Here is a 72089-nt window from a genome sequence, read left to right on the forward strand (position 1 = left end):
GCCTAATTCTGAGGATATTTGATGAGAGAACCTTATTCACACAACTTAGGAAATTCTAGTCAGAGAGTAATCTCAAAGCAGAGGAATTGTGTATGCTGAAGTTACAGTTCCCATATAGATCAAAGATTATAGGAATGGATGCACCGGGTCCTTAAATTAGCATACGGGTATCCATGGAACATCAGAAGTGTGCTCCGACCATGGGAATTAAGGCTGCAAGTAATCCAAGCTGCTCACAAGCAGGTAACCATCAGTTCAATAGCAGCACATTAGGGTTTGGCGCAGTTCAAAAATGAGGCAAGCTCAGACAGAATTCAGACCACGGCTCATTAGTGAGACAAGCCCCAACATGAGCAGAATACAGAAACAAAATAAACCTTGGATCAGCTCGATAAAATCTCAGTTCAGAATGAATATGAGCTTGAACATATTCAAGTACGCCAAAAGCTCCAGCTCAGCTTGAGCAGCATTTTTACTATGCTGAGCCAAGCCCAAACAGTAAATACTCAGCTTGGTTCAGCTTATTTGCATCCACATGGGATTATTGGAAATTGCTGCCGCAGACAATCTGAACCTCAAGAGGTCTTATAAAAGCCTTCAAGGATTAGCAATACACAACCCAGTAAGCCATATCCAAGTTGGGAGTGAAAGAAGGCCGAAAGAGTTGAACAAATAAATGACGTGTGGGTCCACGAAAAGCTCAGCTAACAAAGAAATAAATAGGTCACATATATAACAACCGGAGACTTTTCATGCAGTGGTGGCAATCAGGGCGGATCAAACAAGATACAATTTAGGTCAGAAAAATGATAGATTAATAATTAGTCCAACCAACCTATTTATTAAACGAGTCAAAAATCTATATCCAAAGTTAACTATTTTATTAAATAGATAATCTAGCATAATCTACAATGGGTTAAATTAGTTAAACGGATTAAATGGTTTAGCATTGCTATCCTTAATGAGGAGGGAAGCTGCCCAATTATACTATATTGCACTATTGTTTGTGACGCAACCTTAAAATAAAAAACAAACACCAACTATTTATTACAGACATTCAGGTATTCTGATGATCGAGGTGGAAAACAGGAACTCCAGGAGCTCATTAACACGGCTGAAAAGCATAGCGTATCCTCATATATCCAAACTCGTTTACATGCACAGACCAAAAGCCACCATCCAGTAAGTATAGACAAAATAAAGAATAAGCAATGAAATTTATGGGCCTCAAGTCAGATCATCTTCTTCCTCCTCCTTTGCTTTCAGTGCATTCTTCGCTCTCAACAGAAGTGTGGTTTTCCAAGAATCCTGCAATTAATCAAAACACTGTCAAACAGCAATCCAAGACACATGCAATGAAGACAAGTGGTATAGGCATGACCATAATGTATCAATAACAGAAAAAAGGGTATTAGACAAATAAGCTCCATAAGTAAAATATCTAAATGAAAGTGTTAAACTGTTGATATGATTGAACATGCTACTGAAGGCATGATACAACATACATCAGAAAGTTTCCAACACTGATCAGAAAATGTACAAAGACAAAGAGAAACAGAAATGAAACAGAAACAAACGAAAAAAAAACTCTGATCAGGAAGTCAACTCAAGATATTAGCGCATTACAAAGGATGTTTATTAATATTACAAAGTAAAGTCTACAAGCTATGATAATCATAAAGTTTTTAGGCACTTGGAAAAGAAAATACGAAGTGGAGAAGGGAAATCTTAATTTATTGCCCACAGGGCTGAAAATGGATTGGCTATGAGATTATATTTTTATATATTTATATACGCACACACATACAACTGGATGACTATATCCATATTTGTTTTAAACACAAATAGATATAGATCATACCATGGTATGCCGTACCATACATGATGGTACCGAACGTACCGTACCGTACCGGTTTGGTACCAGTACCGATACTGGTGGTGTACCGACACTCGGTATGTCAAAAAAAACGCACACTATACCGTACCGACACTATACTAGTGTGGCACAGATATGGGGTCCGGTACTAAAACAGCGAACCTTGGATCATACACACAAATATAAACAATTATTCAGATGAATATAAATATTCCCAGAACATCCAAAACATCTATTCTTTTTCCAGGTTATACAAGTCAATTATGCCGATCCAAACCCATAATTTTGTGCTCTTTTTTGGGTCCTTTGTGTAATAGGTAAGACCTCACATTGGAAAGTATATACCCAATTAATCCACTTGCATCTTACTGAAACTGCAATTGGATTTCTTCATGAAATGTTGATTTGCAAGAACAATGTCAATATAACAATGATAATCCCAGGATCAACTATAGAGTAATATTGTCAAAAAAGACCACCACAAATCACCAAAGAGGCCGGAGTATGTTGCTCATTGGAGAGTGAATTATGGACAGTGCGTTGGTCAAGCAACATGGCATGTCAAGAATTGATAATGACCATTGGTCTAAATTAGAAAAAGCAATTTTCGATAGCGATGTCATCTCTCTCTCTCTCTCTCTGTGCGCACGTGTGCGCATGTGCAGTGGGAAGATGGTGATATTATCCAATGCCCTATTATTATCAAAACACATGCCATGTGCTTTTGCACTCACAGGCTAGTGAACTGTTAATGAATAAAGACATGAAATTTGGTCCAGAAATACCATGGATAATTTTGGAAAAATATTTATACAGACAAACAATAGCGGGCATGCTTCCTAAAATGTAGGAAGCAAAGCTGTACACTTCTCAAAGATATCCACATAAGCATTCAAGATGTTAGACAGTTATTTTTAAGATGCTGTGGAGCCTAGCCATAAAGGTGGTCATCATTAGTATCATCAACCCATTCTGAAGTAGATGCTTATGATCCTCATGGAAGTGCCTCATCAAGCCCTAATATTAAACTGCTTCTACAAGTGGTTAGAACTTGACCGGGCTCAGACCTGGGGTCCAAAGTCATCATGTATCCAAGATTGTCACACTCATAAAGAGAGCATATGTTACATAAGTGTCACATTCAAGGGTGTGATTATGAGTCAGATCCATCACTAAAGGGTATGAGAACTTGGCCCAAAAAAGATTATATAATTGGGTGCATGTTTGTGGACATGTCATAAATCCACCTGATTTCGTGTATGTGCGGATGCCATCCATCATCCGAAACATCTAGGTCTGCAGCATGGGTGGCCAAACCAAAACTAACCTGAACTTCGAGCAAGCTCGGCCATGTTATACTATAATCAGCTGGGCTGGGGTTAGCAAATGTATCCACAGTTCATCCCCCAAGTCTCCATCTATGAGGCTATGAATCCCATCTCATGTAAACAGTTCATGAATACCATTATAAATATCCATTTCTTTGAGAAAATACATTATTCGTTCTCTAAAAGATGAATAAATTAGAATATAAACTAACACTCAGAGTAATTTTATCGAATCAACTGCAAATAATCATGACTGATGGGATTACAACCTTCCATGTAGTGTTCGTCCTCTTAAGTAAATTACATATATCGTACATGCCAAGACCAATAAAAGCTATAAATTCCAACCCCTCATTCCTCATCCTCACAGTGCCCCACCCCTTTTGTTGCCACCCTTCTCCCCTTTAGTCTCCATCCACCACCATCTTCCATCAGTCATGGCCGGCATCATCAACCTAAAACAGTCCACCACTGGGCTTAGTGCCTGACCCCTTCTTTACTCATCTCTCTCTGAGTGTGTACAAAATCATTCTCCACGGATGAGTTTGACAAAGCCATCTCCAACGGATAGGCTTGTATCTCAAGCAGGAATCCCATGCCTATTATTTTATTCTATCACAGGAAGAGGTATTCTGGGTTGCATAACTGGACCAAGTATGTAGGTGAGAGCAGATAAAGATCTGCAATGAATTTTTTTTCACCCTTGTATATGAAAGAAGAGTTATGTCTACATACAAGCACATAAGTCTCTCCATTAAGAACAGAAACTGTTACTGCTCGCTGATCACGTATGAAAGCCTACAAGCCAAGTAACATCGATAAGTAGTCTATACATCTTGAGTCCACTGGAATGGTGAATGTTAACACTGAATCATGACAGTCAAGTTTTTTGGAGTTGTTTGACCTGTAAGTGCATGTGACAGAACGGCAGGAGACGGAGACTTGTTAGCAAAAGGCTTCTCATCTTAATTATCTAAACTAGAGTCTGGAATCCTTTGGCATTATTGCTTTTCAATAAAATTGTTGAGTATTACAATGGTGCCAAAGACCAAACCCTGACATTACAATTATAACTGTTCCCTCTTGCCTTCACCTCTACTTTCAAGACTAATAGTATTGGTAGTTTTGTCTTCATTGGCATTTTTCAGAGGAATGCCTACATAGGCATTGATTTACTAGTTTGTGAAGCTTGGTTTCTTTTGAGAAGGATGGTGCTATAGGTTTCATGATGGTCTTCAATCTTTTTCTCTTGAGATGCTAACTTCTTCACTAGGATTGAATAGATAGCAGCTAACTAGGACTGAATTTAGAAGATCACTGGTTCAAAACTCATGCAAGGATGTGCTATAGTGTAGCTTGGATAAACTGCAATACTGATCCTAAAAATTTGAGAGCTAAATCTAGTTATTGCCCTTATACGCCCATCCCATCAATATTTTTTCACAACATTTGATCACCTATATGTATCCCATTTCTGACTGAAAGAATGTCAACTAGGTGGTATAGTTTGATAGCACAGATACATAGCTCAATCTGACCTCTGAGGAGGTAAGAAAACTTGAACATCTTCATCAATCTTTGGATTTCCGGTCATTAGATTGGTTATGATCTGCACAATTGGATATATCCTTTCCACAGTTTGTTTCAGATACATTGGCACTTCTAATCTCATACATGATCATTTTTGTTATTTACTTCCCTAAAATCCAATCAAGGAAAATGACATATAATTCAAAACTGGAATACGCAACAGACCAATATAATATCAGAAAAATGAAATTTCAGGATATGCAATTAACATAAAGAAAATATACCAGCCGGGTCATGCTATCATATTCCTTGATGACATCAGTAAACTTCCCAACATCTTCCTCTTCCATTGAAGCTGCTAAATCCTGCAATATAAAATATGGATGCCATTTAATCCAGGATCTGCAATCATGATAACTTACCGACTGCAATACCACATCCTAAGACATTATATTATCCACAGAAGCCAGCTAATAGGCAAGTTGCCACAAATAAAGTATGTAAGAAAAAAATGTTAGCAGATGAATTTGAAACCATATAATGTCTACAGCATATTTAGCATCACTCTTGCTTAAAGAGAAAGTTCTTTCTGGAAGCAAACAGTTAAAAGCACTATAAGGAAAGGGCTTGCACAAAATGATAGCTTTGGATAATTTCAAGTTACAATGAAGAATTTGCTTGTGTATTTACTGCACGACCAGCAAACTCATGAGAACTGGTATATGAATGATGGCAACTGATTTCTTTCAGAATAAGGCTACAGTTATATGTCATGCTCCATCTGTGAAATTATGATTTTAGTGCAACAATAACATGTTCTAGATTGTCAAGGACAGCAAGCCCATCTTTCAGTCCCAGCGATACTGTAAAAATATCAGTGTTGCATGTTTTAACGGGGTGATCAAAAGAAAAAATATTTAAAATCCGTTCTTGCTGAATATTTTATTCAGAATATACTTAAAGCACCAAAATAATTGATAAAAGGCCAAGGACAATAATAAAAATTAATAATAAAAGAAGGCAAAATGTGTGTGTGTTAATCAAAATCCTTTGACATGAAAATTTTGACACCTTCCATCTTAACAAAAAAGTAGGCAAGAGGGGAGAAGGTTGAGGGAGGGAGAGGTCATGCACGCGCACACAGTGTGAGGAGGTGGGGACATGCGGGTGGGGGAGGGACAAGAGGCTTTGAGGCATGGGTACAGAGACAAGGATTTGAGATAAGGACTCGGATAAGAATAAAGGTGTCAAAAGTTATGGGGCAGAGGCGAGTAGTCCATAAGCAAGAAATCCTAGCTTCTCTAAACAGCTGCTTAATAACTTTTACTTTTAAAGGGACAAGACAGTTTCAAGCATGGGTACAAAGAAAAGGACTTGAGATAATGCTCTGGATAAGAATAAAGGTGTCAGAAGTTAAGGGGCAGAGGCAAGTAATCCATCATAGTCTAAAAGCAAGAAATCCTAGCTTCTCTAAACAGCTGCTTAATAACTTCTATTTTTTAAACAAGTACTTTCGAACTAAATTATCAAACACTGTTTTACACAAAAGGACTTGTTTTTCTTTGAAAGCTGTACAAGTATTTCTTTTTTTTTATAAAGGAAATGCCAAACACGCCCTCGATGAATTTCACCATGCAATTCTACAGTCAAAACCTCAAGTAGTTTAAAAATGCCATTAGCACTGACAGAGACATCACAACCACCAACAGGTTCAAGTCGTAACTTACAGCTAACAGCTTGTATTCACGTGTGCCTGAAAAAGTTGGGTCAAGTTCCTGTACAGCCACAAGCAAGTTCAGAATGTTCTCAAAGTCTCAAAAAAATGAATTTCATTACTGCATGAAGCACCACTTACCTGATATCGCTCTATTGAATTAGTGATGGCAACAACATCACCTCGACAGAGCTGGCAAATGCCAGCATTAAGAAGAATACCCTTAACACTATACTTCAGAAGATTGTTGTTCACTGACTTCTGTGCTATTGCTTCAAATATTTCAGTTGCCTTTGGGTATCTGAAAAAATTCCAATATGCGTTAATATTCTTACTACAAGTATTAATATAGTGGGTAATGAAATTTCAAGCAACACACAAACTAAATGAGATTCAGAGAATATAAAAGCTGTTGGTCTCAAATCTCAAATAATAGAACTAGATAAAACCACCTTGTCACGCCCCAAATCCATGACATAATATGGCCATGCTACCAAGGGAAATAACCCACGATAACACGAAGCCAACTATTTCATTTAGCTTCCATATCCATATCAAACAAAATATAATAAATAAAGATCCAAATTCATCATCTCATTCAAAGTCAACATCGGTTCAGAGCATTCTACATTTAAACATAAATACCCAACTCATAATTGTAATATTTAGAAAATTATTAAGCTACAAATCTATGACCAACTAAAGAATTAAAGTTCTGCTATAAATTGTCGATCTTGCTAGCGCGAACTCTAAGCCCGGACCATCCTTTATCCATACTGATCCTATTCGTCTGGAGAGAGAGATAAAAATAGAAATACATGAGCGACACAGCTCAGTAAGTAAATCTTACACTACCTTATTGGATCAAAAATAAATTTTTCCATGTCAATGCATCATTTAAGAGAATAACAGTTATTACAAAAATAAAGCACTTCATAGTATAATAAATTAAAATAAGTCAGAAAGCCAATCATGCATGCATAAATCTTCAATATTCAATAAACATGGTTATAAGATCAAATAAATCTATACACTATTCTTCTACCATTTAGCACATCATAGTTCAAAACATTGCTCACAGATATTCATACTACGGTCACTTTATACCCGTGACAAGGCCTGTGTTTGTAATCGACATATATTTATATTTCGTATGCCAACTTGATACCCGCTGGCAAGACCGATATTCGTATGGATGCTAGCTCCAGATACCGATCTTTTCAATTCTTAAGATCATACATAGCTATTTGAGAGCCTTTTAAATATTTAAATCTTTTTCTTAAAATATACACATATATGGATGAAAAATATCAAATGGCATGATTAGATTCATATTTCATAATAAGGCTATTTTTATTAAAACACTCATGGAACTATTTTTCATAATAAAACATGTTTTTTATAACACATGCCAATCCATAAATTTAAGAAAAGCATGCTAATTCCACAAGCAAATATTATGCAGAAAAAACACGATAATTTGTAAAATAACAAGTGTAAAATCTTACCTTTACCGCCTTAGACCGTCAAACTTCACTAGGCAAATCTGCTAAACCTATTTAAAAATATTAAAAGCGAAATTAATTTCTATTCAATATCTTGAATGGAATTAAAATATTAAGGAACAAGGACGATTAGCCAGATGATGACGTTCGACGATTCCGGATGGGTCAGGCCAGAGCGACCCAAATAATGAATCATGGGGCACAAACTTGATCAGGGTCAAGGTCGTTCAATAAGGTTCACCATCAGTGGGTTCTATGAACACTCTACAGAGCCGGGGTGGTCAGTCCGACAGGCTGCCCAGGCGCTTGAGTGGTTCAGGGGCTCATTGCGGAGGTCAACTCAAGTTCGTAGAACAGGTGGACGGGACACCACACTAGGATCCATAGGTCTATTAAGAGAAAAATAGGGAGAAGAGAGAGAAAAAGAGAGAGAAAGAAAGGGATGGGCTCTCTCTCCTCTTATCTTCTTTCTTTCTTGGTAAATAGGGAAAGGAGTGGATCACGGTGGCTGACCATGGTGTTCCGGCGAGGCAGCAGCGGATTTACCCTCTTTTGCAATTAGTTTTGCTACAGCACCTGCTGCTCTAGCTAATTGTCTACCCTTTTTAAGTATAATTTCTATGTTATGTAGAACGGCTGGCGACAGCCGAAGGTAACAACCATGCTCGGCCAAAAAGAAGAAAGAAAGGAAGAGCGGCAGCGCCCCTAGTTGCCTCGGGGGCAGCCTTCATGGCCTAAGGAGAAGGTGACGGGGGTGGGGGACTTACCGACGAGGGGTGGAGGCAGTGACTTCGGCCGGCAGTGGCAATTTTTGAAGGATCCCGGCGAGAAGAGAGTGTGGCTCTCAGAACAGGACACTTGAACTAGACAGAGAATGGGACATTTCGGGCAGTGGTTCTTGGTTGAGGTGGCACGCCGGCCACTGGCAAGGAAGGAGGAACAAGGTGGAAGGTGAGCGGCGATGGGTCGATCGAGCCAAAAAGGGGTTTAAACAGATGTTTGGGAGAGGGGATGAGCTCAGTTGAGTGGCATCGACCGGCTGTTCACCAGTTGCAACAATCCCTAACAACCACCAGCCATTAGCACTGGCCCCGAAAGTTTCGCGCCAACCACGCCTCCCCTAGCCGGGCCTCAACGGCAGCCATTCGGGCTATTAATGCAGGGAATCAAAATCTCCTATTTCGATTTTTTTTCTTCCCAGAAGCTTGGGCTGGGCCAAGTTTGGGTTGAGTCGGTCAAGTGGACCAGGCTCGAATCGGGCTATCACACAGCTCAAGCAAATATTTATCAACATACATCTTTCCTTGCAGAGTACCTAAACAGTAAAAATGTAAAATATTCTCTTACAAAAATAAGACAGATCATGGAGGGTCCAATAAATTTGATATATAGAGGATGAAACCATGGCAAAAGTACAAATGAAAGTGGGTCAAGCTTACATAACTATAAGGCAGATACAAAAAATAAGAAAGAAAAGAAAAGATAAAAGGATATCGGGTAAAATGCACAACTAGATGATCAAGGTTTGAAGTGCTGGCAGAAATATATCAGTTACGGCTGAAAGCCTGAAACGATCCGAAACTGACACAATTTCAATTAGTTCGGTCAGTTTCGGCCCAATTTCGGAAGTTTCAGCTGAAACCAACTGAAACTATTATGTTTTACTTTTTTTTTATTTAGCACGTGAAAATAGTTAATGTTTTCTAAATTTGACTAATATATTGGATTACATATTTATCAAGACTCTATTTATTAAATTTGTCATTTTTGTTGAAGCTTTCTTATTATGATATGGTAAGCTGCATCTTGAAATAATGAAATAAAATGTATTCTTATTTATTTGGTTTATTTAATATATTTATATATATTGCTTCGCTAAGTTATTAATATGGAATAGAATGAAATATTATTAGACCGGTGTCTTTTGGTTAGATGAGTTATTAAAATGATTTGAATGAAATATGCTTGAACAAATTTTTTATTGCTTAGATGAGTTCTTAAAAATGGAAATAAATTGAAATATATTCAGATGGGGCTTTCTTTCCTTGGATGAATTATTAAAATGAAATAGAATAATATAGAGAATAGTTTAGTAGAGTACAAGAACAAAAGTAAATATAGGGAATTCACAAAAAAAAAAAAAGAGAGAAAAGTGTAGGTAACATATAAAAGTTAGGGAAAATGTAGGGAAAGCAAAGTACATTTTATAGTGCGTGCAAAGTGTAATATAGCACATCAAGCTTCAATATAGTTTACTTTTAGCTCAACACTGTCTAAACCACAAAAACTGTGATCCAAAAAAACTCAAAACCAAGATCCGCCGTACCGGTACCGGTCGGTGTACCGGTGGCCGTCTGGTCCGGTATGGTACCGGTCCACTCCGGTACGTACCAACCGGTACGCGGTGGTTTCAAAAACCACAGCGCCCATACCGGCCGGTACGCGGTGGTTTCAAAAACCACAGCGCGCGGCGGGTTCGGATAAAAAACGAGAAAATACCGGTTTTTTTGTCGTTTCAGTACCGGTCTAGGACCGGACCGGTACGGCATTCCATGCTCAAAACACAATAAAATAATATGGAATAACGTACCTTCATTTTATTTTTTTATTTTTTATTTTTTTATTTTTGGGATTTTTTCTTTTTTTGACCGAAATTCTGAAACTTGGAGGGGAACTATTGAAACCACAGAAACTACCAAAATAACAATTCTACTTAAGAGACCAAAATCGAGGTTTAAAACTTTTAGATAGATGTAATATTGTTATATACAACTGTAAATTCAAAAGAAACAAAAAGAAACATGTCCAACTTAACAGCTATTTTCTATAGAAAATATCTATAAGAAAGTTTAAGTTCTCTTTAACATGTAGTGCACCATTGACATGATACAACAAAAAGAAAGAAAGAAGGAAAAGCGAAAAGGCAATAGAGTAAAATGTATAACAAAATATATGCATGTTGTTGTACCAAGGTCCATAGTACTGGAACTAACACTTATGCCGGTAGGCCGGCAGTATGGTACGGTATTGTGCTGTCCTGTCCCGATGCATATCAAGAAAGGAAAACCAAATGGGGAGAGGGAAAAGAAAAGGGAGGAAAAGAGAGAGAGAGAGGGAGCGCGAGAGAGATGTTGGGATAGGGAGAGAGAGGGCTGGGAAGCCCTACTCTCCTCTGATTGTCCGCACATCGGTTGAGCCCTGTTTCGTTCTCCCTCCCTCCTTTCTCTCTCTCTTTCCCTCTCTTTTCTTTTCCTTCTCTCCCTCCATTGCCAGTTCTCATTTTGCTCATCGGAACCATCCTGGTCCACCCCCGGTATAGCTCGGTACACCCCGAACTGGGTGGTTCGGGATGATTCCGCCATCCATGATGTATAAGTAGGTTAGGAACAAAGGATGCACAAAGTGATCCCAAAAATTATGCCATGTCGAATATTGCCATAACCAAATGAACATCTAGAATTAGCAAACAGTTGCAATAGAAATTGTTATGTCAACAAGATAAGAAGAGCTATCCATATTGTAAAAAGACAACATTAAAATTGATTGTAAACACAAGAACTGATTAATAAAATGTCAAAGAAAACAACAAATATAAAGATAAAATATTTTACACAAACCTTCATTTATATCCACCTTGTTCCAAAAGAAAAAGAATTCTAATATTATCACATAGATTTTTTAAACAACATAATAAGTTCAACAATAATAAAATCTTATTATTGTGAAAAGTTTGTGAAAGCTCTTATAAGGAACCATGAATGTTACAAAGCCTTGTTCTCTATATATTTTACTCCTAATATATGCTACTACATATAAACAAAATTTAATTGAGGCCCTATTCTATTATTGACTTTTCTAACTTAGTTGAGCCGATTTTGTCTCTTCACTCCCTTAAGATTCAGACGTGTTCAACAAAAGCCTTGTGTAACACCAACAGAGTTCTTTAAGAATAAAAACAAAATAAAACTGGGCTTATTGTTTTTTGTTGATTAATATGATTCACTATTCATATTCTATAGCAGGGTTTGGCACACAAAAAAAAAAGACACTGACAATCTTATTTACATGTAATATACAAATGAACATTCTAAAAGAGATAGTGCATTCATTATTTAACTTTAAGCTTTCGAAAATTTATGTTGCAAAAGCAAAACATGTGTATCTTACTGTTCTAGCTGAGCAGCAAATTGTGCAATTTTTTGCTTGCATTGGTTAGCAGAACTTGTTACTTCTTCACTTTCAAAAAGATCAGCAGCCCGCTCAAAGTAATCCATGGCCTTCTCCAAATCCTGCTCTTGTTCATACAACTCACCAAGTTCCTGTAAATGAAGACATGATATCCTCAGTCAGCACAATATTATCTTTTTATGATGTTCTGGAGAAAGAATATACAATTAAGTTAAATTAAGTTAAATCACCCAACAAGTAAATTACACAACATAAGGTGAAAAATAACACCAGGACAGTTCACCAAATGGAAGTATCAAGCAATAATGCATATTATTATAGACTTTGTCAGAACAAGTAATGGCTAAAGCAAGCATAAAAGAATTTCTACATTTCAGTCAGTCTAAATGTCACTATATTTCAAATAATTGAGAAAATTTACTACCTTGCAGTATCTTGCAGCCATGTTCAATCTGCCTATCTCCAAGAAAAGATTCACAGCCTGGTTTAAGGACTGCGCAGCATCTGCAGAAAATTACAATATAGAAATAAGACATTACAAAATTGGTTTCAGAATGCTACCTAATAACCTCACATGAAAATGGGAATGAATTAATAGAAGTTATAGAAAGAAGTTCAACAGATGCTGGATAGATGAAGAATTCCATGGGTTTGTGATAATTAAAAAGGCAGATACTCCAACCTACACATCCACACCTATATGCTTGACTTGTATAACCAACAAGCCTCGTCTAGTTAATGTCTATGTCACAGTCCACTATTTTCACCTATTAAGTGTTTATTCTATTTGTCAATACAAGACACGAATATGCAAAGCTAGGCACTCTCTCTATATATATGATGGACTCAGTCACTCACTTCTACTTCTTTAATATTTAGTTGTTTCAGAAATACAGTCTAGATTCTCAACTCTATCAATGCTTGTCTCGATGTGTTTCCAGACCTTTTGCAGCCTAACAGTCTTAAACAGTTGTTGCTAACTTATTGTTGTAACTAACTTACTGTTGTAACTAAAATACATACCTTAGACTTTAAAGGCAAAGCAATGATCACAGCATTTCTAAATTGCAGATCTTCTACATCCAACCAAACTCTAGCTGCAGAAAATTATATTGACTTCCCTAACTCCCTTTTGTACAACAAATTATGACAACAAATATGATCACCGTGTGGTATTGCTTGGCCATCCTCTGAATATTGACATTCCTCTTAAGCCATATTTTGGAGTTTCCCTTACAAGTCAATTCTATGAAGGATGGCATCCAACATAAATGCAAGCACTGTCACATCCTTTTGACACCCATCTGGGTTTTCTATGTCATTATTCATCATTCTAACTGTCACGCCCCGGATCCGGATCCGTGACACGGCCGTGCTATTGCCGACTACTGCCCACAATAGCACGCAGCCTCATACATGGGTAACAGAGTAGTCAAACCAACCAAATCTTTTCATATGAAAGCATTCTTAGTACAACATGCTGGTCAGTACCCAAATACAGAGCTTCTATGTAGTTTATGTACACAAAAGTATACTTGCTTTACCCCAAAAAAAAGAAGCCCTGATACAAAATTAAAGTGTTTCCAGCAGCTTTCAGTGGTGAGGATCTGAAAAAAAAATTGTAAATAACGGGTATGAGCTACACAGCTCAGTAAGTAATCATACATAATCTTACTGGATCGAACATAATGGTAACCATGTTTATGCAGGGTTTGAGAAGCTGACATGCGTATTATCTCACAATTTATCATGGCAAAATATGTATGCTTGGAAAACAAAGCAGTATTTTCAGTCACAGAATTTTCATAAAACATGCACATGAAATCGTGCCCCCGGCATGCCGTGGTCCATTCTCTCGGATGCTACTGCGAAGTCCATTCGGCCACTGGCGGGGCCAGCTTAGTCATTTTCGGCCACTAGCAAGGCCAGCTTAGTCATTCTCGGCCACTAGCAAGGCCAGCTCAGTTGCATTCGATCAGTAGCATCTTTGAGCCCATTATAGTGCCTCTTGGCTAGATAGTATTTCATTATACTAACTTGCATGCATGATGAAAATATCAGCATAATCATGGTGCATACATGGCCATAGTTTATGAGATCATGAAAGTTACTTATCCATCATAACATATCATGCATGAATAACACTTTAAAAACTTAACAAACATAGTAATATGATCCATAATAAGATTAAAATAGATTACTTACATCAATTCGCTTTCCAAATTGCTCAAGTCCAGGTGACAAATCCTTAATCACCTAAAACAACATCATAGGGATTACATTATTCCCCATTTATTTATTATAAAATCTCTTAGTTCATCATACTATGAACTTACTTGCTTGGATCCCATCCAAGGATTTAGCCCAAGTCCAATTTGAAGCCTTTGGGGTTCGATTTAAAACCAGATTGGGTCCACATGGGTTGATAGGGTTTTTAATTAAAGGATTGGGCCTGGTTCATGATTGAGTCCAGCCTTTTCTAGCCAATTCGGTCTTCTGGTCTGGTCAATAGGCTTAGTCCCAAGTTTAATTGGGTTTAATTTTGGTTCAGGGTCAATGTGGCTCATTTGGGCTTGAGTCAAGGTCAGCCCGGGGTCAATTTGGCCTCAAATTAGTTGAATTGGGTTTAAATTGGGCCTGATTCATATTCAATTGGGTCTGCTGGAACTAACTCAACTTAATTGGATTTGGACCCAAATTAATTTGGGCATAATTCGGTTTGGACTTGACCCAATTTGCAGTTTGGGCTCGTCCAGACTTAGCTCAATTGATTGGGCTCGGGTTCAGGTTCAATTGGCTAAACCAATTTCTTATTATTGGGCTTAACGGGTTTCGGACCCGAACCCCGATCCGTCCCATTGGGCCAGACCCGTTAAGGGTCTCTTCTCTTCTCTTCTTTTTTCTTTTTTATTTTTTCTTTTCCTTTCCATTTCCCTCTTTTTTTTCTTTTTTTTTCTTTTTTTTTCTCTCTCTTTTCTTTTCTTTTTCTTCTCTTCTCCAGAACCTTCCCGACTCCCACCTCTTTTCCCCCTTTCCCCTCCTCTCTTCTCCGACGAAGGGAGGACGACGAGCGGAGGGGAGGACGGTGAGCGGAGGGGGCCGGGCCACGACCGGCGGCGTCCGCGACCAGGCCCTGCGGCGTCCCCGGCCGAGCCTGCGGCGCTCTTGGCCGCGCCTGCGGTCGACGCTCGTGTCGACGGTGCTCGCGGCCGAAGCCGGCGGCCGCCGCACACGACAACGAGCCGGTGAGTCCCCTCTTCCTCTTTTCTTCTTTTCCTCTCCTCTTCTTTCGTGACCATAGAGGGGGGGCGACCCCATGCTGGGGCTCGGGGGCCGGATTGAGGTCGGCCCGCGGCTCCCGTGGCGCCTGCAGCAGCCGCGGCCCGTGGTCGCCGACCCTCTCTCCTTCCCGTGGAGAAGAGAGACCTCGAGGGAGGAACAGCCCACGGCGGGGACCAACGGCGCCGACGACGCTCGCGGCTGCACACGGGAGTCCCCTCTTCCCTCTCTCCTATTTCTTCTTTCTTTCTTCTTTTCTTTCCTCCCTTCTTCTCTTCACCGAGACCCCTATCCCACTGAAGATAAAGAAAGGAATGGGGCTCCGGCCGACTGCAACCCCCCGGCCGAGAGCCGGCAGCGGCTGCAGCCGAGAACCGTGTACGGAGTCCCTCCTTTATTTTATTTTGGAACAGGAAAAATAAAGAAGAAACAGAATGATCAGGGAGCTTACCTGGGGATGAACTGCGGTGCCTCCTGCTCCGGTGCTTCAGCCATCGTCCTAGAAAGTCCTTGGGGAGGAAGGAGAGCGGTAAGGCTCTTTTAGCTGGGGTGAGGTGTCACCCCTAGCTTTTCCCTGTGAAGGACCTAACACCTGGGCCTTCCTCTGATCCCCACCTGGCCCTAGTCAAATCCATGCATAAAGCAGGAGGTGGCAGCCATCAAACGGGCTGCCAACCATGGGCCCAGTTAGCCTATTAGATGTCATGGCCCAATGTTCAAATATGGGCCCAAAAAGAAGTAATTGGGCCCAGTTGATTTTTGGGCCCAGGTATTACATTCTTCCCCCCTTAAATTAATTTCGTCCTCGAAATTTAATCATGCTTAGAGCTTTAAACTTCGAATGTATGCCACCATCACATCATTCTCGAGCTCCTAAACAGTCCCCCTCTTAAAGAGCTCGCTCATAAGATTTTGGAAAAATCAGGGCATCTCAAAACTTGACCCCTTTTCATCTATGATACATAGGAGTTCTTTTGGTCTCTTCCAAAACAAGATTGGTCTTCCTACCTTAGATTTTAAATACTATAATCCTTGGCCCAAGAAATTAATTACTTTCGATTAAGTCCACACAAAGATCGTAATCGGCTTAACAGAAATAGGTGAGAGCATTAGCATCAAATACCTTTCATAATCTATAATCCTTTTTCTTCTCTTAACTTTGCCTACAATTTAATGATCCACTTTATCCTAGCGAAACCTCAAACCCCTCTCGAAGAGATAGATTGAAAATGTCATAGCTAGGTGTAGGGGCCATTCCAGGTCTAAGCCCAACCAAGGAACTATCAATCCGTTAATACTAAATTTAAGATGCTCAAAATCTCCCAAGAATTGCCAACAATAGTAAAACTCACTAGTGAAATTATATAGCTATCTCCAGATTATTCAGAGAATCAACAATACTTTTCTCCATTAGAATTCTAATTCACATTTTTCAATAATTCTATTCATCGATACAGTTTCATCATTAGATCTTATCAACAGAATAAGGTCTAACATTTTCAAATTTGATTCTTTTGGTAGGTGATCTAAATCAAACTTTTCTCTTATACACAAAAATCAACATCTCAATTTTGAATAAGAAGATCAAGTTTCTTTGTCAAAATATCAACTTCTCTTGATTAACCGATCTATCACAAGATTAGATCATAACAATTCTAATCCATCCTTGGTAGATATTCATCAAAGTCGATTGACCACCTCAATTTCTTTCAATCAAATAAAGGGTTGATATTAATTAAAGAAATTCAAGCTTCAATTTTAGGAGGACGGAGGTTTATATCAGCATATTCCAGATTTGAGATCAAAATTGATGATCCGTTAATTCTAGTCTCAAGATGCTAAGAATTTCTTAGCATGACATAAAACTGGAGAATCTAAGATAGCACAGTGATATCCAAAAATCAGAACATTCTCTTTTTATTTATCAAGAAAAATCCTACTACACCAGAAAATGGATCAAATCTTTTATTATTAAAACTTTTCGAATCAAAAGAATAATACTTCTGGCCAACTTAGATAAATAATTCAAATCACTATGTTTTCGCTGCGCACTCTGATCAAAATCCTTTGAATTCACTAATAACTTTTAATCAACATACTATTTGTCTACAAACAGAACTATTTAATACCTCATGTGTATTTGCACTTCAAATCTTTCCTCCATCTTGATCGAGTTTTTACTTAGATAGACTTCTTTTTACTTTTCCATGAGCGAGCAAAGAAAGGGTATCCCAATATAAGATCCTCTTAAATAAGTAACAAACGCTTTAAACGAATTTTACCTTTTCAATAACTTCATCCATTGAAAATGAGCCTTCTTTTCTAATAAGAGATAAACTCTCAAGTCATCTTGGAACATTTTAGGCTCGGAATTATGTAAACTTCTAGAAATTGTTTCTCAATATCCTAATCTTATATTAGGTATCTTTAAATTGCTTGAGCAATAATCTGCCCTACTTTAGCATTGCTAGAAGGTGATTCTGGATCTCACATCTCCGTTAAAAGAAAAGGATGTATACTTTTGTTGTAAGATCTCTATTTAAAAATCTTCTTCTTTTGTACTCTTTCCACTAGATGATGATATGTGGAATTATCATCCATAACTTTCACCTTCCTCATGAAACAATTTAAACTTGCTTCCTAGTGATAAACGAAAGCATTTAATAAATGCCCCTCTATTAGAGATGAAATAGTTTACTTCAAATCTTAGAAGCAGGGTCACTAAGTATAAACCCCTGAAACATCATGTGCTATTGGGCATGTTCCCATATCAACTCTATTGCTGATTCCACTCGCATTTCTTAATGACCCCATGTCATCATCATTTTCTTTTTTTTTTGTTCAAAACACCAACTAATATTTGTTTAATTGATTTATCACAGGATCACAAACTACTGCACTTTATCCATAGTAGAACATTTGAGCCTAAAATATTCTTCAACATTGAAAATTATTCTCAGAATTTACTAAATGACTTCCAATCAAAATATTAATCTTGCATTATAATTTGCAAAGATCTAATATTTCACTTTCCAAGTAAACAAAGGAGAAACTCTTAATTCTCATTCTCAGATATATTTTATTTTTATATAATAGTTTCATGCATAATTGTCATACAAATTTCATCCTCGAAGAATATAAAATCTTTCCTTGTCCAAGCCTTAAACAACTTATGAACGAACCCTATCTTGCCATCAAAATAATTAACTTCAAACTAGAAGTATTATCCACAGTACTCAGTATCAAGTTAAACTTCCAAAATTACCTATATACTGATACACAAGTAATCACAATGTACTTTAACATTCCATGGCTAGTACTCCACTTAATATCAGTCAAAATCTAATTTAATCATAATCCAAAAAAATACAAATTACTCCATCGAAAAATCTCCAAAATAATTTATTCTTATTTTGGCATGGCTTGCTAGCATTCTGATTCAAAATACCAAAATCCTTAGTAGTCTTAAATCTTGGATTCTAATACCATACCCGTCATAATCATGCTCCTAGAATAATTTTATATTACCCTTAACTTCTTTCTTTTTGTTGCTCATTGTCACCTATCAAAATATTTGTGCCAAGCAGTTTTCGTGACTGACCGATGATGCAACCAATAAAATCTTTTCTTTCTTTCCAGTTATACGGAATCTTACTAAATGAGACTTAACTACCCATTCCCTTATTAAAACTTTAAATTTTTTTACTCATGGTTAACCTATTGCTCTGATACCACGAGAATGTCACGCCCTGGATCCAGATCCGTGACACGGCCGTGCTATTGCCGACTACCGCCCACAATAGCATGCAGCCTCATACATGGGTAACAGGGTAGTCAAACCAACCAAATCTTTTCATATGAAAGCATTCTTAGTACAACATGCTGGTCAGTACCCAAATACAGAGCTTCTATGTAGTTTATGTACACAAAAGTATACTTGCTTTACCCCAAAAGAAAGAAGCCCTAATACAAAATTAAAGTGTCTCTGGCAGCTTTCAGTGGTGATCTGAAAAAAATATAACGGGTATGAGCTACACAGCTCAGTAAGTAATCATACATAATTTTACTGGATCGAACATAATGGTAACCATGTTTATGCAGGGTTTGAGAAGCTGACATGTGTATTATCTCACAATTTATCATGGCAAAATATGTATGCTTGGAAAACAAAGCAGTATTTTCAGTCAAACAGAATTTTCATAAAACACGCACATGAAATCGTGCCCCCGGCATACCGTGGTCCATTCTCTCGGATGCTACTGCGAAGTCATTCTCGGCCACTGGCGGGGCCAGCTTAGTCATTTTCGGCCACTAGCAAGGCCAGCTTAGTCATTCTCGGCCACTAGCAAGGCCAGCTCAGTTGCATTCGATCAGTAGCATCTTTGAGCCCATTATAGTACCTCTTGGCTAGATAGTATTTCATTATACTAACTTGCATGCATGATTAAAATATCAGCATAATCATGGTGCATACATGGCCATAGTTTATGAGATCATGCAAGTTACTTATCCATCATAACATATCATGCATGAATAACACTTTAAAAACTTAACAAACATAGTAATATGATCCACAATAAGATTAAAATAGATTACTTACATCAATTCGCTTTCCAAATTGCTCAAGTCCAGGTGACAAATCCTTAATCACCTAAAACAACATCACAGGAATTACATTATTCCCCATTTATTTATTATAAAATCTCTTAGTTCATCATATTATGAACTTACTTGCTTGGATCCCATCCAAGGATTTAGCCCAAGTCCAATTTGAAGCCTTTGGGGTTCGATTTAAAACCAGATTGGGTCCACATGGGTTGATTGGGTTTTTAATTAAAGGATGGGGCCTCGTTTATAATTGGGTCCAACCTTTTCTAGCCAATTGGGTCCTCTGATTTGGTCAATGGGGCTCATTTGGGCCTGAGTCAGGGTTAGCCCAAGATCAATTCAATCTTCTGTCAGTTGAATTGGGCTTGAATTGGGCCTGATTCACAATCAATTAGGTCTGCTGAGACCAACTCAGCTTAATTGGGTTCGGACCCATTTCTATTTAACTTAAATTAGCTCGGATTTTATCCAATTTATAGTTTGGGCTCGTCTAGACTTAGCCCAATCTGATTGAGCTCAAATTTAGACTTAGCCAAGTCTAATTGGGCTTGGGTTAGTCAAATTTGGCTAAAGCCATTTCATTTTTTTTTCTTTTTTTCTTCTCTTTTCCTTCTTTTTCTTTTTCTTTTTCTTTCAATTTTTCTTTTCTTTTCTTCTCTTCTCCTTTTTCTTTTCTTCTCCTTCCCGAAGCTTCCTCTCCTCCCTTCTTCTTTCATCCCGATCTCCCCTTCCTCTTCTCCAGAACCTTCCCGACTCCCTCCTATCTTCCCCCTTTCCCCTCCTTTCTTCTCCGACGAAGGGAGGACAACGAGCGGAGGGAAGGACGGCGAGCGGAGGGGGCCGGGCCACGACCGGCGGCGTCCGCGACCAGGCCCTACGGCATCCCCGACCGAGCCTGCGGCTCTCTTGGCCGCGCCTGCGGTCGACGCTCGTGTCGATGGTGCTCGCGGCCGAAGCCGGCGGCCGCCGCACACGACGACGAGCCGGTGAGTCCCCTCTTCCTCTTTTTTTCTTTTCCTCTCCTCTTCTTTCGTGACCATAGAGGGGGGGGGGGGCGACCCCATGCCAGGGCTCGGGGGCCGGATTGAGGTCGGTCGGCAGCTCCCGTGGCGCCTGCAGCAGCCGCGGCCCGTGGTCGCCGACCCTCTCTCCTTCCCGTGGAGAAGAGAGACCTCGAGGGAGGAACAGCCCACGGCGGGGACCAACGGCGCCGACGACGCTCGCGGCCGTACACGGGAGTCCCCTCTTCCCTCTCTCCTTTTTCTTCTTTCTTTCTTCTTCTTTTCTTTCCTCCCTTCTTCTCTTCACCGAGACCCCTATCCCACTGAAGATAAAGAAGGGAATGGGGCTCCGGCCGACTGCAACCCCCCGGCCGAGAGCCGGCAACGGCTGCAGCCGAGAACCGTGTACGGAGTCCCTCCTCTATTTTATTTTGGAACAGAAAAAATAAAGAAGAAACAGAATGATCAGGGAGCTTACCTGGGGATGAACTGCGGTGCCTCCTGCTCCGGTGCTTCAGCCATCGTCCTAGAAAGTCCTTGGGGAGGAAGGAGAGCGGTAAGGCTCTTTTAGCTGGGGTGAGGTGTCACCCCCAGCTTTCCCCTGTGAAGGACCTAACACCTGGGCCTTCCTCTGATCCCCACCTGGCCCTAGTCAAATCCATGCATAAAGCAGGAGTGGCAGCCATCAAACGGGCTGCCAACCATGGGCCCAGTTAGCCTATTAGATGTCATGGCCCAATGTTCAAATATGGGGCCCAGGTATTACACTAACTGTTCTAGACAAAACCTCTTCACAACAAATTTCTAGACCAGTAGACCCTCTTCACAACCAATAGCCTATCACAGTTGACATGGCAAATCATTGTTCACTAGCAATAATTTCTTTCCTTAGACCATCAACATGATTCAATTCCTACTATGTGTGTCTTGAATCATCATACTTGATTCTTCATGGTACTATACTATATCGTGCAATAGTTAGCGTTCTCCATGTAACTGAATTCGAAATTTACCATTTTAGTGCTTCCATAAAAAACCATCCAAAATGGAAAAATCTAATCCTTGCCATGCTCATCTTATGTTTTTGTTGCACAATAATCATAAACAACACATCTAACTGACTGGTGTCAACAAAATTTTCACGAGATCCCGGCATAAACAATATGACACTACCAACTTACTAATCCACTTTGTCTACCTCCTTGCTAATCCATTAAATTATTATTTATTTAGCCATATTATGACAAACTATAATAACAGATTGATCATTTTGCGCTATCCAAGGTCTGCTGAACCGGCCGGTTCTGACCGGTTCAGCTTGTACCTTACCGGTACCGCCCAGCACCAGTACGGTACAGCTATAGAATTCGGTTTCGGAACCGAACGACTCTTTGCCCGTCCGGTGCGAACCGGTGCGGTTCACACCGGTACAAGCTCGGTGTCAGTGCGAACCGGTCCGGTTCGAACCGGTACAAGCTCGGTACCGGCATCGAAGAAGAAGACGAGGAAGAGGAAAGAAAAGGAAGAAAGAGGAAGAAAGAAGAGGAAGAAGAAGAGGAAGAGGAGGAAGAAAGAGGAGAAGAAGAAGAGAAGAAGCCTACCTGTTGCACCGGGCCTCGGGCCGACCTTCTCCCTCGGGCCGATGAGGATCACCCATCTTGCTTGTGGTTCCGGCCCCTTCTTTGCTCGCGGGAGAAAGGGAAAAACAAAAGAGAAAAAAGGAGAGAGGGGAAGGAGAGGAAGAGAGTATGAGAAGGAGGAAGAAAGGAAGGGGGAAAAAAAGGAAAGAAAAAAAAGAGCGTCTGCGCGCGGGGCACCCTGCCCTCGTGGCGCGAGCGATTCGCGGAGAATCGCTCGCGCCCGTGCGCGATTCCACGGGCAGGAAACCGCGCCCGCGCATGGTTCCCCGTGCTAACGCGCGATTCCACATCCAGGGAACGCGCCCGCGCGTGGTTCACCGCGCGGGGCAACAAGCCCACACGGCACTGTGCACGACCGCATGCCCACGCGGCCCCGCGTGGGCATTTAATGCCACAAAGTGGCAATTGGCTAAAACGCGGACGCGCGCGCTCGTCGCAGATTTTTTTTTTCCGGTTGGCCAATTCGGTACCGGTCTCCACCGGTACGTCGGTTCAGTCGGTTTTACATACTTTGGCACTATCTCTTGATCACACATTCGACCCTATAAAATATATAATTGACATCCACAATTATCCAAGCATTCAGTGATCTACATATGTATATAAATCATACAAGGAACTCAGTTTAATGGATTATGATGCAAGCCACACAATTCATTAGAAATTAGAAACTCCAAACAGTATGTAACTTGTTCAAGCAGCAAACATCGTAATTTGAACCCTGTTTAAATACCAATCGGCCATAAAGAAGTTCTATGCAGCAGATATATTAGATCAGTTGCAAGATCTAATAAAAAATACTAATCATCTGTGCAACAGCAGAAATAAATCTCAACTAGAAATAAAGATATAAAGTTGAAGAAGAAACAGGATAAGAACTTCAAGAGAATTAAGAAGAAATCATTAAAGAAGGAAATAACTGACCCTTCAGCCATGTTACCACTCTCAAAGTAGGTTAACCATGCAAAGTTCAGCACCCCTACTTCCAGTAGGATACATAAATGAGGAAATTTTAGACATAATTGCTGAGTAAAATCTCCAACAACAGAAATTAGTTGGAACCTTTGTGACTTGAATTAACACTCCCTAACATAGAACGGCAGTAGACATCCATCTAACAAAAGCTTCAATGCTCCTTTTTTTAAGCTAAATTTTAATTTAGTTCATTAGGACTCTCTAAAACAGAAAACAACCAGCTGAATAAAACCCAGAAGAGGACTGGCTGTGAAGCAACAAAAAAAAATATCCATGATTTGAGTCAGTGCTCCAATTAAAACTTTCTTCTTTTGCTGTCACTATTAGAACTTCAAACAGTAAATAAAATAACACCTGTTGGACACCCAATACAAGAGAAATTAACACGTCTCAAAAAGGAGCTGGCCAACATCAACTTAGTCGGCCTACAGCTGGGTGCCTCGTAGTTCCCCTACCTGCAAACTGAAATGACTGGGCAAAAAGTGACTAAAATAAGCTAACTCAAGGCCTTAGAAAAGGCCAACCAAAACTACTTTAGGTTGCTTCTATTTGACCATCAAGGACCATCTAAGGGAATATGTGGGGCTTGCTGCCTGCTCTTTCTAGTCCTTTGGCCGCACCATGTTAGAAACTTTATCTTGTGATACAATTGATGGTGTTAACAACCTTCCTTAAATATATCCTGTAAGCATATAAATGCCATGATCACCCAATGATTAAGAATCCAATAAGTTTATCTCAGTTTCGCATTATATGATCATATGATGTAGCATATGCTGCAACCTATGCTGAATAAATAACAAAACAGATCTGGGAACATCTGAAACCTTCCATGTCGATATCTTGCCAATAGCACTCCAACTTCTATCACTCAAATAATTTCTTCATAAAAGTAAAGGAAACCTTCACCAAGCCATAAATTACTTTTGAATCACTATAACGACATGAATGAGTTAAAAAGGTCTTTAAGCACATTCAATTATCTAACCATGACTGCAAGAAGCAATTAAAGTACTGAAGTCTATAATATCATAGAAATGTCAGCCTGCAGCAATCCACCAACCCTCTAAAAACTTCATGGTCAAGTTTTTCCAATCTATGTACCAGAGACTCTTTCTTAATAGAAAACAAATTGATGGCATGAAATAGTTAATAATTCATTCACTATACAGAAAAGCCAGTTAAACCCTCAACAACTAGAAAATTTTTGTATAAGAAATTTATATGTATTTTCAAGGTCCAAAAGCAGCACATGGGCTGCAAACCCTAAAAGGACTTTTTTGTTGTCAACAAGCATAACACTCAGTCTTCAAAGTCAGTTTTTTAACTGAAACAGTGAAAATGGTGTTTGTTTGAACCATCATGCTCTATACAGGGCTAGCATGCCAGGGTACCAATTCACCAAATGACATAGTGGCCGCATCAGATGTGACTGAAGAGTTACGAAGACAAGACAAGATTTAGAAAAAAAAAAAAAAAGAAAGACTCATGATCAAAGGTTGGAGCACCCATACTAGTACCTGTACTAGTACCTTAACTGATATAGACAGGCATGATATAGTAATGTACCGACACATGGTCTGCCTCTTGGTGCTAGCACAACAAAAATGTGGTGATGTACCATCTGGCAATATGCATTATTACAGAGAGGTGTACTAGTACCAATTCTTATTGGTACGATATGGTGCAACATGTACACATCAGTACTCAAATTCTAGATCATGATTGCCCCAAAGAAACCAAATCATGATACTAGAACACCTTTTAACTTGACTGATATACCTCCTGTAGACATGCTAGCCTTATGCAAAAATCTTTTCATTTTTTTTTTTTGGTAAAGATGACCTACAGAACTTTTCATGTAAAAGCTTCTCTGATGCAGAAAATACCTTGAACTGAGGTTTTCTTGTAACAGTTTGCCGCATCGACATGAGCTGAAGCAGCTTCATGCTTGCTTTCCAACTGTACTTGGGAAATCAAGATGAACAAAATTACAGGGATGTAGACTCTGATACCATGTAGTATTTAAACAGAAAAGAGAAGAATAGACCTTTAAATGACAACTAGCAAGTTTGATGTATACGGCTCCAGCTCTATCCCCTGCATTCCAATACATTTAAAAAGCATAAGATCTTCACTCACGCCAAAGATGGTTCCTTAATTTACATGATGCTTTTGCTTGAATAACCTGATTGACTAGAAGAATCTATCAGGTGAAAATATAGTGATCAGACACATCAACTACTGCAGAAAAGTGCTTTTTGACATTATTTTCTGACAAGCAGAGAACATTGAAGTTCTAATGAAGGAGAACACTGTAATTCTTCTGTATGATAAAAATGGAGGAGAACATACTTAAAGACATTAGTGTATGTGGCAAACATCCTATTATTACAACTTAAAAATTTTGGCCCAAAAAGGATATTAATGCAATATATCAACTAAAAGTTTCTTACATTAGGAATCCCTTTTATTAGGATTTCAATTTTGTCAAGAATTTGATTCAGCTGAAATGTCCCACAACCCGATACCACAAATATATTTCAGCACTACACTGCTAAATCAGTGGATGGTTGTCAATAACTTAAATCTAATTGAAGACTGAAAAATTACAATGCATGTATTCATATGAATGTAAGATAAATAGTATTTTCCTAGAAATCATATAAACATGTTCCTAGAAATCATATAAACATGTTTATAAATAATACATACATACATGTGTGGAAATATCTGCTATGATTTTTATCTTCAAACCCAAAACCAAGATGTGATGACTAAAATAATCGCATTACGAGTTACTACGAGAATCATTTGTCACAAAATATCCATCAAGATGTTGAAAGATGGTACAAAAGACCTCCTCATAAACCCCCATTTTCGCAACCCAAGCTTGCCTACCTCTTTCCTCTTAGGTAGCCCCCAAAACAAGCACCCTCCTCCATCAAATGCAAAACCTACACTTCTGTCTCTTGGCCATCTATGTGTCTGATTTTTGACAGGCTACTCATCTCCTCAACCAAGGAGTATACATGCCATGCCACACACACGCACCTAGGGTTGCAAGTGGATTGCACTGACCCACTTCTAATCTAGAACCAACCCTAGAATAACCCAATCCAATCATATACCAAAGTCAATCGGACCAATCTTGGTTGAATAAAAAATACGAACCATTTCAATTTTCAAAGATGGATGGGATATGGATCAGTAGGGAACAAATCCAAATCCAAACTACCCAAAGCTAACACGCTATGTTTTTGACAACTCACAATGAATTTAAGAAAGTAATATGCTTTTACTAGGAAATTTATGAGTTTTAATGATGATATACATGTGGTTGCACTTTGTCTAAATGTTTTAATGGTGAAAAGGTTGTTGAGAAAGTCTAAATGTTGTATAATGATTATTTTCTAGCTATAATATGTTTAGGATCTATTCAAGCCGCTAATAGATATTTCTTACACATTTTTATTTGGGCTATCCTTGTCCCAGTTTGACTCCTAGAACCCATGGATCAACAAAAGAACTCATAAAACTGGTTTGACCCACCCATATTAAAATGGACTAGGAGTGCATTGAAATTTTTTATCGGAATAGAGTATGAACTGGATTAGATTGTGCCAAACCCCAGTCCAAACGATCCTGCTTGTAGCCCTACCCACACCCAATGGTACCTACATCTGATGAATTTTGTCTCATAAACCCCCTAAGCCCAGCTGCATTTTGTATCAAAATCCTATCCTTTGCCCTTAAACCACTAAACACTAGTACCCAGTGTCAAGCCCTGTGCAGTCATTCCTGGAACATCCATGATGTCATCATAGATTAACTTACACCAAGTGATCTTCTACAATCGTAAGCTGTTATAAGCTGGCCAGCAAACAGTTGTAAGGCTAAATCTATATTATGATGCTCCTTTTAACTTCTTTGTTTGCTTTATATAGAGTACTTTGAATTGCTTTCTGTTGGGTTTTGTTTTCAAAAAAAAAAAAAAAACAGCAGGCCAAGAACCACATTACCAATAAACTACCTACCCTGACTCAACTATGTTGAAAATGACCTATCACAGCAGTTTGCCCAAGCCTTAAACAATGTCAGCAGGAGAGCAACATTGATGAGAATACAGGAGTCAACAATTTTTCAAGGATGACTCTAGAAGGGTTTATGGCAGCGTTGATAGAGGATGACATCTATGAACTTAAGTTTGCTTCAACATGAAATTCATATCGGACTGCCATCAGTATCCAAGAACCATCCTGCTCAGATATATTTGCAAGATCCTCTACAGGTTTCTTCAAGACTATAAGAAGCCTCAGACAACGCCGTCCTTGTTTCCATGATCATTTTCCAGTCTCACGGAATCACTCGACCTGCACCTAGAAAAAGCTAATGCAAAAGGGCGATGTTAATTTTACTAAATCAAAGTTGAGGTTACTCAGTTAACTTTTGCTATTGACCTTCTGGTCTTTTCGTGTGCGAGGAATCTTCCTTAACAACATAGGGAAAGTTCTGTTAGAGTTTACTAGACTACAGTTAAACAAAAGAAAAGAACAATTTCTTTCAGCAGAGATTGCAACTCAAAGCAAAAGATTTGTAATTCATTCAAATTAAGGACTATTGCTCTTAAATACTTAACATTGTGCTATAATGGGCAATTTTGAATCATCCCTTTGATCCTCCTTTTACAAAGCTAGGAAATTAGGAATCTCAATTTCTTGGAGCCAACCTTCTTCAATCCTATTGGCTAGTTTTATTCCATTTGCCAAGAAGAATTCTATGTTATCTACATGGTTTGTTTCGAGACTTTTTTGAAAGATCCTATGCATACTATCCAACAGAAAAGAAACATGTACTCCTAAAAACAGAGGGGGGCCTTGCTCTGGAAAATTCAGTAGACTGAATGCAATTTTATTCCTCAAATTGTTTTGAACCTGCATCACCAAATGAAAACCCTTGAGGGGCAAAGTGAGACACAACTATAGAAGAAACTTCTAAGCTATATAATAGAAGCCAATAATATTGATGTCCGGAAGTAGTTACCAGAAAAGCCTGATTAGGAAAATTTCTGGCGCTACTTCCATTACATCCTTCTGGTTTGACGGATACACAGCTATAGGATTCCACATTGCATCTTAAAACGCCAGCTAATATTAATGTAGATTGATGGTCAGAAGATAAAACCAACATGATTTTTTTCATAATCTTGGATCTACTAAACAATCAATCGATAGACTAGTATACATCCAATAGAATTAGACCATGACAGAGGAATGAAGTAGAGCTGTTGTGTATCACATGATTACCATATTCCTTTATAACTTAATAAGAAAACTAAAAAAAAACCGATGTAAGAGCAACAAATGAAATTATTTAGTTTGAACTTCTGGATTTTTTTCAGCTAGTTTAGGAAGCCTTAGTTGTTAACTAGACAGCATCACGTCCATAGGCCCATCTGTTTAAGAAGAGTATCTAAGATTGCTTTTTCTTCTTTATTTTTATTTTTTCTATATAGAAGGTTCCATAGATCCCAATAATGATTGAAACAGTTATTTTTCAAATTTTGGATAAGTTGGAAAGTTGAGGATCACATACTAGTGTGTGTTTTTAAAAGGACACTAATCTGAATTTTTCAGAGAAATTTTAGTTGTTTTTTCTCAAACATTGTGGATCCAATGTAATTATCTTCCTCCACATGATTGTGAATTCATATAGCATAACTCCTCTCTCTCTCTCTCTCTCTCTCTCTCTCTCTCTCTCTCTCTCTTCCCTCTCTTTCTCAATTTGATCCAAAATTAGATTCATCTTTAATGTAAATCTTTACACGTGCTTATAGGCATTGAAACTAAGGTGCTTGTTACTTCAAACAATCTCTTTGTCATGTGAATGGACAACAACCACAATACAAGGCATCAACAACCAGAGAGGATGGCTAGCATTGAAAGAAGTTTGATGATCTTATGGACATGTTTAGATCACTCTAGTTACTAGACATGGTGCAAATAATTAAAAAAAAAAATTGCAAAACAATCATCAAATACCTACTAATAAGTTGGCAAAGCAAGGTCCTCCCAATTAAAAAATATGGTTCATAGAAGGTCCATCTGAAGACCCTCTGCCAACTACTGAAGTAACGATCATCCTTCAAACAAATCTTTATAATAGAAAAAAAAATTAATAGAATCTAAGGATCCAATACAGGAAATATGCCGCATAGTTAAAAACATGATCCATATCTGTTTACTAATCAAGCAGTATGACAATACAACACTTGTTGAGGGTGCCAGCTGGCTCAGTTGGTGAAGTTAACTTGGTTTTGGATACCAATGACCTGATTTCACCTAGTTCTTAAAAAAACAAAAAAAAAAAAGAAAAAAAAAAACAGCCCCTATTGATTTCCTGGCATCTTTGATATTCATCATCCAATGTGATAAGAATGATATGGAACATTCATTGCCAAACAACTCCACAATCTAATTCCAATCACACAAGGTATATGATTGATTCATATATTAAAGGTGTGGGCTAGAAATGGGTCATAATCAAGCCAAACCCATATATAAGTCTAGGCCGACATTCAACATGGAAACACCAAGATTAGCCCCTGGTCCAAGTCATAGCTAGACTCTAAAACTCAGATTTGGGGTTTTGCATCAAAATATTTGAAGGCACAGATCCTATCATGGGAATGAAAAAAAAACGCTAACTAAACCAAGTCAGCTAGCCATGAGTGGTCTAGCAATGATACTTTGGCCTTACTTCCCATATGAATTGGCAACTAATAAAAGAAGATTATACTTTTTTGAGAGAGCGAGAAAGTGGGGGTGAGACCCACTCGCACTATAATTACTCAGATCCAAATTTTCAGGATGCACCAATGAGGAATTGAACCCAGAACCTGCAGTTGCAGAGCAGAGGAATGTGACCACTAGGTCAAGCCGCAGTTAACTAGAAGATTATACATTAATACTAGTTTTTGATAGACCGATCTTTTTAGGTATGCTAGCTATAGATATCCATGAGAATATCCATAGTTTATACATACATGTAGACAAAACTATGCAGCTTAAGGCCTATAAAAACCTGTAGGCTCATACATTTAGAAATAATATGTTCTTCTTATACAATGAACTTGTTTTCATTTTTAATGCATTTAGATCTTTTACTTTAAGTAATTTTCCCAGCATGCGTTATGGCTTGCATTAGTTGGCCATGGTGCTTCTAATAGGACATTATTTAATGCAACTGTTAGATCTGAAATACTAAAGAAGTGTCCTGGCTTTTCCGATATATGGTGGTAACCATGTAGTAACCTGAGCAAGGATGATTGAACATTACTCTCTTTATCTGCATTTTCCCAATCTGATTTAATATCAAATTTCATTTTGATGAATACCATGTCTTTAGATTTGATTTACATTAGAATAATTAGGTTTGCAAAATTACATAGACCATAAAATGGAAATGAAGCAATTTCAAGCAAAAAAAACAAATTAGGAAATGACAGAAAAATGTTTGAATGGAATGTGATATAAGAGTAACATAAAAGAAGCAAATAGTGGCATGAATTAAAGACAGAGTGACAGTGGACCTCTAAGAGTCGACAAAAAATTCAAGTGATTTCAACTAATAAAAGATTCAGCATTACTGGCACCATCTATTGGCTATGGAATGCAGTAAAAGTATGGCCACTCACGATTATCTGATCAATGATAATTTCAACTCAATGGTTCAATGGTAACATGGATGGTCCAATTTTGATGTTACCCCATTATCTGTCTCCAGGTTTTGCTTCATGAAGTAAAACCATCTTGTTTTAAATTAAGCTAGAAAGTATACAAAGATTTAGTCCAAGGCTCTTTTATTTCCCCTAGCTAGCCAGTTATTTCATTTCTTCGTTCACTACCCATCATCAGAGATAGCCAAATAGGTTCCAACAAACTGACAAATATATTCAATAAATGACAAAAAAGTTCAAAAGATCAACTGCATAGGTTCAGAAAAATTATATTTTTATCATCTACATATACTGTTAATCATCCAACCATCTATTCCAACATTTGTAGATCCCAATCCAAATTAATTCACATTAAGATCACGTAATCATCTAAATCATAAAAAAGTGGGGAAAGAAATCCAATGACAAGGAATCATTCCCCAATACCGGCAGATCAAAAAGGTCAAACCGAAAAATATCACAGATTGTGCGCCGAGCCTTAAATATCATGAAAAATAACACAGGATCAAGAACCGATCAGAAGGAACGAAATCAGCGACGGAGAAAGGGATGCTTACATTTCTTGCTAAGTTTGAAGCAATTCGCGGCCTTATCGTACAAATCGGCGGCGTCGTCGTACTTGGATCCGAAGAGACCCCATCCATTGAGCTTCTTCTCCGCCTTCTTCTCGAAATCCTCCCCCATCGCCGTCTGATCCGCCATCGTCCCCAATCTTTTCTTATCCTTCTGTCCCACCTCTTCTTCTCAGCGAATTAAAGCCCGTTGCACCGGAGGGAGGCGAGAGGTGTCGATGTTGGGTGGTTCTATATACACCCCCCCTATTGCTCAGGACACCCCCCCAAAATTAAAAAAAATTAAATACTCTCTACACCCCCCATTTGCTAAGGACACCCCTAAAAAATTAAAAATTCCTAAATTACCCCCCACCCTCCCCACCCTCTCACCTAAATTGCTCTCTACACCCCCCAAACCCCCCCCCACCCCGCTCTTCCCCTCCAAAACACCTCGCCAACGCCCAAAACCCCCCCGTTCCCCCTTCTCCCTCTCGTCGCCGGCATTCTCCCGATCTCCGACCACCTCGCCGGCTTCTCCCGGAACCACCTCGCCGGCTTCTCCCGAAATTTTTTTTTTTCACGGTTCGTGCTCCGTTCGGCACTGGATCGCCGAACAAAAGGCTTCTGTTCGGCTGAACAGTGCCGGACAGAAGCCTTCTGTTCGGCACTGTGCAGCCGAACAGATCTGTTCGGTTGAGGGTTGCCGAACAGAAGGCTTCTGTTCGGCACTGTTCAGCCGAACAGAAGCTTTTTGTTCGGCGATCCAGTGCCGAACGGAGCACGAACCGTGAAAAAAAAAAATTCGGGAGAAGCCGGCGAGGTGGTTCCGGGAGAAGCCGGCGAGGTGGTCGGAGATCGGGAGAATGCCGGCGACGAGAGGGAGAAGGGGGAACGGGGGAGGAGGGGTTTAAGGGGGGTTTGAGGGGTGTTTTTTTTTTTCTTTTCAAAACGAAACGGAGGAGGAGGAAGGGGGGTGTATGAGAAAATTTCAAGGGCAATATGGTAATTACACTAAAGGTTAGTTTGGGTATTTTTTTTTGGTTTTTGGGGGTGTCCTGAGCAATAGGGGGGGTGTATATAGAACTACCCGTCGATGTTCGGTCGGAATAATAATTCCAGGCGGTCTCCCTAAATGCATCATATAAATAGCCTTGGCGCATCAGATAAGTTAGAATCTTAAAGCATGATTCAAAAGGATATGGACGGGAACTGACATAACACCGTTAATCCCCAGCTCCGGTGTTATGTTGATGGGGAACTGACATAACATGCCACCAAGGTGGTAGCCTAGTGGTACTGGGCAGCAATTCTAACCACAAGGTCTCAAGTTCGAATCGCTGCGGCGACGATTAAATTGTGGACCGGAGCTCACTACTTTGGCCACTGCTTGGACTTGTGGTGTAGGACCGCTCTTGAACCCCTAGTAGCCGGGGTGGTGCCGGGTGTGACGTACTCACACGTGGGACTCGAGCCAGAGCTCAGAGGAGTAGCTGAGCCGGGCCCACGGGTGGGGAGGGTATGAGTAAAACCGGTCGGGGCGCCCAACACACGGCCATTTCTGCCCGCATCGAACATTCTCCTGGCGGGGCGGAGGCCCAGTGCGCGGGGGTGGGCTTGTCCCTTCCTCCCCCCTACCCCTTTTCTTTAGAAAAAAAAAAAAAAAAAAAACTGACATAACACGGGTTATGGACAATTGAAGCAGTGATACCACTACTCTACTCACTATCTTCTTCAACACTTTCATCTACATTGGCATCAAAAACTTCATCATCATCACTTCAATCATTATCATGTAAGTGTTCTAAATCAATACTTCTATCGCTCTCATTACCATCATTCTTATTATTTTCAGCACCATTATTCACAGGTTCTATCACAGTCCTTCTTACAGGTTTAGTCAGCAACATTACTAGTTCCTTCCAACTCTAACATCCCCACTCCCTTCCCCAATTGCTTGTTCATCTACTTGAATGGGTACCTATTCTAAATTCAGCACTGGCTCGGCAACATCACAAAGATAGAGGTCTATAGTTGAATGATCCTCAGCGACAACTCCCTGCTGTCCACTCACCCCTTTCTCTCCATGCTCTAATAGATGTGTATCATCCCATTAGGAGGAATATCGGAAACCATATCTAACACATCCTGATCACCAAATATAAACTTCAATCCACCATTTAGATCTTTCCTAGGTTTGACATAGCAAAACTGAGAGTAGTCAGATACCCCAATTTCTCTCATCATGTCCTCTATCTCTGGTACATATATTTTATCAGGATCAACATAGTCATATATGGAAACCTGCCCTCAAACACATCCAACACCAAGTCTAAATATGAACTTCCCACCATGGTGAAATATTATAGAAAATCTGTCTAAAGCCATATCTAGTAATGCCACAAATATTATAAAACATTCAATGCTCCATACATGCACAACAGAATAGAAAACAACACATTAGAAGCCATAAAATATTCACACTAGAACACAAAATTGGGTGACTTTCAGTTCCTATCTATCTCATCTATATAGTCCTGAATTATGTATAATACAGGTATATGAGTGTGATAAAACTTACTGAAAAGGGGAATAGCTGAAAGCATGGAAGATTTGGTATTCCTTGTAATTAATTTAGTAGGACCAGGCCCAGGTTTTTATGTGTGCTAAAAGGGTTTACTGGGTTCACATGACTGTTTCTTGGTTTATTCAGGGGTTATTATAGGGGTTAAGCAGCATAAATTTTTATTCAGGCTGTGGGATTGAGAGTAGGATCTGTGATTATTAGGTTTTCTTATTGTTGTAGGTTTTAAGGATCATAATATATTTCAAAATAATTTAAAAGAGGTTGTTGATGGAAAATTATATGATCATATCTGATTAAACATGAAGCAGAAGTAGAATAAGTGAGAGTATTTGGAAGAAGGAAGAAGCATATATATAAATTAACATCATCCGTAGCTAGTTGGTGTAATTTTGTATATATTCTAGTAAAATGATTCTATAATTCTTCTCCATCAATCATATGGCACATTCTTCTTCTTACCATATAATAAGAAAAGCTTGTTAACTAAAGCATCTAGATTCATTATTTTTTATACCTATATTGAAGTTCATTTGGCTGTACTGCCTTGGTCTCATGCATATGAACAGAGTGGTGGTGCACATGCATCAGGAGTATCCTCACTCAACAAGCCCCAGATATATCTTATCAACCCTTATTTAATGCAATATAAAATGATTACAGTCTCCATTTTTTTCCACCTTATTTTATCTAATATGCGGGTATCCTTCTCATTCTCTTAGATCCAGTCTGATCACATATATCTTATCCTTACTAGTATTTTGGCTATTGAGATGGTTCTGTTTGGAGTTTCTCAAGCTTTTATTTGCAATTCCACCTCTCACACATAACACACAGGGATAATGTGTGACATTGTATTGCATATAAATACACTATGGACCTATCTACACAGTATATTTTTAAGCATACCTGTTCCAGCCCATGGTTTTGAGACATGTGGTCTCCAATTTTCCTTTGAACTCTGTCAAATTTGTGTATTATTTTATCAGTACATTGATTCCTGTTAGGGGAAAAACCCTAAGTCATACATCCACGGAGGCGCTCGGCCGAAGTACACCGACCGGAAAGCCGCTCGGCCGAAGAACGCCGACCAGAAAGCTGCTCGGCCCAGGAGTGCCGACCGGAAAGCTGCTCGGCCAAGGAGTGCCGACCAGGAAGGCGCTCGATTAGAGGGCGCCGACCAGAGCGCGCGCCAAGAGGTGCCCCACCCAAAATAAGCTGCTCGGTTAGAAAGTGCCGACCAAAGACAGCGCCAAGGCGCTCTGCTAGAAGGTGCTCGTCTAAAGAGCGCCGACCAGGAGTACTCAAAGCAGCCCCGCCACAGGGCGCCCCATTGGGCGACCAGCTCGGCTCGGCACCCTTGCCGAGCCGATGCCTTTACCAAATGTCCAACCCCTGCCTAAAGTCCAAGGGACTTGACAACTCCTACGGCTTGCGACCTGCCACTATCTCCAAGCCATCAAGGCATAAGATCTCCGCAGGCGTTCGGCACGACCTGCCATTAATGCATGAGACTCCCTTAAGTCTCCGATGCACTCAGGCATTTAATGAACACGGCCCAAGACGATCTCCGGACCACTGAACCATCAGAGCGTATGGCTCTACCTGGCCGCCGGTTCATTTGGTAATAAATGCACTTACCATCCACAGACCCCAGGCCCGCTACGGCCGGCGGTTCAACCACTCCAACAGGTCCGATCGACCGTGACAACTCCCTGGTTCCGGTCTGATTCGGCCCCGTGCTCCACTACGCCATAAATGGGCCAAATCATGCCCAATTATGACGGACAGGGACAAATCCCCCGGTTACCTCCCAGATAACGTAATCCCCTCCTATAAAAGGGAACCTGGGAGAACCAAAAGGAGGAGGGAGAAAAACAAAAATGAAAACAGATCCCCGGGACTGAACCCGCCGGGAAGCACAGACACAATTGAGGACATCATCCTCTTCGTCTTCTTTATCTTATCCAAATGTTCTTGCTGTCTTCTCCATATACTCTCTTCCCTGCTCTCTCCACATATTTGTCCCCTCTGACTTAGGCATCGGAGGGCCGGCGCCGGGGAGCCCGGCCACCGGTTTTTCTTGCAGGACTTGCACACCCCCCCCCGCGGTGGAGGACGCAGCAAGCCGGCGCACCGCCGTCCGCCTCCTGCAGCAGCGGAGCTCCTCCTTCCCCGGCTTCGCGGCGGCCCCCGGGTCCAATTTCCAGCAACAGTTGGCGCTAGAAGAAGGGCCCGAGTTCGCTGCCATGAAGCTAAGGAGCAAAGGGGCCTCCAACGCCTCTCGACGTCCTCCACCCAGTCCTGAGCACTCCGTCCGAAACTCACCACCTCCGGCTGAGTCAGTTCATCAAGTCCGACCGGAGCGGTTTGATGCCCTGGTGCAACAGGTGCAGGCCTTGGCCACCGCTGTCCAAAGCCTGCAACCTAGAGGCATCCCAACGGCACCGCCTCCGCCGGCTCCAGTTCAACTGGAGCCCCCTATAAGCGGGCTTCCTCTTCGAGGTCAGGACTCTCAAGTCCAGGCCTCCCTCTGGAGAGAGCACCCAGTCAGAGATCACGGAGGCTGGCCACAACCTTCAGAAGCTGAGTCGGTTCCAGGGCAACCTGCACCCGGAGGAACCGCTGTAGCGATCCTCCAGAATGATGAACTCGACAAGAAGGTCGAAAAGCTGGAGCGCCAAATCCAGGCACTCCACGGGAGAAAATCGGGACGTAACGGCGACTTCGAGTTCAATACGAAGTCGCCCTTCTCCCAGGAGATTGAAGATGAACCGGTTCCCCTCCGGTTCAAGATGCCCCAGGTGGAGCCTTACAACGGCAAGGCTGATCCCCTTGACTACCTGGAGAGTTACCGGGTCTTAATGGCCCTACAAGGAGCCTCGGAAGCCATGATGTGCAAGGCTTTCCCGGCAACACTCCGAGGACCAGCCCGGCTTTGGTTCACCGGGCTGAAGCCGAGTACTGTCTCCTCCTTTGAGCAGCTCGGCAGACAGTTTGCCGGCAACTTCGCCGCTAGCCAGCCCCAGCGGCGGACATCCGACTCCCTCCTCGACATTAAACAAAAGGAGGGAGAGTCCTTCAAGGAATATCTGGACCGGTTCACCGCCGCAACATGGGAAGTCCGGGAGCTTGACCAGTCAATCGCCATGTCGGCGCTGAAGACTGGAGCCCGGTCCTACAGATTCCTCTTCTCGATTGAGAAGAATTTCCCAGCGGACCTTACAGAAATGTTCGCTCGGGCCCGGAAATATGCCAAGGCTGAGGAAGCCGTGGCCGTCAGGCGGGGCGGGACCGAGCAGAACCCCAAGAAGAGGCGCCGCGAGGAACGCGGCCAGCCCAGAAGCCCATCTCCGCGACAAGCCAAGAATCCGCCCCGCCCGAGGAGTCCACCCCGACTGAGGGGACCGCCACAGCAGAGGTCACCACTCCGCCCGAGGTTCCCACTGCAGGCCCGCGCACCTGAAGGGAGGTATGAAAAATACACCCCCCTCAACACCCCTCGGGCCGAAATTCTCATGGAGATCGAGAGTCGAGATCGCATCCGGCTCCCGCCTCCGAAGCCTGATACCCGAACCCGGCGCGATAACCGGAAGTATTGCCGTTTCCACTGGGACAAAGGTCATGATACCGAGGAGTGTTACCAGCTCCGAAATGAGATCGAAGCACTCATCCGCCGAGGGGTGCTTGATCGGTTTGTGCAAGGCCGGCGTGAAGAAAAGCAGCCCGACGAAGCAGCAGCACAGCCTGAAGGTTCGAACGCCAACAGGCCTATCGCTGGCGTCATCAACACTATCCGAGGAGGGGCCTCGGCTGGAGAAGCCTCGGAGGGAGAAACCTCATCGAAGCGCCCGCGCGCTTCTGAAGTCATCTCCTTTTCAGATGATGACTTAGAGGGAGTTGAAACTCCCCATGATGGTGCCGTGGTCATCTCCATGATCATAAATAGATTTGATGTAAAACGCATCTTAGTCGATAATGGAAGCTCGGCGAATGTTCTGTACTTTGGTGCGTATTGTAAAATGGGGATGACCAAAGAACAGCTACGGAGGATGAATGCTCCGTTGGTTGGATTTACTGGGGATTCAGTCCCAGTAGAGGGCGAAATCAACCTTCTGGTCACGGCAGGGCTCGCCCCTCGTGAAAGCACCGTGGAGATGAGCTTCCTCGTGATACGTCTTCCTTCGGTCTACAATGCCATCCTCGGAAGGCCAGGCCTCAACGCCCTCCGAGCAGTAGTCTCCACTCACCATCTGCTCATGCGATTCCCCACCAGCCGGAGGGTCGGCGAAGCCCGAGGAGACCAAATGGTGGCAAGGCGATGCTACCTGGCGACCCACGAGGCAAAGCGACCCGCCGAAGTGCCTGCCCCAGTGACTGACCAGCCCTCAACCAAGGTTCTGGAGGCACGGGTCGACCCTCAGAAAGAGCGGGTAGAGCCCGGTGAGTTATTAATTCAGATTCCCCTACGTGAGAACTCTCCTGAGCTAACCGTGCAGGTCGGCTCCGGCCTTGACGCGCACGAGAGGGGTCGCCTCGCCAACTTCCTACGAGACAACATGGATGTTTTCGCATGGTCGCCTGCAGACATGCCGGGGATAGATCCAGAGATCATGGTCCACCGGCTCCAAGTAAAGCCAACCAGCAAGCCCGTGCGGCAAAAGAAGCGGGGCGCCGCCCCTGAACGACAGCAAGCAGCAGCCGAGGAGGTCAGCAAACTCTTCGAAGCTGGATTCATCCGGGAGATAGCTTACCCGGAGTGGCTCGCCAATGTGGTCCTCGTCAAGAAGGCCAACGGGAAGTGGCGTATGTGCGTGGACTACACTGATCTGAATAAAGCCTGTCCAAAGGACAGTTTCCCACTTTCCAGCATCGACCAGCTCGTGGACTCCACTTCGGGTCACGAGCTACTGGCATTCATGGACGCCTTCTCCGGATACAACCAGATCCGCATGGCGCCAGAAGATGAGGAGAAGACAGCCTTCATCACCGATGGGGGAACCTATTGCTACAAGGTGATGCCATTCGGCTTAAAAAATGCCGGAGCAACTTATCAGAGGCTGGTTAGCCGGATCTTCAAAGACCAAATAGGCCGGAACATGGAGGTCTACGTGGATGACATGCTAGTGAAAAGCAAGGTGGCACAAAACCATATAGCCGACCTCAATGAAGCATTCTCCACGCTCCGAAAGTACCAAATGAAGCTCAATCCAGCTAAATGTGCATTCGGAGTCACCTCCGGTAAATTCCTCGGCTTCATCATTACACAGCGAGGAATCGAGGCCAATCCAGAGAAGATCCGAGCCCTTCAAAAGATGACGCCTCCTAGGACGGTCAAGGAGGTACAACGGCTCACAGGCCGAGTTGCAGCTCTCGGGAGGTTCATCTCCCGCTCGGCTGAGCGCTGCCTTCCATTTTTTGCGGCCCTCAAGAAGCCGAAGAACTTTCTGTGGTCGGACGAGTGCCAGCAATCTTTTGAAGAGCTCAAACATCTCCTGGCTTCCCCTCCCCTGCTCACAAAGCCGCAACAGGGTGAGATCCTCTACTTATACCTAGCTGTCTCCCCTGTTGCGGTAAGCTCGGTCTTGGTCCGAGAGGAGGACAAACTTCAAAAGCCAGTGTATTACACCAGCCGGGTCTTGAGAGACGCCGAGACCCGATACGTCAAGCTCGAGAAGACCGCCTATGCTCTGGTCATTTCGGCTCGGAGGCTCCGACCCTATTTTCAAGCCCATACAGTGGCTGTGTTGACCGACCAGCCGGTCAAGCAGATCCTATAGAGATCAGACCGTGCCGGCCGGATCACAAAATGGGCCATTGAGCTCGGAGAATTTGACATCGAGTACCGACCCAGACCGGCGATCAAAGCACAAGCACTCACAGACTTTATAGCCGAGTGCACCATACCGGACGAGGACGGACCCGAGCCGGAGCCACTCACGGAGCAGACCCCGAGTTTGACATGGACTTTGCATGTCGATGGCTCGTCAAACTCGGGGGGTGGCGGAGCAGGGCTCATTCTCACCAGCCCAGAAGGGGTGGTCGCCGAGCAAGCCTTGCGCCTGGAGTTTCCTGCCTCTAATAATATGGCGGAGTACGAAGCGCTCGTTGCCGGGCTCAAGCTAGCCAAGGAGCTAGGAGTGAAGGACTTGAGGGCCTACAGTGATTCTCAGCTCGCCGTCAACCACATTATGGGCAACTTCGAAGCCAGAGACCCGACCATGCAGAAGTATCTCCAGAAGGTACGGGAACTCGCCTCGGCCTTGGACTCTTTCCACATCCAACATATTGCCAGGTCGGAGAATCTCAGGGCCGACCAGCTGTCAAAGCTGGCGTCCTCTCGTATGAGCGAGCTTCCCAGGGGGGCCGTGCTGGAGTATCTTCAAAAGCCCAGTACAGACGAGCCCGAGCAGACCTTCTGCACCGAGTTCGAGCCAAGCTGGATGGACGAACTCATTAGCTATCTACAAGACGAAGTCCTCCCCACTGATGAACGAGAGGCTCGCCGAGTGAAGCGTCTCGCCACCCGGTACATACTATACGAGGGAAACCTCTATCGAAGATCCTTCACTTCTCCACTCCTCAGATGTCTCCACCCAACAGAGGCGGATTATGCCCTGCGTGAAGTCTACGAAGGGATCTGTGGAAACCATCTAGGAGGGCGAGCGCTGGCCCACAAAATTTTGCGCCAAAGATATTATTGGCCGACACTACAGAAGAATGCCATGGACTTTGTCCAAAAATGTGACCGGTGCCAAAGGAATGCCAATGTTCAGCGCCGGCCCTCGGCTCCCTTGACTTCTATCAGTTCCCCTTGGCCTTTTGCCCAGTGGGGAATTGACATCCTAGGGCCATTTCCACTGGCCACCGGGCAAAGAAAATTTCTGGTCGTCTCCATCGACTACTTCACCAAGTGGGTAGAAGCCGAGCCCCTTGCCCGGATCACCGAGCAGAAGATGCGGAATTTTGTCTGGAAGTCCATTATTTGCAGATTCGGACTTTCCCGCATCCTTATTTCTGACAACGGTCGCCAGTTCGACAACATCCACTTTAGAGAGTTCTGCTTCGAGCTTGGCATTGACCACCGCTTCACCTCGGTCGCGCACCCTCAGACAAACGGAGAAACCGAGGTAACAAATCGTACCATTTTGCAGGGTCTTAAAGCCAGGCTCGACAAATCCAAAGGACAATGGGTCGAAGACCTATATAATGTCCTGTGGGCTTACCGGACCACGTTCCGTGTCCCCACCGGCGAGACTCCCTTCAACTTAACATATGGAACGGAGGCCGTCATCCCACTGGAGATTGGGCTTCCCTCTCCAAGAGTCGAGCATCATGATGCCAGCTCCAACTCTTCGCAGCTCAGAAGTAACCTTGACTTGATCGAGGAAACAAGGGAGGCCGCCCGAGTTCGTATGGCGAGGTACCAGCAAAAGACAGCTCAGTACTACATCGCCAAGGTCAAAATCAAATCCTTCAGACCAGGGGACCTTGTCCTCAGAAGAGCTGAAGCCTCCCGACCTGCTGAGCAAGGAAAGCTGGCCCCCAATTGGGAAGGACCGTACCGAGTCACGCGCGTTCGCCGGCCCGGAACTTACAAGCTGGAGTCCCCAGACGGGACGCCCATTCCGCGGAGCTGGAGCTCTGAAAACCTCCGCGTGTACCATCAGTAGAATCCTAAGGGGTTCCCCATTATTCGATTATTGAACCTCGTTTTATGAATTCCATTTTATAATAAACTTACGGTCCGTATACCCATTTTGAGCTCACCAATTTCTCCTGGTTGTCTCATGATGTCAGGATTATTTCTCCTACCCTGACCACGGTCAAGATGCCCTGCCGCAACGGGATGCCCCGATCTGTCGGGATGGCCCAAGACGTCGGGAGATGAGTTAGCGGTCCTCTCTGACCGGACGAGCTCGGCTCGTGCTCCATCGGCTATGAGTTAGCGGTCCTCTCTGACCGGACGAGCTCGGCTCGTGCTCCATCGGCTATGAGTTAGCGGTCCTCTCTGACCGGACGAGCTCGGCTCGTGCTCCTACCCTGAGACGTCAGGATGCCCCAATATATTGGGATGCCCTGTCGCAACGGGATGCCCCGATCCGTCGGGATGGCCCGAGACGTCGGGATATGAGTTAGCGGTCCTCTCTGACCGGACGAGCTTGGCTCGTGCTCCATCGGCTATGAGTTAGCGGTCCTCTCTGACCGGACGAGCTCGGCTCGTGCTCCTACCCTGACCACGGTCAGGATGCCCCGAGACGTCGGGATGCCCCGATCCGTCGGGATGCCCCGAGACGTCGGGATGCCCCGGCTATAGGGACGCCCGAGACGTCGGGATATGAGTTAGCGGTCCTCTCTGACCGGACGAGCTCGGCTCGTGCTCCATCGGCTATGAGTTAGCGGTCCTCTCTGACCGGACGAGCTCGGCTCGTGCTCCATCGGCTATGAGTTAGCGGTCCTCTCTGACCGGACGAGCTCGGCTCGTGCTCCTACCCTGACTACAGTCAGGATGCCCCGAGACGTCGGGATGCCCCGGCTATAGGGATGCTCGAGACATCGAGATGAGTTAGCGGTCCTCTCTGACCGGACGAGCTCGGCTCGTGCTCCATCGGCTATGAGTTAGCGGTCCTCTCTGACCGGACGAGCTCGGCTCGTGCTCCATCGGCTTCAGCCAACGAGTTCGGCCCATTCTTCATCACCGGAGCTCTGCCGGCATCCCCAAAGAACGGAGTCCGAGCAGAGAAGTGTCTTCAGTCGCCTCGGCGCAAGGACACATGGTACAAGAGAAGCGTCTTTAGTCGCCTCGGCGCAAGGACGCACACGGTACAAGGTACCCATTTATGTAATGCTTTTACATTATTCTATCTATTTTCAAATTTTTCTCTACCGGCGTCCCCAAGGAACGGAGTCCGAGCAGAGAAGCGTCTTCAGTCGCCTCGGCGCAAGGACGCACACGGTACAAGGTACCCATTTATGTAATGCTTTTACATTATTCTATCTATTTTCGGATTTTTCTCTACCGGCGTCCCCAAAGAACGGAGTCCGAGCAGAGAAGTATCTTCAGTCGCCTCGGCGCAAGGACACATGGTACAAGAGAAGCGTCTTCAGTCGCCTCGGCGCAAGGACGCACACGGTACAAGGTACCCATTTATGTAATGCTTTTACATTATTTCATCTATTTTCGGATTTTTCTCTGCCGACGTCCCCAAAGAACGGAGTCCGAGCAGAGAAGTGTCTTCAGTCGCCTCGGCGTGAGGACACATGTTAAAGGTACCCATTTATGTTTCTACATTAATGTTTACATTACCTATTCTGTTCTCGGATTTTCTCTGCCGATGTCCTCAAGGAACGGACACCGAGCAGAGGAGCGTCTTCAATCGCCTCGGCGAAGGAGTGCTCATAACACCGACACATTATTGTACTAAGTCCGGTGAATCCCTGTCACGAGCTGACGAGTATCCAATCCATTTGCAAGAGAAGAATCCGGTTCGCCCCGGCAACTCGAGGCCCGGATTCGAAATTCGCCGCATTAAGAAGTCTTAAGTCCTAACGACCGCCCTAGGGCTTGGTCGAATTCTGGACTAGGCTCGGAAAAACTTTCCGAGCTCAAATCCTTGGTATAAGCACAAGCGTTGTTATACCACTAGTCGAAGAACCGAGCAATGGAGCTCGGCAAGCCAAACTCAAACCCTTTGGCGGGAAAAGCTGAGGCCCTAGAGCCCATATCCTCGGAACCTAAAACGGATCCGAGCAGAAAAACTTAGGCTACGGCAGACGAGTTTTCAAAAAAGAAATGTATATTCATTTCAAAAAGGCCCGTAGGCTAAGTACAAAATCCGGGTTTGGCCCTTACAGTATGAGAAGCCATCCCGACTTTACAAGAAATAACCAAAATTACATCGAAGGCTCGAGCTCGACCACCTCGGCCTCGGCAGTACCGGGACTGGTTGGCTCAGCACCCGGGACCTCTTCGGTGGCCTCGGCAGCAATGGGGGTAGCCTCGGAGGCGACCTCGGCAACTTCGGGGACGGCTTCGGCCGCCTCGGCCAGACCTCTCTGGTCGACTTCCGGAGTTTCTGCCTCCGCCTCCGCCCCCGGTCTTTCGACCCCTGCTCCCGGCTTGAGCAGGTTTACATCGAAGTCCGGGAGAAGCCGCCGCAACTGGTTGCGGAAATCCCGGAAGCCTTGGATCAGCCCGTTCACGCCCTCCTCTGCCATGAGTTCGCAAAACTCCTCCGACTCGCGGAAGAGCTTCACTGCGTTTTGGGCGTTCTCCCGGGCCTCTATCTCCTGGGCCTCGTGGTACGCGGCTTTCCGCTCGAGGCCCCTCAGCTCCTGCTCGAGCTCCGAATGTCGGAGGCGGGCGTCCCCCACCTCTTGCTCGCGGGAGGCCAACGCCTGCTCGGCTTTGGCCAATCGAGCCTCTGCGGCACGCAGCTCGGACCTCGCCAATGCGTGCGCGCCCTTCTCTTCATCGAGCTCAGCGGTCAGAGCTCGAATCTTTTCATCAGATGCTCCGACTTTCCCTTGGAGCACCTGCTATTCGGCCTCAGAGGCCTGGTATTTCTCCTCGGAGGCCAGGTACTTCGCCTCGGCGGCCATGTACCTCTTCTGGGCCTCCTCGTAGCTGCGCTGGCACCTCCAGGCTTTCTCCCGGTACTCTTGAACCAGGTGCATCAGCATCTCCGTCTCGTGCAAGTGCTGTAAAAGAGAGACGTAAGGCGCCACGAGTAAAAAATCTCTACAAATCACGTAAGAGGAAAATTTTACTCACCCGGACGGTATTGCAGCGGGTAAAGTCCATGAAAGTGTTGTAGCTCATGGACTGCATCATGGCCCGGTCAGCCGGGAGCAGCGCGAGCCGAAATATCTCACGCGCCACTTGTGGGTTTTCGAGGGCTGAGTCACCCTCGAACACTGACCAGGCGGGTGCATAGGGCACCCGTTCCTCCGAGCCTGATAGGCCCGGAAGGCCAGCATCGGCTGGCCTAGGTAGAGCCGACCCCGGGGCTCCCTGACTGCTCCCCGCCGCGGAGCTAGGGGGCTGGGGTCGGATGAGCGGCCGATCTGACCGCCGCACAACTATAGCGGGGCGTGCAAGCACGGGACCCGCTGAACTCCTCCCCTGGTCGGCAACTGGAGCGTCCTGCCGACCGGGGACTTGCATCAAGGGCGCCAGGCATGGGGGCGCCATCGGGGTTCTGGAGCCCGTGCCCCCGGAGCCCGCGCCCTCTCTCCGATCAGCCTCAGGGCGCGCGGGCTGAGAAGGCCCCGCCTCGGAGATAGCGGGGCGAGAAGGCCCCGCCTCGGGATGCGTAGGGCGGGAAGAACCCGCCTCGGCCACCACCACCGCCGAGGGAGTCGAGGTTACCGAGACCTTCTGCTTCTTTCTCGGCTCCGCGGGCTCCCCCGAGAGCTCGGCTGCCCTCTTCTGGAAGCGGGCGTAAAGGACTTCACTCTTGGTCACCATTTTTGCGATATCTGCAAAGATAAGCAAAATTAGAATATTAGAACAATAAGGAAACAAAAAGTTGCTGTAACTATCCTTACCCTGAGGACGTGCCGAGCTCAAGCCCACGTTCACCAGGGCGTCCTCGCTAATGAGGCCATTCAGCGAAATCCCGTCCCCAAGGCTGCGGATGGTGTCAAAGATCTCCTGCTCACGCGGAGAAAGCTGAGGGAACCTGTTGATGGATTTAAGCTGGGCCGGCCTCCACCTGGGGTCAAACCCCCAGGACCGTTCAGAGCCCAGGAAGAAGAATTTCTCCTTCCAACCATGAATGGATGAGGGGGCACCATGAAAAAGTGGCCGACCCGCCCGGAGGGCGATGTAGAGCCACTCCCCGTCTCCCGGGTTCGACTTGAAAATAAAAAGTCGCCGGAAGACGTTGACAGAGGTAGGAATCCCCTGTAGTAAACACAGTGACAGGAAACCCATCACTGTCCTCCAAGCGTTTGGAGTGAGCTGCGCCGGAACCAACTGGCATACCGCCAGCAACTCATTCACAAAGCTGTGGAGAGGAAATCGGAGGCCGGCCCAGAGTGACTCCGAGTGCACTCCGATCCAGCCTACCGGAGGATCGGTTACCCGATCCCTTCGCCTGGCGGGTTCCAAACGGAACCCGAGAAGAGGGAAAAACCACTCTTCGGCCATCTCGACCTCCAGGACACTCATGGTGGACACTACTTCGCTAGGCAAAGAACCCATTACAAGAGAGGGAAATCAAAAAGAAGGGGGACCTGGGAAGGAAGCCGAAGAGAAGGGACTTCGGTTTGAGGAAGACTGGGAGAATAGGAAGCTGGAAGCAGAAAGCAATGGAAAGAGAACAGGGGGCCGGGGGAGAGTTTATATAGACCTCCCCAACGGCCCGGATCAGCGAAGAAAGCGCTGCGTCCTAGTTAGATGATAACACGTGTCGGTCTAAAAGACAGAGCGATGCATTTAATTAGGGCTAGCGCTTCGAACGTCGAAGCGCCCCATCGGATCGCGCGGAAAGGCGTCCGCAATCGAAGATCGTGCGGCCCCATTATGAGCCCACGACGCGAGGACGCTTCGCAAAAGGTGTCCCAATAATGAGGCTCTTCGGGAAAGAAGAGACGCCGCCTATTAAAGGCACCTCGAAGCGTTCGATAGCTCAAAACGCGTAGTAAATCGAAATTTTCGGAATTCGTAATAACCCAATTAAAGCTACTTCCCGCGCTCCAGCTGATAGCCAACTGGAGCTCGGAAGTCGGGGGGTAGTGTTAGGGGAAAAACCCTAAGTCATACATCCACGGAGGCGCTCGGCCGAAGTACACCGACCGGAAAGCCGCTCAGCCGAAGAACGCCGACCAGAAAGCTGCTCGGCCAAGGAGTGCCGACCGGAAAGCTGCTCGGCCAAGGAGTGCCGACCAGGAAGGCGCTCGATTAGAGGGCGCCGACCAGGAAGGCGCTCGATTAGAGGGCGCCGACCAGAGCGCGCGCCAAGAGGTGCCCCACCCAAAATAAGCTGCTCGGTTAGAAAGTGCCGACCAAAGACAGCGCCAAGGCGCTCTGCTAGAAGGTGCTCGTCTAAAGAGCGCCGACCAGGAGTACTCAAAGCAGCTCCGCCACAGGGCGCCCCATTGGGCGACCAGCTCGGCTCGGCACCCTTGCCGAGCCGATGCCTTTACCAAATGTCCAACCCCTGCCTAAAGTCCAAGGGACTTGACAACTCCTACGGCTTGCGACCTGCCACTATCTCCAAGCCATCAAGGCATAAGATCTCCGCAGGCGTTCGGCACGACCTGCCATTAATGCATGAGACTCCCTTAAGTCTCCGATGCACTCAGGCATTTAATGAACACGGCCCAAGACGATCTCCGGACCACTGAACCATCAGAGCGTATGGCTCTACCTGGCCGCCGGTTCATTCGGTAATAAATGCACTTACCATCCACAGACCCCAGGCCCGCTACGGCCGGCGGTTCAACCACTCCAACAGGTCCGATCGACCGTGACAACTCCCTGGTTCCGGTCTGATTCGGCCCCGTGCTCCACTACGCCATAAATGGGCCAAATCGTGCCCAATTATGACGGACAGGGACAAATCCCCCGGTTACCTCCCAGATAACGTAATCCCCTCCTATAAAAGGGAACCTGGGAGAACCAAAAGGAGGAGGGAGAAAAACAAAAACGAAAACAGATCCCCGGAACTGAACCCGCCGGGAAGCACAGACACAATTGAGGACATCATCCTCTTCGTCTTCTTTATCTTATCCAAATGTTCTTGCTGTCTTCTCCATATACTCTCTTCCCTGCTCTCTCCACATATTTGTCCCCTCTGACTTAGGCATCGGAGGGCCGGCGCCGGGGAGCCCGGCCACCGGTTTTTCTTGCAGGACTTGCACACCCCCCCCCCCCCCCCCCCCCCGCGGTGGAGGACGCAGCAAGCCGGCGCACCGCCGTCCGCCTCCTGCAGCAGCGGAGCTCCTCCTTCCCCGGCTTCGCGGCGGCCCCCGGGTCCAATTTCCAGCAACAATTCCTGTTGAACCAGTTCCCACAGAACACTAATTTGAAGGTGGCAGAGGAGTCACATTCATCCATAAGCCACGTAATCATCTATATTCCAGATGTTGTGTGAAAATCTAAGGGCCTAATGAGAGGTTTTTGAAATATAAGGACTATTTAAAAATATCGCCTAAACTTAGTGGATGAAAAATATAATTAACCCATTTGGCAAAACCAATAATGATTTTGTAAACCTTATGATATTAACATACGAATGGTATAATCAGAATGCAAATTTTACAATCTTTAAAATATTATTCAGTTATTGCTCAAAACTCTAGCATGTATTCTATATAAATTTCATTCAAGAATCTTTTGTGATGTCCATGAAGTTTATTGTAAAGGTCTTCAGATTTTCCATGGCAGATAAGTATACCAGAGAAGCAAAACATGGCATTATCATGTTTACTTCCATGAACCTTAGTTAATATGAAGCTGCTTCAATTGTCTTAAGATAATCAACCATGCTGGTTTTCAAGACTGAAGGATTAGATTTGATTAAGATGCCTGAGATGATAATCGAGAATGTTGTGATAAAATGAGAAATGGGTAGTCAACACCAAAAATTTATATGCACTGGATGCTGCAAATACCTGAGTAAATAAACAAATTCATTAGCATCATTAATTTGGGAAGAATGCTAATTTTCAGCATTTATTTTCGATCCCAGTGAAATCCATTCAGTGCTACATGCAAGAGACACGCACTTAAATTGATAAAGATGAAAAATAATAGAAAACAAACAGTTAAAACTTGAACTATTACAAGCTAAATAGAACTTGCCCGCAACAGACGATAGATTTCCAGAGCAGAACCTATGGTTACTTTTCTAATTATGTATGGCAGCTTTGGCAAGAGATCAGAGCTGTACAGCTACCAGCATTGCAGAACAGAAACATGGAGACTGGGCTCTCATATGTTTAAGAGGGTAATGACTTTTCATTTACCTGCATAATTACAAATACATAACATAAAAATAGAAAAGAAAATTATAGCTACCTTTGTCCCGCACTCCACCATTAAAGATGATCCTTAATGTTTGAAGTGAAACGATAGCAATGATAGATATGAAGTTTTATATGCATGGAGAACCTCCTACAAAGTTGTTACACCACAAAAATAGGTACTAACGATGAAACAGTAAGCAGCCACCAAAGCCTAATGTTTTTTGCTAAGCCGCCAGCATTTCTTTTCATATCATACACCCTCTTGGTTTACAACAAATAAAAAACAAGTCTGAAGAAAAAGAAAAAGGACCTCAGATCAATAACCAAGCTCTGTTTTTACAATACTTGTATGGCCTGCCTCCAAGTCCTAATAGTTGTCAAAACTCCAAATAATTTGTTTTCGCAAACATTAATTGTCCTGTAGATTGGAATAGGAAAACCACATATGCCTCTTTATTACTTGAGAAACTTCTGAAACCAAGGGGTTGTTAACTGACCTGATGGATCTCCTTTTCTGCATAGCCGCAAACTGCACCAAAAGTTTAAATTGTCAAATTTGCTATGTTTAGCAGTTCTAAGTGTAAAGAGTGGAATATCCATCATACCGTAAATATGAACATCTCTGGTGTCTTGTCTCATTAACAACATCATTTAGTTTCTTTGAAAGATCATTATCAAATTGCTGCAGTACCCGCTGCAAGGACAATGGATGCATCAGGAGTACATCCCACATTTATTATTGCTGTAATTTTTTCTCTAAATCACTTATAGGCTTGCCACTTGACTAGTAAAATGACTTTATTAAGCAGAGGCACCTAAAAACATTCCGTCAATCAAAGGAATTGTCAGCTGCATAAATGCAATACCAAGCATACAATAGAACTATATGTTAAGGATTTAGTCCAACTACCAGCTCATAGAGACTGAAACAGATAACTAGTTTTTATAATCCTTGATTTTAAAGGTTCATTGGCTACACAAAATTTTAAATCCAGTAAATGAAGTAAAATTCTGTTCAATGCTCCAATAAATCCTGAACCATTATTAAGGTATTTAATTTGTGGTTCCAACCAATTCCTATCGGTTCGGAACCGGTTCCGGCCGCTTGAGAGCCAATTCCAAAAAAAACATGTGAACCGACCTGGTCCCCCACCAGGTCGGCTCTGTAGCCTGGTTCGGTGGACCTTGCTTGAAAATATATCAAGTTGGGCTTGAGTTGAGGAAGTGAGGCCCGAGGTCAAGCTAGTCTAGGCTCAAGTTGACAGATGGGGTGTTGATGTGTCAAGGCTTGGCTAGGCATGATCATTCTGAGGTCTAATTTGCATTTCCATTGTACAAGGACAGATTTGCAACTAACTTAATACAAAAAAAAAAAGTGAAAAAAAAACCAAATTAAACTTATTTTGACAGACTTGCAGCTTCTGAACTTCAAAACACAAGGTGTTAGAATGAATAATTTTTTATTAAAAGTCTGCAAAACTAATTAGAGGATGCAATGGCAATCATACATTAGCAGTTTTACAAAATTAGGATTAGACCTACTACCTTTTTAATAAATAGTTTAGGAGTTTATGGTGTTAACCAAAATATAAATATCCAAATTAGTTCGGTATGAGTGAAGATATAGTCTAGTTATTAGCTAATCACCATTCACTACATCTCTTATCATAATTAAGTAAAGACACCGAAGTTGTGACAAGGTCCAATATAAAACCTATAGGATACCATAACACTCAAGCATGACTTGCATAATTTTGAACAGGATTCATTATATTATGTGTTTTATTAGTGATTATGTTGCATTCTAACCATCCTAAGTTTTCTTTCACAGCCAATGCATTACTAGGGTGCAATACCATGCCATATTACCTTAACACAATGCAAAGTAAGCAACAAATCCACACGTCTTATTGTTTATTATCGTATGTAAGTAATTGATTCTAAACCATTTTTTCATTATACAACATCTAAGATCCTTAGAAAGGTTAAAATGGTTATTTTAAAACAGAAAAATGCAAAAATATATATCTATTTACATATGTGCATATCCCTCCATTCTTTTGTCTAGCAGTGAAATTGGTGATCCAGTGCATGAGAAGCATTAGCATGAAACATTACCACAAGCAGCATGTACCAGGATGCAGCCTTATTGGCATGGCACCAGCATTTCAAAGTTTAAGCTACCAAAACAAACAGAACCAGATCAGTTTAGCAATTTATGATTTGTAAGCTTATTGGATGGATTGGCATCTTTAGTTAACAAAACAAACTTGGATCAGCTGCTTTCTGGTCTGAGCAACTTGCTTGAAGACCTAGTCCCTCCGCCTTAGCTTTTATTAGTTATTTTCTCTTTTAATAACCTCTACGTGCTTGAAGACCAGGATGCTCACGATTCAAAAATGAGATATACACATTGCAATCACATGACAGGTTTGCTGACCTAGTTCAACTATAAAGTACCGTGAGGATCCTGTTTGTAACATGTTAATTTTGGACTTTGCTCCAAATAGTAGTTTTGAGAGGGACTTATTTGCAAAATTGATATCCCATTATATATATAAGGCAGCCATTCTTTTATTCGGTGGATGAAGGGTTTTGTTTTTGGGTGAAAGGAGAATTCAGCCGCCGCACTCCATCCTCTTCATCCTCCCGTGCGCTCTCGGTCTCCCGGCAACAACAGGCTTGAGTTTCCTTTGTCTACCGCTTGCTGGAGGCCTTCTTCCTTCTTCCCTTCTTCAGCCGTGGCTTCTTCCTGTGACTTCCTTGTTTCCGTGTGCCTCTTTCTTCTTTGCTGTTCACAGCATATGTAACAAGGGAAGGTAAGATTTTGATATTCATTTGATCTACCATTGGAGCCGTAGAAAGGTTGCTTTACATACTACACTTTTGATCTATCATTGTGGCTGCAGAAGGGTTGATCCGATCGGTTATTTTGCCTTATATTTGGTTTATTTTTGCCTCCTATTGTGATCATTTGGCAGTCCATATGTTGGGCTTTTATGTATCTTTGTTTGTACCTAGAGATGGGCACTGGGCCGGGCCGCCCACGGCACGGCACGAAGCGGGCCGTGCCTGGCACGGCCCCTTTGAGAGGGCCGTGCTGGGCTAGAGGGTCCTGGCCAGCGGGCCGTGCCTGGCACGACCCGCTTCGGGCCTGGGCCGGCACGGCCCGGTCTAGGCCCGCGGCCAAGCACGGCACGGCCCGCGGGCCAGCACGGCACGGCCCATAAGGGCCTGGGCTGGGCTGGCACGCGGGCCTGGCACGGTCCGGGCCTGGGCCCGGCTCGGCCCGATAAAAATTAATGCTTCATAAATTTTTTTAATAAATTAATAAATATTGAACACTAAGAATTTATGATTTATGAATATAAAGCCACCTTAATGGTGGGGGGTTTGGCATAGACCCCTACCAGTTTATTAATTTAAATCAAAATGGTACATGAAGGGAGGTTTGGACCTTGGTCTGACCTCTAGAATACAATAAGAAACTAAGAAAGGGCCGAGATTTGGACCTTGGTCTGACCTCCAGAATACAATAAAAATGTACAATTATAAAAAATTAAGAAATCTTACTAATCATCAGTGATTCAGTGAATCAGTATTCACTCTTCAGTCTTCAGTCTTCAGTCTTCAGTAGTGTTTGTATCATCATCATCAGAGGATGTTGTATTATGTCCACCTTTATCTTGAAGTCTTGCCTCAGCATCCAGCCAATCCTTGAAGCAGAGAAGCATCTCCACCGTTTCGCCCGTCATCCTACTTCTCTTTTCGTCAAGAACACGCCGACCTGCACTAAAAGCGGATTCCGATGCTACCGTGGACATCGGCACAGCTAAAATATCGCGTGCAATTGCAGACATAACAGGATATTGATTTCTAACACTCTTCCACCAAGATAATACATCTAGATTCTCTATTTGATTTTCATCATATGCAGAATGAAGATCATTTCGTAAATAAAATTCTAGTTCACTACTTAAAGATGAAGAAGATGAAGAGGAACTTGAAGCATGTGTGTGTCTTCTCTGTGCAATGAATGAAAAAATAGATGACGAACGAGAACTACTAGAAGGAGAAATAGAGGTTTGTATTTGTGTTCTAGATCCACGAATTTTTTCATCATATATAGCATAAATATCATAAAGAAGTTTTTTTACCTCATCTTTAGCAGATTCAGCATCTTGATTCATATTTTCAGAGTATGCATCAAGTAAAATTAGCACGCCATTTAATTTAACTCTAGGATCAAATACAGCAGCTAAGTTATGCATAGGACATATCCTGTCCCAATACTCATTCCATTTAGATTCCATTAGGTCAATAATAGGCATTAAAACATCATCATATCTATGTTCTGCAAATTTTTGACTAATTATATATGCTTGTTGTAAAAATGAACATGAAGTAGGGTAATAAATACCAGAAAGAACATTGGTAGCATTATAAAAACTAAGCAAAAAATCTTCCAAAATTTTTCCTTTATTCCAATCAGTTTCAGTCAATGTAAATCCTAATCCACGATCATTAATATATGCACTTAATAAATTTTTATATGGGTATGCATCATGTATCATGCTATATGTGGAGTTCCAACGAGTAATTACATCAAGTTTAAATTTTTTAAAATGTTTACCATGATTTATGCATAATTTCTTAAATTCTTGAAGTCTTGATCTAGAAGCATGAATAAAAGAAACTGCATTTCTAATTTTTGAAATCACATCTTGAATCATGCCCATGCCAGCTTGAACAGAAAGATTTAAGATATGACATGCACATCTAATATGCAGTAAATTTCCATCTAATATGGGATGCAATGAGTCTTTTAATAATACAATAGCAGAATTATTATTAGATGCATTATCAAAAGTAATAGACATAATTTTATCATTAATATTATATGAACATGCAGTTTGATAAATTATATTTGAAATTTGTTGCCCAGAATGTGGAAAATCAAAAGCACGAAAAGCAAGAATACGTTTATTTAATTGCCAATCATTATCAATATAATGAGCAGTAATGGCAATAAAACAATTACTACCTACAGATGCTGACCAAATATCAGAAGTTAATGAAATTTTTACATTTAAAGTAGAAAGTGTTTCAATTAAATTTTGTTTCATTGCTAAAAAATTGGTCATAGCTACTCTTCTAAATGTACGCCTACTAGTTTTTTTGTAAGCAGGTTGTAGGTTTAATTGAACATATTCTTCAAAATTAAAAGATTCACATAAACTAAAAGGTAATTCATCCTTAACTATCCATTTTACAAGTGCTTTTCTTTGATTTTCATGATTATATGCAAAATTACCTACAAGTAATCCCCCTTGTATATTAAGGGTACTTTGAGTTTGAGCATGAGAATCATGCATCCTATGACTCTCTTGATGTCTTTTTAAATGTCCTGTTCCTCCACTACTACTACAACTATAAAGTTTGGCACATTTTTTACATTTAGCTTTCCAGACTCCCTCAACCATAACTCTATCAAATTCATTCCATACAGTACTAGTCCTCTTACGAGAAGAGGTTTGACCTTCACTCGGTTCACCAGTTCTAGAGGAACTAGGAACAGGGGGTTGGGGATTAGTTTCTTCTCCCTCAGAAACAGGAATGCCAAACTGACTTTCCTCAAAAGATGACATATCTATGATTAATTCAAAAAATAAAAACTAACCGCAAGGAGGAATTGAGTAGAGGGTCGGAGGGCAGAGGCAGAGCCGAGATTCCGAGCTTCCTCTTGTGCTCTCAACAGAAGCGACCTTCTCTTCTCAACAGGAACCTCCTCTTGTGTAGCACTTGAACAAACTAAAAATTAAATTGCTAGAAGAGCACTTTAGAAGAGAGAAATAATAGCAGTAGAGAAGGAGAGAATGAGAGGTTTGGTGTGGTGAGAATGAGGGAGGAATGGGCTATTTATAGAAGCCCAAAAATTTTTTTCCCAAAATACCCCTCAATTCAGCCGTTATTGGACTGTTGGGAGGGGTAAAAGGGTCATTTTCACGAAAATAGCCGTTGGAAACGGCTATTTTCCTCCCCCCTCTCCAGACGGGCCGTGCCTGGCACGGCCCGTCTGGAGCCGTTACGGGCCGTGCCAGGCACGGCCCGTTTGGAGATGTTGCGGGCCGTGCCTGGCACGGCCCGTTTGGGCCCGTTACGGGCCGTGCCTGGCACGGCCCGTGGCGTGCCGTGCCCGGCCCGGCCCACCAATAGAGGGGCCTGGGGCCGGGCCGGGCTGGCCTTCCGTGCTGGACGGGCCGTGCCAGGCACGGCCCGCTTCATAAGCGGGCCGTGCCAGGCACGGCCCGTTTAGTCTTTGGGCCTGGGGGGCCTGGGCCGGGCCGGCCCGGCACGGCCCGTTGCCCACCTCTATTTGTACCCTATTGGAAAGATTGACATAGTGGATTGCTCCTCCTCCCCGTGGATGTAGGCACTTGCTGCCGAACCACGTAAATCTGGTATCTTTGTGCTTGTCTATTCATGCCTGTGATGTGTTTGGTGAAATGCCTGAAAGAGAGTAATTGTTAATTGGTAAGCCGGATAGATTAATTTTTTGTGCCCAGTAATCACAACAATTGGTATCAGAGCTATGGCTACTGTTGGGCAACAAAATTCATCTAGGGCTAATGATTCGGCTTCTGTTTCTCATTCTACTACCATAAGGCATGAAGTGGCTGTATTTGATGGCACAGGGGACTTCTCACTATGGAAGGTAAGGATGAAATACTTGTTGGTTAAAGAGGGTGTAGCAAAGGCCCTCAAGGGTATGGATGCAATCCCAGGAGATAATGAAGCTGTTAAAGAAGAGATTAATGAGAGAGCACTAGGGACTTTGTTTTCGGGCTTGAGTGATAAAGTCCTACGCAATGTTGTGGATCTTGATACAGCTAAGGAAGTATGGAAAAAATTGGAGAGTCTATATATGGCAAAATTCCTTACTAATAGACTGTATTTGAGGAAAAAGTTGCACACATTTCGTATGGCAGAAGGGACTTCACTCAAAGATCACTTGGATGAGTATAATAAGCTCCTGCTTGATTTAGCAAATATTGGTGTTGAAGTATATGAAGAAGACAAGGCTTTGATCCTGATCTACTCATTGCGTAAGTCCTTTGAGCATATTACTACTACTATGCTCTGTGGAAAAGAGACAATAAGTCTTGAAGAGGTAGAAGCTACTTTGTTATCTAATTTGCTTAGATTGAAAGTACAGCTACAACATCAGGTTCAGACTCCAGCTCAAGGACTTATAGTTAGAGGTAGAGATGAACAAAAGAAAGGTGGACAAGGAAGAAGCAAATCCAAAATCAAATCAAAGTCTAGGTCCAAAAGACCAGGTATCTGTCACTATTGTAAGAAACCAGGCCACTGAAAATCAGAATGTAGACTCCTACAGTCTAAGAAAGAGAGGGAACAAAAGGATAAAGGAACCGTCTCAGATTCGGCAACAGTTGCAGTTTCATCAGCAGGTCACAACAGTAATGATAATGATGCAATATTTACAGCTGCTTGCAGTGTTAGTCATCCTGATACTTGGATTGTGGACTCTGGAGCATCTTTCCACATGACACCCCATAGGGAATGGTTCTCTTCTTTTAGATCATGTGAGGGGGGCACCGTTCTTCTTGGAGATAATGGCATTTGCAAAGTGGAAGGTGTTGGTACAGTTTAAATTATATCTAATGCAAACACTGTGGTGACTTTGGACGATGTCAGATATGTTCCTCAACTAAAGAGAAACCTTCTCTCAGTACATGCTTTCAATAGTGCAGGTTTCGAGGGCAGATAGGGTAGAGGATCAATAACTATCAATAAAGGAGTATTGACTTTATTGAAAGAAAAACTGTGTGGGACCCTTTACTATTTGGATGGTAGTACAATAGTTAGACAGGCTTCAGCAGTACAGTCTTCTATTGAGCAGTTGACACACCTATGGCATCAGAGATTGGGCCACATCTCAGACAAAGGTTTACAGGAGCTGAACAGACGTGGTTTGCTAAGTGGTCAGAAGGTTGGTGCACTTGAATTCTGTGAGCATTGTGTGTTCGAAAAATAACACAGAGTCAGCTTTTCTACAGGCGTGCACAGGACAGCTGGTATATTAGATTATATTCATTTTGACCTATGGGGTCCTGCCCCAATTACATCCAAGGGTGGATCTAGGTATTTACTCACTTTTATTGATGACTACTCCCGCAAAGTCTGGATATACACTATCAGAAATAAGAGTGATGTGTTTGACACATTCAAGAAGTAGAAGGCTATGGTCGAGAGGCATACTGATAGAAAGTTGAAAACCTTCCAAACTGACAATGGATTAGAATTTTGTTCTACTGAGTTTGATGACTTTTGCAAATCAGAGAGCATTGTCAGACACAGAACCACAGTGGGTACACCTCAACAGAATGGTGTGGCAGAACGCATGAATTGCACATTAATTGAGAGAGTCAGATCTATGCTATCTAGTTCTGGATTAACTAGAGATTTTTGGGCAGAGGCAGCTCACACAGCCTGCTACATTATAAACCGATCCCAGCATCAGCATTGGGCATGAAAACTCCGGAAGAAATGTGGACAGGAAGACCTGCAGACTATTCAGTACTCAGAGTCTTTGGGTGTCCAGCTTATGCACATGTAAGAGATGGAAAGTTGAACCCCAGGGCTAAGAAGTGCGTATTTCTTGGATACGCATATGGGGTAAAAGGCTACAGACTATGGTGCACAGAGCCTGGATCTCAAGAATTTTTAGTCAGTAGGGATGTGACATTTCATGAGATAGCTACTCCTTTAAGGCAGCTACAGCCAAGTTCTTCTCAGAGGGATCAGGGTCAGGATCAGATGGATAGGACTGTTATGAATATTGATCAGACTATCAGATCACAGCAGCAGCAGGCAAATGAAGATACTTTTATTCTAAATGAGCAGCAACAGCAGACAGATGCACATATACAGACTTAGGAGGAGGTTACCATACAAAGTCAGAATCAGATTGATAGCATTGCCACTCGTAGACCCAGGCGTCATATCAGAACACCACAAAGGTATGATTTTGAGGATTCAGCTTGTGCTGGGTTAGTTTATTATGCTCTGAGCATTGCAGACACTATTGGTGATGAGCCGACCACATATCAGGAGGCTATTAGTAGTCCACAGGCTGAACAATGGATAATGGCTATGGTTGAAGAACTACAATCTTTAGAGAAGAATCAGACTTGGGAATTAGTCAGATTACCAGAGGGCAAGAAGGCAATTGGTTGCAAATGGATCTTCAAAAAGAAAAAGGGAGCCAGTCATCAGCATTTTAGATATAAGGCCAGGTTGGTAGCTAAGGGCTATTGTCAACGGGAGGGAATTGACTATAAGAAAATATTTTCTCCTATAGTTAAATACTCTTCTATTCGTGTGTTGCTTGCCTTAGTTGTTTCTCAGGATTTAGAGCTGGAACAACTAGATGTTAAAATAGCTTTTGTTCATGGTGATTTAGAGGAATAGATTTATATGCAACAGCCACCTGATTTTGAGGTTCCAGACAAGGAAGATCATGTATGTTTGCTCAAGAGATCACTATATGGTCTCAAGCAGTCTCCAAGACAGTGGTATCGCAAATTTGATAAGTTTATGGTCGACCATGGATACAACATATCTCCATATGACAGTTGCGTATATCACCAGCGATTTTTAGATGGATCCTTTTGTTATTTATTGCTGTATGTGGATGATATGATGATAGCAGCCAAGGATATATCAGTCATCCAAAATCTGAAAGCTGAGCTCAGTACTGCATTTGAGATGAAGGATCTTGGACCAGCAAAGAAGATACCTGGGATGGAGATCAGTCATGACAGGCAGTTGGGTAGACTTTTTCTTACTCAGCATGGATATATTAAGAAAGTCTTGGATAGATTTGGTATGTCTACAGTCAAGCCAGTCACTACTCCTTTTGCCAGTCATTTCAAATTATCTGCCAGACTCTGTCCCCAGACTGAGGATAAGGAGAGATATATGTCCAGAGTGACATATGCAAGTGCAGTAGGCAGCATCATGTATGCAATGGTTTGCACTCGACCTGATATTTCACAGGCAGTAAGCGTAGTAAGCAGATACATGGATAAGCCTGGAAAGGCTCACTGGTCAGCTGTGAAATGGATACTTAGATATCTGAAAGGTACTTCTAATTTGGGATTGGTATTCTCCGCACAGAGTAATTGCACTGTTATAGAATTTTCTGATTCAGATTATGCTAGTGATTTGGACAGAAGGAGGTCATTAACCGAATATGTATTTACTCTCTCTGATTGTGCAGTCAGTTGAAAGGCTACTTTGCAGCCTACAGTTGCTTTGTCTACTACAGAAGCAGAGTATATGGCGTTGACAGAGGCAGCAAAGGAAGCTATTTGGTTAAGAGGGTTAGTACAGGATTTGGGTCTCGAGCAGGACTGTTAGGATATTAATTGTGACAGTCAGAGTGCTTTGCATCTTTCCAGAGATCAGATGTATCACGAACGCACTAAGCATGTAAATGTCAGGTATCACTTCATCAGAGACTTGATGGAGAATGGTGATGTCCGGCTTCAGAAAATTTACACTGCTCATAATCCGGCTGATATGCTCACTAAACCAATCACAGCAGTTAAGTTCAGAACTTTCCTGAACTTGATTGGTGTGAGCACTTGTTAATGCTCTTCTGGGCTTGTGGTGAGGAGGAGGTTATTCTTATCAATCCATATTTGATGCTAGGTACATGATTTGTCGCAAGGAGGAGGATTGTTGTTAATTTTGGACTTTGCTCCAAATAGTAGTTTTGAGAGGGACTTATTTGCAAGATTGATATCCCATTATATATATAAGGCAGCCATTCTTTTATTCGGTGGATGAAGGGTTTTGTTTTTGGGTGAAAGGAGGATTCAGTCGCCGCACTCCATTCTCTTCATCCTCCCGTGCGCTCTCGGTCTTCCGGCAACAACAGGCTTGAGTTTCTTTTGTCTACCGCTCGCTGGAGGCCTTCTTCCTTCTTCCCTTCTTCAGCCGTGGCTTCTTCCTGTGACTTCCTTGTTTCCGTGAGCCTCTTTCTTCTTTGTTGTTCACAGCATATGTAACAAGGGAAGGTAAGATTTTGATATTCATTTGATCTACCATTGGAGCCGTAGAAAGGTTGCTTTGCATACTACACTTTTGATCTATCATTGTGGCTGCAGAAGGGTTGATCCGATCGGTTATTTTGCCTTATATTTGGTTTATTTTTGCCTCCTATTGTGATCATTTGGCAGTCCATATTTTGGGCTTTTATGTATCTTTGTTTGTACCCTATTGGGAAGATTGACAGTGGATTGCTCCTCCTCCCCGTGGATGTAGGCACTTGCTGCCGAACCACGTAAATCTGGTATCTTTGTGCTTGTCTATTCATGCCTGTGATGTGTTTGGTGAAATGCCTGAAAGAGAGTAATTGTTAATTGGTAAGCCGGATAGATTAATTTTGTGTGCCCAGTAATCACAACATAACACAATATCAGCATATTACCATTATCTACTTTGAAGAAGTTCTAGATACCTGGTGACTGGTTACTGATAAAGACCATTGTCACCTGTACAGCAAATAATTGATGCCAGCCAAAGCCAAACACAAGGTTAAAAATCCACTAAAAGCTTTTCAAGGAGTGATTTTTTAAAAAAAAGTTGCCCTCCAGCTGCAACCCTTACTGCTGGGATCAAGGTCCGCTGTACCGGTACCGGTCGGCGGACCGGTGGCGTCCTGGACCGGTACGAAACCGATCCCGTATCGGTCCTTACCGGTGGCGTACCGATCCGAACCGGTGGCGTACCGGTCCGAACCGGTCCGAACCGGTCCCGTACCGGTCCCGTACTGGTTCTTCAACAATAAATTACCGGTACCGGATTTCACGCTGATCCGGTACCGGTCTCAGGCCGGACCGGTACATACCGGCCCGTACCGGCCGATACGGACCGGTACGGCAAACCATGGCTGGGATAATGAACTTGTTAGATTCAAGTAAGAAAAACAATTTAAATCAGAGTTCAGTTGACAACTGATATTTCATGCCAAGTAACACTGGTCATGATAATAAGATAATTCATATTCATGTTCGAACAATTACATCAACTAGTAAAGACCGATCCAAATCTAAAGAAACATAGACAGGCAAGTGATAAGTTCTATCATGCACAGCAACTACCAGAAACATTTTAACTTCAGGCTGGGGAAAATACCTAGGGTATATAGAGGCAAAAGCTTAAGCGCTTCTGGAAGAATTAACTGTCCAGATGATGATATGGTTGCACAAAATTTACGTTATGAGTGTAAGATGTTGATGCAGAGGTTTGTGATTTGTTCCCGCAGTTGAGAAAGAGGACTGGCTGGAAGCCATTTGCAGCTATAATTGTAGATTAAAAAAAAAGCCATTTAGTGTGAAGAAATTGTTCAAGAAAGTCTGCCACCATTTAATTGTCAACAATCAGCAAGCATATCAGAGTAGAACAAATAGTAACATATAACTTTTCTCAATCAAGTTGAAGTTAAGAATATTCATACTGCTTTAGTAAAACACAGAACCAAAATTAATTTTAAAAATAAATAGTACATGGGCAAACAAAAAAACTTAGAATATCTTACCTTGCTTCAGAAAACAGGTAAACTGAGTGTCCAAATCAGCTGAACGGAACAGATTGCTGGGCATGCCAGTGCAGGGAAGCGAGAGATTTATAATTCGAATTCTTCTTTGCCCATACACTGTCGTGTAAAGAAGTGCACACTGGACAACAAAACAAAATTAAGCAAGATTTCTTTTCAAAAGTAATAGATGGCATTGCCAACAAAGTTAAACATTGAAAATAAAGTGTAATCTAGTTTGTACAAAGCACACCAGAATTGAGTTAAAACAACATGAAGACAACAAGTGCTCAGATTTGCATGCAAGTTTTTCTTCAGACCTGGAAAGCACATTTGAGCCCTCCTGGAACTTATCATCATGTTTGAAAGTGACCATTATGGTTTTATCACGATCAATCAGAGTCAAAAAAAAATATACTTAGATATGTAATGTTAAAAAAAAGCATAGGTATCTTTGTTTTTAGGATATCCTATTCTAATTTCAAATTGTAAATATGTCAATGTTTCAGAATGCCTATACTCTTCAAAAGGGACTGATCAGAGCAGAGTTAATACAATAGCAAAAGACTACGCGAAAGGGACAAGTTAGCACTGTTAAATGGAACATGTATGTGAAAGCAGATTCTACTCTGTATTTGGAAATCTGATTCAGTAAAATTAGGAGTTTATTATATTTTTCAAGATCAAATAAAGGATTCCCTAATTGATGATCAAGAATACAGCTTTACAAAAAGTAACTTAATTGTAAGGACACGATTTAAGTTGTTGATCATTTTTCCCTTTCAGCGTAATTATGCACTTCGTCACTACAACTTACATAGATAAGTTCCACTTCTGTCTTTAGCAAGATCCCAATTTCTAAAGAAGGTATTATGTTACATGTGCATATTATATTTATATTAATTGACTTGACAGATAAGGCAAAGATGCCTAAGTATATCAATTTAGTAAAAGTCATTTTTTTTGGAGAAACCACAGTGTGATCAGTTTCTATATCTTGATTCAATTATACAAAAGAATGGAAAGACAACAAAATATATATGATAATATTAGAGTTGAGTGAATGACATGGTGCCTTATAGAGATGCTGTTAATTGGATCTTGTCATGATTAGCTAAAATGGAAGCAAGGGAAGGTGCAGGGAAGTAGATATTTTAGAAGCAGTTTTAGTAAAATAAGGCTTAGGAAACATGTGCAGTTTCAAGATTCCAAGAAAATTTTAAAGCGAGCGCATTACCCAAGGTAGAAGATTCTCGCTGCTAAAAATCAAAGTCATGATTTGTAAGCGTTCCCATACTGACTCATGTAATTGTTAAAAGTCAAGATTTGTTTCACATAATCATCTAATTGTTACCGTTTATGAGAACATGCAGGGCCTGGATGAATTCAGCCATCATTTTTAAAATATACATATATCTTGTAATGACAGCAATAAAAGAATTGGTCTTGATTGCCAATGACATAGAAGGTTAGTCCTGGTATTTTGCCAGTTATCTACTCATACCTGACTGGTTAAAGTGGATTCAACCATCCAATTATTTGTGAAGAAATCAAAATGCAAAGCAAATTTATGGCAGCATGATTTTCAAAATTAGAAAACAGCTTAAAAAATAAAAGTACTGACCGCCGGGAGATCAATATCAGTGGGAATGTACTTGCAAAAATTTCCAGAATACTCCTGAACTTGAAGACCCTATCAAAAAGTAAATTCCAGAAAATTCATGGCCAAAGAAAAGTCTTTCAAAATATAAGTATTTATGCTAGCAAGTATGTCTCTTATCAGACTTACCTGGCTGCATCTTACACGCATCACAGCTTCAAAACCTTGGGGTCTACTGATGTTCCATCTAAGATCATTGGAGAATTTAGCAGGATCAGAAAGAACCGAAAATGGGTAGTAATAATAAACCTGCAACAAGGAAAAAGAATATAAATTACTTCTGAAATGCACCAGCATCTAAAACAACACCTCTGAACATAGTCATGGTATTATGGGGTCTTCGTTATTTTGTTTTTAGTATATCCACAACCCAAATTTACAAATTGTCATCTTTGATCACATAACCAGTTATGACACTAAAAAATACTAATCCATCTAGGGCATCTGTATCCAGAAGAACGTTTACAGATGTTATAAATATAAAATGTTGCAGTGCCATTGATTTAATTAAGAGGTAAAACAGTATCTTTTGCCATAATTTGTGATAAAGCACGAGAGCTACGAAAGTCTACCTGTTCTGCAGTAGTTCTCGGAGCAACAGAAGCGATGTGTACAAAGGTCTGAGTTGTAAGGAACATATCCACACAAACCTGAAAAAAATTGCATGTTATTATTTTTCCTTCATACAAGATGGATTCGTTTCAAAATTCAGCTCAGTTATTTGTATATCATCACCTGATATTCAGCAAACTCTATTGTCATTGTTTTCAGAGTCTTATCTGCTGGCTGAAGCAATTTATGGGCCTCCTGGAATCAAGTGAACGATGTTAGATAGGATATACTTCTTGTTCAACTTTTGGTTAGACATCAATTTCTAGTGGAATCTACTTACATCTATAGTAACATATAAGCAAATCAGAAGACAGTTAATTTTATCATTTAAAACTTGTAATAAAAGCACAAAGTGCCACAATTATATAGTTGGCTTGCTATCATGTTAGAATGACCAGAGAAAAATAAGAATCAAGACACAATGACCGAACTGCAAGTCAGCTCATGTATAAAAAATTGAAGGCATTCTATGCATGAAAAACTGGACTGTCATGAATTTTTTTAAGTCAGGACTACAATGACTTCCAGCTTTAGACATTTTTTGCCATGACTCACTTGAAGTTAATAAGAAACTATCCACCAAATACCAGTATTACTGCACAAGCAAATGCACAAGAATCGGACAATCAAGAGCACGAGAACACTAAAAGCTACATATATATGTAAAACCTTATCTCCTGAAGAAACATTTGTTCTTCCTTCTGCTTCTCTGGAGGAAAGAGACCCAATACCAATTGATGGCAAGACTGCAAGCAACAAAAAAATCAGAAATTATTCTATTAAATATAACAAAAGACAACCAAAAAAGGGATGAAGCAAACTATAAACTCATGAGGGAAACAGATGGCTGCCAAAAACACTTACAGATTACATAGATGTAAACAAAACAAAGATATATACACCAATTTCTGCTTATCTGCCTTTATTGGTCTTAAATAAGTAGAAAGCTATAATAAATGAAGAACTGCAGGTTCCATAATCATACACTTTTGCATTTTATTTAAGAGTAGTTGCAATTTGAAAATAATAAAAAATGGGAGCAAAATTTTGGCCATTTCAGAGTCATTTCTACCTCAACTATAATAATACCGTTTCACAGAGTCATTTCTACTTCAACTATAATAATACCATTTAGTTGGGACTAGAGTTTTGTTCTGTAAAAGGTTATAGAAAATCAAACCCGTAACAACCAAGGGTGGGCACGGCACACACTGTATCGACAATCATGCTAACAGGGGGTATCAATAGGTACATAAAGATACACCCCAAAAAAACTCTTGCTACAGCATTTTTTGGCCTCCAAAATCTGGTTTTGGCCTTTATAGCATATTTTCCAACCGCAATGGTATGTTTTTCTAAGAAATAAGTCAGGAGAGTCAATTTAAGTGTCGTAGGCATGATCTTATATGCATGCTGAAGTCAGCAGCATTCATAACTCTCACATAAAATTGCATTACGAGGAGTCAAAAATAAATTTATAACATAACTACAAGGTTGGGTTGAGTTGATAATTCGGGAGGTGCATGTGGACCGCTAGCTTTATGATAAAGTTTGAAACATGCATACTTATAACATAATGAACAATTAAGACTAGCATCAAGTTTTTTGAAAGAAATACTTTATTTAGGGTAAAACTATGTGGAAATATAATAAAGATATCAATCTTCTCCTCTTGTACAAACAACTAGTGAGAATCCTTAAATTAGAACAATCTTTTTATTGTACTTAGTTCAGCATCTAATAAGAGGCTGATTACTACCTAATTTTGAATTAAATATCTAGTTCATCTACTTTACAACTTGATTTCATATTTCTTTACTTGGACCCCAATTCAAATAAAAACATGGTTGTTCTAGCCTCAAAGTTCAAAAATTCAAGGTTGAATCCTATGAGCATTGGCATAGGATGTTCCTAGAATCTCCCTTAGCTTGTTTCCACCTACAAATACCAAGGTTCGTCGTACCAGTACCGGACCCTGTATTGGTGCCACACTAGCATATTGTTGGTACGGTAAAGAGTTTTTTTGGCGTACTGAGGGTCGGTATGCCACTGGTACCGGTACTAGTACCGAACTAGTATGGTACGGTAAGGCATATCATGCCAAATACAGAACAAGCCTTTTTTCCCCACCAAAAACTATTCCTGAAGCTGTACCAAGCGATACCACTTGGTTCAGCCGATGGTTCAGCCGATGCAGGGGCAGCCGACCATGATCTTCCCGAATCACCCAATTTGGGGTTGATTCGAGTGTCCAGGTGGTATTGGCCTGAAATAAGATCCCCTATACCATTTTAGTGTTTGTACAGGAGGTACAAGCTGAATTGACAGGTTTTTGAAACTTGATTTCATATACTCAGTTTTTTTTTATCTCTGATGACTTTTTGCCGTTTATCTCGAAGATTCCCACCTTTAACAAACTCTGGTCATCTTCCTCTAACAATACCTCATCTGTATTATTAGAAAAAAACTTCTCTATTTGAACATCAACAGTTAATACACAAGTAACAAAAATTTTTCAGGCCTTATTTGAAACAATGGTATAAGCTTCCAACAATAAAATCAATTGTTTGACAAACAATTGACATGTCTCCTAGTCAATCTTCCACCAACCTCTAACCTGAGTTCTTCTAAACAAATTAATTCAACAGTTACATCAATAGATCTGCATTAACTTAGGACATCTCCAATCATTTGCATTTTATTTGTCCTGTAGTTTTCATTAGGTTAACTAGTAAATGAAAAGAATCCATGTCTCCAAAGATTTTTCAAACCTTTATTAGTATTTCATAGGCCTAAGATGATGCACTTGTTTATCCTTCACGTTGTACAAAGTTCTTGATTTCTGAACATCTTTCTTAATTGTAATTCCAATAAATCATTTCCACCTTTAAAGTATTCATCAGCTTCCAGCATTAACCATTCACAATCTCATGGTCTTCCCTCTTTCTCAAAAATAGAATTATATTTGTTCTTGATTCAACCAATCATTTTATTCACATCTCTAAATTTCCAGATACTGACATGCATCCATATCAACTTTCTCACATACATCATGCAAATTTTACATGCCAACAAGAACTGGGATGGGAGGAGATTATTCAATCTTGGTCAGGGGTGGGGAGGGAAGGGGGATTCGTTTCTGAAAATAGTCAAATTTCTTTTTCTCTTTCTTCTAAAACTTGATTTTCACAATATTTTAAATCCAGTCAACATAACTAAGATTAGATCAGGAAGGGGAGGTAGCAATGGAAATTATATAAGGGGTGGTAGCAATGGAAATTATATAAATAAAAATGTGTTTCCTTTTTTCCGGAGCTTCGGTTGACATACTGTTCATAAGCCTGTAAGAGCAAGCCCAATGCCAGCCAGCTTATTGCGTCGAAGCCAGGCCAGCATGTTATATCTGAAGCTCTTGCGCAACTAGAAGCAGGCAAGCTACGACAGTATTTTTCAAGCAAAGCCAGCAAACTGAGAACCTATCATGTCATCACAAAATTGTGATTAAAAATGTTGAAATGTAGTTATCAGTTCTCCTATTTCCCAGAGTATCAAAATTCTATGAGAAACAGAGGTATGACGGTTCTAATAGTAGACGAATTTTTGGAACTTTTAAGGACCATTCATTCTACACTTCTATAAGAGCAATTTTTTTCCATCAAGATCCCAGCCAAAAACTGAGAGGCATGCAAATTTTAATCTACAAGATGACAAAATAACTGAGATAATTAGCAAAAAACTTACATTATTTTGTTCTAGTACTAAACAAAGAAAATTTACTGGAGGCTTGCCTGATTGAAATACGAGTAGCTTTCCACCTGTGTGTTTCATAGCCAGTAACGCAGCCTGAATAAAATATAGAAGATTAATCAGTTGTTCTTTGAGGGGAATGGCCGACCTTATAGTTTCTGATATCAATGATTAAACGCTGCTGCATTGGATGTACATACAAAAAATATTTGCAAAGTTTTCAAGTAAGCATTTAGAAGTTTAAAATAATTATCCAATTAATTTGAAGTTAATACTACTACAGTATATTAACTTACAACTGTGCTGAAGCAGAGAGTTCAGATCCCCATGTAAGTAGCTAGTACAATTAAAATATCAAAGAAAGAAGAGCAAGCATAGCCAGGATTAATGAACAACCTTAAGAAAATGCATACCTTGATGGCTAGACCAAATGCAGATTCAGCAACTCTATGATTTTCAAACATGTTTGGGATGCTGTCCAGCAATTGCTCCAAATTTTGACGGCACTAAATCCTCAGAATAAGACAACAAAGTTCTCTAAGCTTCTTAATAAAACCTTGTTGATAGACAAATGCAAATATAATTGTGAAAGAGTAGAAAAAATGAAAAGAGCAACCCAAACCTCAGTAAGTTGAACTATCAGGTCAGTATGAAGGGGTGTATAAACATCTAGTATGTCGGGAACAATGAGCATCAAAGGCTGCATTGTAATAAGAATTAATAAAGTTGAAAAAAAACACACAAAAAAAAAATTCCATGATATCCAATAAGTATCAACAGCATACTGTGCAAATGTTTTTAACTCCATATCTACTGAGGTTTTGTAACTGACAAATGCTAAGAGATATCGTTGTAGCTTTTCCATGGTGCTTGTCTGCTACTGGATAAGCATCATAATGATGGATGTGCGTGTAATAAGACAATGTTTAAGAGTAAGAATTTAGTCTAGAAACACAATCCAAACTTGAAGAGGTAAGAACTAGTGAATTATCTTCATTATTTTTTAATCCAGAATTTAGTCTAGGAAATTGTTCCCTCAAAAAATATAGGCCTTGCCAAAGCTCATGGTACATAAGCTGCATCTATTGGATGACTCAAGTCACACTAACCCAGTCAAATTTCAGCTTTCGATAAATATATTAAGTTCGTTGTGAGACAAAAACTTGCATATGAATCGACCAGGATGCAAACAATTGACTCTTTCAACTAAACCATTCCATAGATATTTATGTTGTGTTGGGAGCACATTTTATTCATCTACCAGTCAAGCCTGAGTATAGCATGTAACTCACACAACTCCACAGTTATATTTGGCTGGAATCAATTTCTATGGATACAAGGCAACATAATAAGAAAAATAGGTGATTCTTAGTATCCCTAAAAAAATAACAGTTCATGACAGCTGCCAAATGGTTGCAGGACCATGATAGCAACAGTTCAATCTACCTGCTGTGAAGCTCATTTAAGATTGTAAAAATGAATAGATGAATCGAAGGTTGCAATGCCCACCAACGTTCGAGGACCTTCCTGCAAAGAGGCAGCAAATTACAATAAATAATTTGAACAACTTCCAGTCTCTCTTCCTCAGAAAAGTTGCATGATGCAAGATAATAGGTCACAATATGAACTGAAATAAACGTTATGTACCAAGACATGAATGTTGACGAAAAACTGAATTAGACAACAATTATAAAAAAAAAATTTACATGCAAAATATATATTTTAGATTGAACTCTTGTGTGAGTCTCCAAAATATATTTCTCGCAATACTCATAGTGATCCAGTTGCCGTGGCAGGTACTAGTTGAGAGAGAAAAAATGATTTAGAAACCTCAAAGAAGAAACTAAAACCACATTTAATTTTTCCATCAAGATGTCCTTATGTTAACGTCACTGTCAATCTTGTCATAATGTCAACAAAATTGGCAAGATAACAACCAAACCATTACACTAAAAGTGAAAGCCACTGTTAGAGAATAGTATAGTTGTTTAATATAACAACAATAAAGAGCAAATGTTAATTACTGGATGCAATGATGCAACATCCTGCTTTTCCAAGAATTAGTCCAACATTGAGTCAATGGGCCATCCTGCTTTTCCAAGAACTAGTCCAACATTGAGTCAATGCGAATTTGTACATCCTTTAATGATTAATTTATAGAGAAAACTGGATCATCAGGTTATAAGATTCCCTTGTATTAGCAAAAGCTCAAAAGCTGTGTTAAGAATTGTATGATTTTAGTCTCGGAATGTTAGAAGAAACTAAAATTTTCATTCTCAATAAGTTTGTTGCCCATATCTTCTGATATTTGAGAAATATTCCACAGCTTTTAGTCCCCCCCCCCCCCCCCCCCCCCAAGCATTTTTCTTAACAACCAAAGACTTCTGAAGATTTTCTTTAATATTTCTTTAAGAAAGAGAACTGCATGCAACTCACATTATTGTCATTTATATACATGCCCATATATTTGCAATAGAATATCAAGTCTTTTTTAAGAAAGCAACAGAATATCCAGTCTCCTCTCAACTTCACATTCCAAAACAATATTGACATCAGGCATGTTCATTTTTTCCTTTTTCGTTTATCTCATCTAATCAAAGATCTAAGATTTTTTTTCTTTTTCTCAAATCATCTTATCTTACTTTTAAGAGGGTTGGGCTTTCTCCTCCATTGTTTTGTAGCAGAGAGGGGATTCTCTATTTCTGTCTTAGTAGCCATCACTAATCTACCTTTTGCCTAAACAAATTTGTAAATTTATAAGAACCTTAACATGTTAATCATCTTTAAAGCTTCTAACCACAAAATAATACTCTTATAATTTCTTTTACAAATCCCAACATAATTCAAAATATTAACTCTATATTTCTATATTTAGTAGTCAATAAAAACTTCAATATTTTTTTGAGTAAACTTTCTTTTTTATTTTGGTAACACATTATATTTAGGGGTGCAAATGGATTGGGTCGCACTGGGTCATGAGTAACCCCGACCCAACCTGGTTCCTTGTCTAGGTCTTAATATTGGACCCAAACCCAACCCAATAGATGATCAGGTCGGGTCCACGACTACAAGTTTCACCCAATGGATTATTCGTGTCAAGTCGGGTCCATGCATAACCCGGTTGCAACTTAAAGAAATTCAAATCTGGATGGAATCCGGGTCGGGCCCACTCGACTTTCAAAAATTTTGCATCCTTATTTCTGCTGCATGGAGGATCAACTGGCGAGTTCGATCACTAGGGAACTATCAAACTGCAACTAGCAGCCGTAACGCTACAAATAGGTCGGATTGATCCGTAACCCGACACGACCCACTTAGACCCAACCTGACCCGTTTTGGAAGACTTGTGAGGTCTGGTCGGGTCCTAAAATTGGACCCATTCCATTTTTTAAATCGAGTTTGAGTTTACCAAATTCAGACCCGACCCATTTGAAATTTAGATTATTTTGAGTTTTCAATCCTATGACCCGACCCGAATCTATAAAATTATTTGAGCCCACAGGCTACAGCCCGCGAAGGTACAAACACAAGTTTTGAACCAGACCCAAACCAGACCCGACTTGTACCTGAACTAGATTTGAATCTTTTAGGTTGGGTCTGAATTATACATAGTCCGATCCGACCGGAATGACCCGTTGGGTCAAAAATTATAGAGGTGGACCCGACTCAATCTTCTATCGAAATCCGAATAAGAAACCGGATTGGGTCAGAGTCATTTATATGACCGAACCCATTAGCACCCGTCGGTCAGAGTCACTTATATGACCGAACCCATTAGCACCCCTCGCAGTGAGAGGTGTGAGAGGTCGTATTACGACACCAGCAGGCAGCTGTGAGAGGCACTGCGAAGGGCCACTCATGCGAAGGGCCTCATGACAGACTCCACATATCCCTTTAATGTGTGTAACTCCCTAAGCCTGCAAACATGCAGTAATAAATATTCAGCTCC

General features: G+C 41.9%; 1 protein-coding gene, 1 long non-coding RNA gene and 1 pseudogene across 4 annotated transcripts; all 3 read right to left on the bottom strand.

The window, feature by feature from the left end:
• Positions 1-1023: 1023 nt before the first annotated feature.
• On the bottom strand, positions 1024-32192 carry LOC103721481 (alpha-soluble NSF attachment protein-like). Of its 2 annotated transcripts, XM_008811722.6 has the most exons (9): positions 31940-32192; positions 25695-25744; positions 25534-25606; positions 12566-12645; positions 12121-12272; positions 6590-6749; positions 6462-6509; positions 5019-5099; positions 1024-1308 (listed from the first exon to the last, which is right to left on the bottom strand). In XM_008811722.6, the coding sequence occupies exons 1-9, from the start codon at positions 32082-32084 to the stop codon at positions 1228-1230; spliced, it is 870 nt and encodes a 289-aa protein (XP_008809944.4). In that variant the 5' UTR covers positions 32085-32192; the 3' UTR covers positions 1024-1227. The 2 variants fall into 2 exon arrangements, with proteins under 2 accessions (XP_008809944.4, XP_088565702.2); XM_088709576.2 differs by lacking the exons at positions 25534-25606; positions 25695-25744.
• LOC149751459 (uncharacterized) lies at positions 13574-25522 on the bottom strand. The gene is made up of 2 exons (XR_016398177.1): positions 21508-25522; positions 13574-20071 (listed from the first exon to the last, which is right to left on the bottom strand). It is a non-coding gene; the product is annotated as an uncharacterized LOC149751459 (long non-coding RNA).
• A 17390-nt stretch (positions 32193-49582) lies between the features above and the next one.
• On the bottom strand, positions 49583-70597 carry LOC149751460 (protein transport protein SEC24 B-like; annotated as a pseudogene). Its single transcript, XR_016398186.1, has 15 exons — positions 70577-70597; positions 69788-69811; positions 69587-69667; positions 68763-68840; positions 68554-68646; positions 68182-68236; positions 65063-65139; positions 64517-64588; positions 64354-64431; positions 63911-64030; positions 63742-63814; positions 62442-62538; positions 62103-62263; positions 61688-61885; positions 49583-50209 (listed from the first exon to the last, which is right to left on the bottom strand). The product of XR_016398186.1 is annotated as a protein transport protein SEC24 B-like (transcript).
• Positions 70598-72089: the final 1492 nt, after the last annotated feature.

The sequence above is a fragment of the Phoenix dactylifera genome, chromosome 13 (genome assembly GCF_051530095.1).
Source record: "Phoenix dactylifera cultivar Ajwa chromosome 13, Ajwa_hap1_PhDact_Kaust_v1.1, whole genome shotgun sequence".
Lineage (NCBI taxonomy): Eukaryota > Viridiplantae > Streptophyta > Magnoliopsida > Arecales > Arecaceae > Phoenix > Phoenix dactylifera.

Excerpts from the sequence above, each read along its gene's own strand:
- LOC103721481 (XM_008811722.6), bottom strand. The coding sequence starts at position 32,084 with ATGGCGGATCAGACGGCGATGGGGGAGGATTTCGAGAAGAAGGCGGAG. Across the intron at positions 25,745-31,939 it reads CTTCAAACTTAGCAAGAAAT|GGGATAGAGCTGGAGCCGTA; the intron begins GTAAGCATCCCT and ends ATTGGAATGCAG. Across the intron at positions 6,510-6,589 it reads ATTCAATAGAGCGATATCAG|GAACTTGACCCAACTTTTTC; the intron begins GTAAGTGGTGCT and ends GTGGCTGTACAG.